The 72089-nt window shown below is 41.8% G+C and overlaps 3 protein-coding genes across 13 annotated transcripts in view; all 3 read right to left on the reverse strand.

Annotated features, from left to right (window-relative positions):
• LOC103697849 (alanine--tRNA ligase-like) overlaps positions 1 to 9073 on the reverse strand; it is an 18961-nt gene extending 9888 nt beyond the window's left edge. For all 5 annotated transcript variants that reach the window (XM_088707004.1, XM_088707001.1, XM_088707005.1 and 2 more), the window contains exons 1-9: positions 8331 to 9073; positions 7629 to 7769; positions 6291 to 6437; positions 6027 to 6179; positions 5761 to 5890; positions 3996 to 4092; positions 2506 to 2626; positions 1331 to 1390; positions 91 to 141 (exon numbers count right to left, since the gene is read on the reverse strand). In XM_088707004.1, the coding sequence (XP_088563130.1) occupies positions 91 to 141; positions 1331 to 1390; positions 2506 to 2626; positions 3996 to 4092; positions 5761 to 5890; positions 6027 to 6179; positions 6291 to 6437; positions 7629 to 7769; positions 8331 to 8834 (1404 nt within the window). In that variant the 5' untranslated portion in view covers positions 8835 to 9073. The remainder of the gene's footprint in view (positions 1 to 90; positions 142 to 1330; positions 1391 to 2505; positions 2627 to 3995; positions 4093 to 5760; positions 5891 to 6026; positions 6180 to 6290; positions 6438 to 7628; positions 7770 to 8330) is intronic.
• Positions 9074 to 23122: 14049 nt separating this feature from the next.
• Positions 23123 to 36999, reverse strand: LOC103720445 (uncharacterized). Of its 7 annotated transcripts, none has more exons than XM_008810140.4 (7): positions 36852 to 36993; positions 33352 to 33465; positions 32063 to 32248; positions 31863 to 31902; positions 30111 to 30154; positions 25284 to 25375; positions 23123 to 23391 (listed from the first exon to the last, which is right to left on the reverse strand). In XM_008810140.4, exons 2-6 carry the CDS (start codon positions 33352 to 33354, stop codon positions 25301 to 25303), a joined length of 348 nt encoding a protein of 115 aa, XP_008808362.1. In that variant the 5' UTR covers positions 33355 to 33465; positions 36852 to 36993; the 3' UTR covers positions 23123 to 23391; positions 25284 to 25300. The 7 variants fall into 7 exon arrangements, with proteins under 7 accessions (XP_008808362.1, XP_088563132.1, XP_088563133.1 ...); XM_088707006.1 differs by having other exon boundaries at positions 36828 to 36993; XM_088707007.1 differs by lacking the exon at positions 33352 to 33465.
• A 14344-nt stretch (positions 37000 to 51343) lies between these two features.
• Positions 51344 to 53946, reverse strand: LOC120111410 (tryptophan N-monooxygenase CYP79A68-like). Its single transcript, XM_039128461.3, has 2 exons — positions 52963 to 53946; positions 51344 to 52755 (listed from the first exon to the last, which is right to left on the reverse strand). The coding sequence occupies exons 1-2, from the start codon at positions 53944 to 53946 to the stop codon at positions 52129 to 52131; spliced, it is 1611 nt and encodes a 536-aa protein (XP_038984389.2). The 3' UTR covers positions 51344 to 52128.
• Positions 53947 to 72089: the final 18143 nt, after the last annotated feature.

Genomic DNA, 72089 nt, shown 5'->3' on the forward strand with positions numbered 1-72089 from the left:
GATAGTGGGAAAGGGAGAAAAAAAGATTAATCAATGTAAGTTAAAAAAAAAAGCACAGAGATTAAATCCATATAATGAATGCATACGAACCTGAGTTAAATCCATTGGAAAACCATACGTGTCCCACAAAATAAATGCATCCTGCAACCAAGGCAATCACACCATATAACAAGACATGACCTAAAGCTAAATATATTCCAGGAAAATGCTTTATCAAAACGCAGAAAAAGCTAAAATAGAGGCCAATAAAAGCAAATAGCCAAATACACTTGCACATTAAAGTAAACACTAGAAGTGTAAAAAGAGGAAAATGGCAACTTTTCTTGTTAGTACCAAGGTCTTCAATACTGGTGTACCAATATCCGTACTAGTACCTAACTAGTACAGTGTCAATACGATCCAGTTCTTGGTAACGACACTAAGCACAAGGGCTGTACCGAGCATTGGTTCCCCACCAGTATGAGTCAGTAGAGTCCACTGCTAAAAATCATGTTGATGACCCCAATCAAAAAGTAGAGAAGATCGGGTCATAGTCAACTGGTACACAAGAAATAACAAAACAAGAATCCAAGCTTGTTTATCATTCTCCTAGGACAGCAATTCGCATGCATATCAACACATAACATTCAACAACCAAAAGAAGGCAATAAAATTCCACATAAGAAAGAATTTAACATAGAAGGAGCAACCAACAAGCATAAAATGTGAAGCGAATGGCAGCACATTCACTGTATCAACTAAAACAACATATATAAAGAAAACAAATCAGTTAAGATCTATTACATTGCAATATCATGAAAGAAAAATTGAAGCGAGAAATAAACTCATAACCATTGGGGGTTCATGAGAAGTTGACAACAAAGATACAAAGGCAAAATAAGTGACTTTCACGCATAAAGCTATTCTCTCTCCAAGAAGGCAATAAACAAACTCATTGGCACTCCTAGGTACATGGGCAAGCTTTGACAGCAGCATTCTTTAAGTTTCTTTCTACAACAAAGGCTTCCCAAAAACCTCCATAGATATTCTAAGACATGAAGACAAGACTTTTGAAAATTGTGGGAAACTGTGGATAAACAAAAACTAAGTAGCATCCATACCCCACCAACAACCCCCCCCCCCCCCCCCAAAACCCTTCTCCCAACCCCAAAAAAAAGCTGCACACAAATTAAACAAATAAAAAAGGCAGAAATCGTCCAAGCTACATCAGATGATAACAGATCCACTGAATGTTTAAGATGAAGACTGCAGCAAGTGGTGCAGCAAAGTATACCATACATGACAAGGGAAAGAATACAATGTAATGACAATTAGATAAGAGAGGACTTGCCTGCCCACTCAGTTTGTTTCCCTGGACATCCTGAGCAGCCTTCCTAAACTTCTCAATTCCCTGAAATAGCATATTTTAAAAGTTTGATTATAAGAATAACTGAATCAGTGTGCCATAGATAATTAAAATAAACTGGCACCATGTATGCTGGTTTCCATGCATTTGCATGCAAATGTGCAATAACGTTATGGCTGTTTTCTTTCTCCTTCATTTTCATAAAAAAAAATTTGACTTTTTTGACATTTGCTTAACTAAAGATTTTCACCTTGCCAATGATGCTGCCAAAATTGTGCATGCTCTAACAAGGATAAAACTGATTCAAGTGAAAAATGATAAAGGCATTTAACAGGCACAGCACTCTCCTCACTTGCCACGGCCTCCGCCAGCCTCCTGACCTCTCCCTCTCCCTCCCTCCCCCGCTCGCTCTCTCTTTCTTTTTCCTTCTCCGACTCTGGCAACGGGTCTCGTTTCCATTGCTGGAACTGTACCGGTGAGCCATCGGTACGGCTCAGATCGGTTAGAACCGTTCGGTTCAGGATGGTTCCGCCGACTTTGCCTAAAAAACTATGATAAGAGTATGGAAGCGATTTAGAAGGATCAAAGACAATAAATTTGAATAAGTTGTATAATTCCAATAATTTAGGTAGCAATGTAATATCCATGTTGGTCACCTTCTAGCATGAGATGTCCATTCTATGCTGATGAAAAAAACTTCAAAGGCTTTTTAATTAAAAAATTAATAATTTAATAAGTTTTCTGCTAATCAGCGCCATGTACTAGTCCTGGCATGGATTGGTACAGCTGACACTTGAAACCATGTTTTTCTATCTATTGGGTGAGCAAACCATGTACTTTTCACAGGCTTTGATTCATCAAACTAAAATAAGAAGACTAAGTTAGTGTGTTAAAAAAAAATTCTTATGCTGAAAAAGAAACAATGGCTCATGACATCTATGTAGCTACAAATATGTCTGACATTTTATCAGGCTGATCATGCGACACATGGAATTTACAAATTGATGTGCACTTTGCTTTTTGTAGCTTTCTAAAGTTCAAATAGATGAAATCTTTTAAGGAACAAATTAGCAAAATCAAATATTTTGCGAACTGACACAAGCAATCAATGTGGAATATTAAAACTGTGTCGATTATTTAGCCTTGATAAGCAACATTACCTTTGCTAATGTTCTTCCAAAACTTGCTTCTTCTTCTGCAATAATTTCTTTAATCTTGGTCTCATATTGCTTAAGCTCTGGAAATACATCTCCCATGACTTTCACAACAACACCTACAAGACTAGATATCAACAATCATAAACATGAGAATAGTCATAAGGAAAAATCTCCACCAACAATATAACCGCGCACACACAAGGTTGAATTTCCCTAGCTCAAAAAAAAAGCCTTAATTCAGGTGTAGAGACAAGGGGAATGAAAAATCAAGAACCTATATCACATATTTCAGGACTCCATCATTAATAAGCATGTGCTTAGCGATTTTGGCAGCTAGCTCATCTCCTGACCTATACACATCCTTTATAGCATGGTTTATCATATTTAAACATTTATACACCATAAACAATGCCAAGAATATTTTGCAAGTCAGATACCTGGACATAACCACCTTCCACTGGATCTTGGAGGCAAATAACATGCTTAAGCATCACTTGAAAACTCATGGCACTCAACATAATCTTTTCATTGCAATGATCATGAATTACTCTAGCAATCACGAACCTCAATTTACTGGGCAAACTACCAATCAAATTCAAATAAGACATGATATTTTGATAACAAACATTTTTGCTATTCTTTTACCACACATACCACGAAAAGGCAAAAAACCATTTTCTAGCAAGATCTATATGACAAATTTCAAGCACCAGATCTCAAAAGTAGCATGCTCTGTCAATTACCAGCCTTGCCCCAGTTCTTCAGTCCGCCTCCAACATTTCGTGTTACAATAAACAAATCACTGGTACACCTGGCAGCACCCACTTCACTTAGAAACCTTCTGAACCGTCTCCAATGACCATGTTTAACAACATCATCAGTCTCTCCAGTTTCATACAGGCATTCCATAAATTTCATCTTATGCCAAATTAGAATCATATTGACCTAACATCGCCAGTAGCCAACCCTGATCTTATGAATCTATTCAATTAAATCAACAAAAGTTCCTTAAGTACTCCCAAAAGAAACACCCATTTAGCACCCTGCAATGGTTCATGAAATCTATCACAGACTAAAAAACAACATCCCAGGTAGGAAATGCTTGCCCGAACTTAAAGTTAAGTGTTTTGTTCTATATATGAAATTTCCAAAAGGTTATGAAAAAGATTCTAAACATCCTTAGGATGCACTTAGGGCACGTCTGGGAACTTGAGTCCAAAATTTGGGCCAAGCTCTAGGGGAACAAACAGTTGCCCATCAAACAAATGCATCCTTATGCGAAGTACATCCCAACACCCTACAACAGTTCCAATACTCAGTTTAGCGGTAGTTTAAACAAAAGCAATTGCATCCTAGATGCACTCTCCACTAAGTCCTTGAAATTAAACATCAGCTTTTTGTAAAATTAAATCAAACAAAAATGCCAGGAGAAAAGAAAAAAAGGACATACTGTATAATGCTTGAGAACCCAAGGATATGACTTTCATTCTTACCCACTAAAAAATCCTTCTTGCGCTTTTAGAACTTCTCTGCCATAACGAACAGCACGTCGAAGAATACGTCTAAGAACATACTCCCGTCCCTCATTGCCTGAACACAAAGCAGCTTTGCATATCAGCCATGCGACAGTATTCACAAAACAAACAAGAATAATTCGAATTCAGTTATAATGGGATAAAGCAGATTGATCACCAAAAAACTCAAGGTACACATTAATTATACAAGCAGTAATCAGTAGCAATGGTTTCCAAGTGTGACAGTTAACATTTAAGTTACCTAAAAGCTAATTATTTCCATGTATGTAAATGCCTAGGAATGAATTTTTTAAAGATTAATCAGCATGTAGCATCAGCATCTCTTTTAAGCAGCATGCAACATTAGCTTCCTAACCTAAAGGTAATTTCATGTGATGATTCAGAGCACTTGTTACAGTATAATAGCAATTAAGCATAATAATAGCTATGGGCACTGAGCCTTGTCCCACCATTTCTAGTTAGGTTCATGAATCCTCATTTATGAAGCAATTTTTTTAGTGGTTACCTCTGGCATTATTTCAAGCAAATGCAAAGATGATGATAATAGAAGCATTATATTATTAATTCCCCTTCTTTATTTTTTTTAATATTTATCACGTGCTCACACAAGAATGTCAATATTAGGAACATGACAGAAATTGAAAATTCTGTCATGAAATTTGTTATTTAATTCAACAGTTAGAACTGCACTAGTTTCGTTCCCTCCCACCTACATATTTCATCCAACCTTGCTCATTGCTCTTTTAACATTCTGTAAGCATTTAACAGCTTCCTCCCTGAGTACGGCCAAACTATTTCTAAATATTAAAAATATAATTTGGGGTGAACAAAATTATCAAAAACAATAACCAAGATAATGTAAGGTTCACCACTACCAAAGGCTAATAAACTTCAATGTATTATAAGTCCTAGAAATTTGGCTCACTTTGAGACATAAACCAAGTATTTGCAATCCATTCAGGTTGAGAAATTCGGGGAGAAGAAGAACAAGGGATGATAGGAAGTCAAGATACCTTGTTGAGATGGTAAAACAAGGAGAGAATGAAAGAGAAGAAGAAATGGAAATGAATAAAAGGGGCACCATATATGTAATTCTTACTTTCCTATTTTGCCGAGTCCAGTTTCTTCTTTTTTATCCCCTATACATCAAAACAATCAGAGTGAGCTTCACCTTCTTTTCTCTTCTTTTTCTCTCTTTCTTCCTCTTATCGGGTTTCCTGTCCTTTTTCATTGCATACCCACACAGGATGCTGGACAAGACAAGCACTATGCAAAATGTCAAAAAACATCATCGCCAGTGCCTAAGAGACTGGACCACTTTGGATGATTGAACAAGACTGGTAGAAACTACAGAATAGACCTATCCACAAATGCTTCCGACATAAGTGTGTTAGTCCATATCTTCTTGTGTTGACATAGTGAAAAAATTACATGAATATGGGGGGGAAATTGAGAACCCACTGCAAGCTTAGAAAGGATTCAGGGTAAACAGTTATATATAAAAAAAAAAAATTAACTGTAGAGACTTTTTGCAAACATGCAATACTTCTATATTCATTTTTTGAAGTTTTTGCCTTGTGTCTTGGTTAAGCTAAGCAAGGAATTTTCAATTTAACAACTAGGATGCCTTCTATAACAAAAATTGAAACTAGAATGAATGATTTATGATGAGGAAAAATATATATATATATATATAAACTATATTAAACGTGCTAAACATTACCAGGACAAGAACCATCTGCAATAGCAAAAGAAAGAGTCCTTATGTGATCGGCAACCACTCTGTAAGCCATATCAACTTTGTCAACATCATCTAGCCCAAGTCTCCCAGAGTATGGGCGAGCCCCTGACACCTGATTATAAGCAAAAACAATACATAAAAGAATACTTGGGAAAGAGGCCCCATGCTTATTTTGAATTGGGTTCTCATAAGAACACTAACTAGTACAAGTTTTGAATCAACGAAGTCTGATTGTGTTATAAAAATACCTGCTGGATAACCTCAAATATGGGCAAGAATACATCGGTATCATAATTGCTCATTTTGTTCTGAAGGATTGAAGTTAAGCGTTCAAAACCCATTCCAGTGTCAACATGTTTCGCAGGTAAAGACCTTAGGCTACCATCAGCTTCCCTATTGAACTGCAGAAAAATCACAGTAGTATATTATCATCAAATGGAAAAGTACAAAAAAAGAACAATATTATGCAATGCATAATCAATAACTGAAAAATGGAGTATCAGGTGATAAACCTGAATAAACACAAGGTTCCAGATTTCAATGCATGTAGGATCATCATTGTTGACCAGTGAAGCAGCATCTCTGTTACCAATGCGATCAAAATGAATTTCAGTACAAGGCCCACACGGGCCAGTATCACCCATCTCCCAGAAGTTGTCCTGTTTAAAGTTCAAAACAACACATGAAAATAAAGATCAATACATATAGAGTCATTAAGGTATGCATCTAACATTCTACCAAATCAGCATGCAAATTCAACAATAAAAAATAGAACACAGCCAAATAAAAGGGCATCAAGCTACATAATATACTTAATTGGCAGTCATTAATAGAACAAAGTAAAGATGAATATCATTCTTAAAGAAGAAAGTAGCGAGAGAAGACAATGACCACCACCAATCACAACGAGAAGAATCACGAGCAAATCAAAAAAGAAACACAACCAAATAATGTGTAGCTGTTGATATAGAAATTGCCTTGGCTCGAACACCACAACTAGAAAGTTTTCACTGTCAGCCATAACCTATACAAGACCAAAATCAGTTTCAAACTTTCAGCCAGACACAATTAGAGGTTGTTTTAAAGTGTATATAGTCAGAAGTCCATGAAGAGTATGAATATGTATGCCTTACAGAATATTTTAAGGAAATTAATTCATTTATGTGAGGTTTTTCCTCAAAATTGTTGCTTCTCGTCTTCTATCTCAACTTCTCTACCTTAATGCCTAGTTTTTCACAACTTCTCTTCCTTAATTCTCATTCTTCTCCTTCTTTCGAACCCACTCCTCTTGAATGAATCCTTTTAGCTGTAAGTTTCTACATTCCATAGAAAAAATGGTAACAAATTTCTCCATAAAAAGACTTCAGCAGCACATTTTTGTATCTGGGGCTGCATCACTCCTCTCTCCATACTTCATGTCTTCATCTAGTAGTCCTCCAAACAGCCATAATGCAATGAGCTTTCACAACCTTCTCAAGACTTCCTTTACATCTATTATCCACCAGTTTCAAGGGAATATTTTCAACATGCACCATTTCCTAAATAAGTATCTTGGAACCTACAGCACCTTTTGCACTCAAAACTAATCAAAGCCTAGATACATAGGTTAGCATAAATATTTGTTCATCTGTTAATGTGATATTGATGCTAATAATATAAGCATACAGTTTAAGTCCATACCAAAGTAATTAGGTGATTTCTCTCCAAGACAATTATACAATCAGCTGGCGACTGAGAATGGTAAATCAAAAGGTATAATGCAGATGTAAAATAACTATAAAATGTCAGATTTATGGCTTATGCCGAACATAGTATGGCAACGTGCATTGCTAGATAAATGTCTACCTTACCTTGCAGCCAAAAGGCAAAACTCGTCCAGGTGGCAAAAAATTTAGCCATATGTCTCTTGCTTCAGCATCAGCTGCAAGGCCAGCCTTCTCATCGCCACCAAAATAGGTGGCATAGATCCTGTCTGTGGGTAACTTATACACCTGTGGACAAATCAAACAATCGTAACTGTCAGCTGATTACATAGACGAGCCCAGACCACACAGAATACACTCACATATAATTCTCTCAAACTTGTGGAGGGGGAACTTAGATCTTTCTAAACTTCTATATAAAACAAATTTTCCAATATCATTGTCGCTGCATGAAATAAAAGGTATTCTTTGTTTATTTTCTCTGCAGAAAACTAACTGTAAACTGTAATTATGTAAACAATGAAGCGGGCAAATTCTTAGAACTAATTCCACTCAACCATACAGAGGCACCACTTAAGATTTTAAAAGGATAGATTTGCAGGAACATTGAAGGAATTTGTCAACGATATAAGAAATGTATGGAAACTACGAATTCATATTGACTGAGATCCAGATGTGAAAACTTCTTGAAGAATATATCACAATGGCCCAAAAGAGAACCTCAAGCTCACCTATACACGAAGTCTTTAAGCAATAGCTATAAAGAAATTAAAAAACAAAATAATGAGAAAAGAAAAAGGCAAGATCTTCTGTAAGAAAAATTATCACGAGATTGCGACGGAGTGGAACCTTGGTGAGGAGCTCCCAGGCCCAGGAGATGGCCTCCCGCTTGAAGTAGTCTCCGAAGGACCAGTTGCCAAGCATCTCGAAGAAGGTGTGGTGGTAGGTGTCCTTGCCGACGTCGTCGAGGTCGTTGTGCTTCCCGCCGGCGCGGATGCACTTCTGGGTGTTGCAGGCCCGGGTGAGCTTGCCGAGGGGGTTCGCCGGGTTCACGGTCCCGAGGAAGATGGGCTTGAACTGGTTCATCCCGGCGTTGGCGAAGAGGAGGGTGGGGTCGTCCAAAGGCACCACCGGGCTCGAGCGCCAGTTCACGTGCCCCTTCCCCTCGAAGAACCGGATGAAGGTCTCTCTCACCTTGCTCGCCGGCCACTCCATCGCCGCCGGTGCCTCCTTCGTCATCGCCGCCGACGGAGGGGGAGCGGAGGCGGTGGAGAAAAAGCTAGCCCGGATGCTAACCCTAACCCTAGGAAAGATTAGGAAGCGGAGCGGCGGAAGAAAGGCGGAGAAGACCATATCCGAGACGGGCCATTGGAAGGATATTTATACGTGGAGAGAAAGGCTTGTTAGTCCACACTGGATGTCGGGGGGGGGGGGTGGCAAATTTCCTCCGCCCCACTGGGTTCACACCCCGACCTAACCCTAATATAGCGGATTTTATGTGGCTCGCATCGAATCAAAGCGGATATAGAAAACAGTACAATCCATCCCCAATTTGATCAAGATATATATAATTATCTATAAATTTTGTTCCTGTTTTCACTGCACAGATATCCTGCATATTTTAAAGGCCTTTTAGGAGAGAGTGAGCTATCAAATGTGCTCTAAAAGTATGCTATATTTGATTTTTTTTTGGATGTATCTATATTAGAATTATATAAATCATTCGTTAATAAAATATATATATACATATATGCAACGCTCTTTTGACATCATTTACTTTTTTATTTTCTCCCATTAGCACCAACTCTCTTATCCAAGTTTTGCATGCGGAAAAAGTGGGGCATGCACTAGTTTAAGAATTGTCAAGCAGCAGCTCCTCATCTTTCTGTGGTATTCCGAAAGAATCAGAACACTAGCAACATAGAAACGAATCATGAAGTTTCCTCCAGAAAGATCTCTTGTGGCATTGAGCATGGAGAAATCCTTGCAACTGAGTTGAACGAGTGATTGCTCAGCAAGTCGAATAGCAGCTAGCATTGTTGGGCTCTTTTTCTCCTTGTGCTGATGCTTCTTCTGTATCGGCTCATATATATGCTTGTATAGGAGGTGCCTTAATGGAGCATACCATGGATATATTTGTTGATCAGGTTATATAGCTCATGATCCTTTAAAATTTGAAGCATTGGTTTGTCTCCAAGGAATTGATTTTGTTAACGCACATATCGCAAATCCATGCTCATCCCATCTGATTCTCAAGGAATCGATTTTGTTAATGCACATATGGCAAATCCATGCTCATCCCATCTGATTCTCAAGTTTGTGAAGTTGTCGAGCAATGTCGAAACCCCATAGCAATATCCTGACGATGTTCTCGGAAAATTAAAGGATATCTTGCCCAAGTAGAAGCATGTTTAGCATACATACAGAGAAGCAAAGTCTCCAGCTGATTGGCTACTTATATATTGCAAGTTGAGGAAAGGTCCATTTTGGTTCTTGGCCCATTCACATGTATACTTGTCCAGGATTCGCATCCTAGATGATCATTCAGCTACAATATCTCTGATCAATAGATGAAATTTACCTCCAAGCTTTCTTGTGCTGAAGCAGCAACTCCACCAAACTCAAGCTTTTGCATTTACTGGCAGCAAGAAATTTCAAGCTTTCAACAGAATTCTGTGAGAGTTCATCCAGTGGTTTCCAACTTAAATCATAAAAGAAAAATTTAGCAGGCAAGGAAAATTAAGGTACTATGATCAACAATTGACACAAGACTTACGCACTTTACTAGAATTGTAGCCTATAAGAAGTGGAGTATTTTAAGAATCTGATTCCTGGCCGAGGCTTCTAAACTTGAGATGAGGCTTGAGGATTTTTTTTTCAGCTCTCTCCGAGTTTTGGTGCTTTTGCCTATGATATTTCTGAAGTTATGGAGATTGCATAGCTAAAGCATCTTAATCTGAGAGTTTTCAATTTCCACAGCTATAGAATGCCAGAAACAACCACCACCAGTACCACTAACAGCAAAGGATGTGCGCTCCTTAAGTGCATCAATTTGACAAATGATCATCACTAGTTTATGATTGTTAGGGGAAAAATGGATTGCCCCGAAGCACGTGGATGCATCGCCGACACGTGATGACGGGCACTACGACAGCAACTCTCAAGGCGCTCGACCTCGAGGCGCCCGACCTCAAAGGCGCTCGACATCAAAGACGTCCGACCTCGGAGGCGCCGGACCTCAAAAGCGTCCGACCCAGCGCGCCCGACCTCAGAGCGCGCGGCCTAGCTGCTCTGATCTCAGCCGAACTGAGCCCGATTGATCTCCAGTCCAAAGAAGGCCCGACCGAAGGGTGAAGCAGACCTCTCCACTCCTCCAGGAATCAAGCTCCTCCCCTCCTCATCCGGGATCTAATCCCGCGATCTCCGCCTAAGCGACTGTCAGCAATTAAATGCGCACGATCTCCACGGACCTCCAGCTTGCTCAAAATCTCAGGCCATCCACGGCAACTAGTTGACTCACTCAACTCTGTCCAGTCATCCACGGCAATTCATTAATTCACACGATCGCGCCCAATCATGACGGTAACTCATTAATTCACCTAGTCATATCACAGGTAACCCCGTATCCCTCCTATAAAAGGAAAACTCCTTCCACTTAAACACAACATCTGACTTTCGCATACATATTATCTCCTTCTCCACCAAAGGCCCATTTGGCTTAAGCATCGGAGGGCTGACGCTGGGAACCCCGGCCACCGGCTTCTTGCAGGCACCCTGAAGGACGCAGCACGCCGACACGTCACCTACCGGAGCTCCTCCTTCCCAGCCAGTGATCACCCCTGGATCCAATTTCTAGCAACAGTTGGCGCTAGAGGAAGGGTCCGAGTCGTGACCATGAAGCTAAGGACCAAAGGAGCTTCTAACACCTCCTGCCACTACGCACCAAGTCCTGGATGCTCAATCCAGAACTCACCGCAAAGACCTTCAGCGGATCCAGCCCCTCAAGTCCAACCGGAGCAATTCAATATCCTGGTGCAGCAAGTTCAAGCCTTGGCTGCCGCAGTCCAAAGCCTGCAACGCGTGGAGGCCCCTCTTATGCCGCCTCCACAGGTTCAGATCCAATCGATGCTCCCTCCGGATGAACCGGTTCTCCAAGGCCAAAATCCTCATGACTCCTCGAAGGTCAACAACGAAGAACGACGTGGCTACTAGGAGTCAACCCGGGTGTCTCTCCGGAGAGAACCGCTAAGGAGGAACCTGGATAGACGGCCACAGTCCTCAAAGGCCGAGTCAGCCCCAGGTGAACCAGCACTGGAGTAGACCAACGTGGCAGTTCCCCAGGGTGGAGAACTTGATAGAAAGGTCGAGAAACTCGAGCGCCAGATTAAGGTGCTCCACCGACAGAAAGCAAGGCACGAGGGTGACTTTGAGTTCTCCACTAAGTCACCCTTCTCCTGCCAGATTGAGGATGAACCGATCTCACCAAGATTCAAAATGCCTTAGGTAGAGCTCTACAACGGAACTACCGACCCCCTTGACCACCTGAAAAGCTACCAGGCCCTTATGGCACTGCAAAGGTCCTCGGAGGCTGTGCTCTCCTTTCCTTATGGCTGCAGGTCTTATTGGCTTTTTAAAGCCAACATCCATTGGGATGTTGAGGAATTGAGGGACATACCTCCCGAGATGCACTGGGATACATATCAATTTCTCCACGTACGGCTCCGTGAGAAGGTGGACGGAAATGGCCTTGTTGTACCTCACTCCCGTCTTCAATGAGGTCTGCTCTCTTTTTTTTTGGGAGAGTATGCCAATATGATCTTAATGAGGTGCGGGGCTTTGCATCTGGCAAGGCCTTCCTCGCAACTCTCCGAGGAACGGCCCGACTTTAGTTCTCCAGACTGAAGCCGAGCACTGTTTTCTCCTTCGAGCAGCTCGGCAGGCAGTTCGCTACCAACTTTGCTGCCAGCCGACGCCAGTGGCGAACGTCGGACTCCCTCCTTGACATCAAACAAAAGAAGGGAGAGTTCCTTAAGGACTACATCGACCATTTTACCGCTGCCACCTAAAAAGTTTGTGAGCTTGATCAGTCGATCGCCATGTCCACACTGAAGACAGGAGCTCGATCCTACAGGTTTCTCTTCTCCCTTGAGAAGAACTTTCCCGCCGACTTCACCGAGATGCTGGCCCGAGCTCGAAAATATGCGAAGGCCGAGGAGGCCATCACCTTCAGGCAGGGCGCGACCGAGCAGGCTTCGAGAAAGCAGAAAAGCTGCCGCGAGGAGTGCGGCCGCCCGAGAAGTCGGTCCCCCCCCCGCCGAGAGAAGAATCTACCGCGCCTGAGGAGTCCACCTCGACAGTGGGCCCAGCCTTGATTGAGATCCCCACCTCGACAGTAGATGCCTCCGGGAAGGTATGAGAACTACACTCCACTCAACACACCCCGGGCAGAGATCCTCATGGAGATAGAAGGCCGAGACTACCTCCAACCTCCACCCCCGATGTAGGAGTCAGAATTCCAATGCCACTCCAGAAAGTACTGCCGCTTCTACCGAGACCACAGCCACGACACAAAGGAGTGCTTTCGACTCCGAGATGAGATCGAGGCGGTCATTCACCGTGGAGTACTCAACTGGTTCGTGCAGAACCGACGTGACGAAAGGAGGCTGGTAGAAAATGCTGCGCCGCCCGAAAATCCAAATGACAACAGGCCCATTGCTGGCACCATCAATACCATAGGAAGAGGCCCGGCCGAAGGGAGCTTGGCTGGAGAATTGACCAGGAGAAGGATCCCTCCGAAGCGTCAACGCACTTCTGAAGCCATCTCGTTCTCGGACGAGACTTAAAAGGAGTTGAGACTCCTCATGATGACGCCGTGGTCATCTCCATGGTCATGAATAAGTTTGATGTAAAGCATGTTTTAGTTGATAATGGAAGCTCAACAAACATTTTATATGATGATGCCTTCCAAAAAATAGGAATGACAGAAGGCCAGCTCTGGAGAATGAATGCTCCACTGGTCAGATTCACCAGAGACTCAGTTTTTGTTGAAGGTGAGATCAACCTACTTGTCACGATCAGGCTCGCCCCTCGAGAGATCACCATGAGGATGAATTTTCTTGTGGTTCGCCTGCCCTCGGTCTACAACGCCATCCTTGGACGACCAGGACTCAATGCTTTTCGAGCCGTGGTCTCGACGTACCATCTGCTCGTGCGGTTCCCTACCAAGTAAGGAGTGAGCGATGTTCGCGGGGACCAGATGACAGCCAAACAATGCTACATGGCGACTCTCAAAGCAAAGCAACCGGCCCAAGCACCGAGCCAAACGGAGCAATCAATTGAGACGCCAGCCCAAGCATCGGACCAGGTGCTGCTCATCGAAACCCTAAAAGTGCGGGACGAGCCTTATAGAGAACGGGTAGAACTTGGTGAGCTCCTTATCCAAATCCCCTTAAAAAGAGACTGCCCAGAGCTAATGTACATATTGACTCCGGTCTGAGCTCTCGCGAGCGAGATCACCTGATCGAGTTTCTCCAGTCCAACAGGGATGTCTTTGCCTGATTGCCTACGGATACGCCGGGAATAGATCCCAAGGTCATGGTTCACCGACTCGAGGTGAAACCGACCTGCAAGCCTGTAAGGCAGAAGAAACAAAGCTCTGTGCCGGAGCAATAGCGAGCGGCGACCGAGGAGGTGGACAAACTCCTCGAGGCCGGCTCCATCCGAGAAGTCTCCTACCCCGACTAGCTCGTCAACGTAGTTCTCGTGAAGAATGCTAATGGAAGATGGCGCATGTGCATGGACTACATCGATCTGAACAAAGTCTGTCCAAAAGATAGCTTTCCCCTCCTCAAGATCGACCAGCTTGTCGACTCCACCTCGGGACACCAGCTGCTGATCTTCATGGACACCTTTTCGGAGTACAATCAGATCCGAATGGCGCCTGAGGATGAGGAGAAGACAGCCTTCATCACCAACAAGGGCCTTTACTGCTACAAAGTGATGCCGTTCGGGTTGAAGAATGCCGTAGCAACATACCAAAGGCTGGTCAGCCAGGTCTTTAAATACTAAATAGGCTGAAACATGAAGGTCTATATAGATGACATGCTGGTGAATAGCCAGATGGCGAAGTACCACATTGCCGATCTCAATGAAGCATTCTCCACCCTCAGAAAGTACCAAATGAAGCCCAACCCCACCAAGTGCGCCTTCGGAGTTACCTCGGACAAGTTTCTCGATTTTGTGGTAACCCAGCGTGGAATCGAAGCAAACCTCAAGAAAATTCGAGCACTGCAGAAGATGGTGCCATCAAAAACAGTCAAAGAGGTACAACGACTCACCAGACGCGTTGCGGCCTTAGGAAGGTTCGTCTCCAAGTCAGCCGAACGGTGCCTCCTATTTTTCAAGATCCTTTATCCGCCGGAGGACTTTTTATAGTTGGAGGAATGTCACCAAGCCTTTGAAGAGCTCAGACGCTATCTCGCCTTCCCTCCATTGCTCACGAAGCCTCAACAGAGCCAGCTCTTTTATCTATACCTGGCCGTCTCTCCGGTGGCGACGAGCTCGATCCTGGTCCGAGAAGAGGACAAGTCCCAAAAGCCAGTGTATTACACCAGCCGGGTCTTGAGGGATGTCGAGACCCGATACTCCAAGCTAGAGAAGACGACCTATGCACTAGTCATCTCAGCCCAAAGGCTCCAACCCTACTTCCAGGCCCACACCATGGCCATATTGACCGACCAGCCTATAAAGCAAGTTTTGCAACGATCAGATCGTGCGGGGAGGATCGCAAAGTGGGCGGTTGAGCCTGGAGAGGTCGACCTGGAATACCGCCCGAGGTCGGCGGTCAAGGCCAAGTGCTTGCCGACTTTATTGTAGAATGCACTCTGCCAGATGATCTCGAGCCCAAGCTCACACCAACAGAAGAGGCCCCAGGGCAGCCATGGGTTTTACATGTAGACGGCTCTTTGACCTCGGAGGATAGCGGAGCGGGCCTCATCCTCACCAGCCTGGATGAGGTAATTGTAGAGTAGGCTCTATGCTTTGAATTTTCCACCTCGAACAATAAGGCAGAGTATGAGGCGCTTATCGCCGGGCTGAAGCTGGCAAAGGAGCTGAAGGTCGGGAACTTGAAGGCCTTCAGTGACTCCCAGCTGGTCGTGAGCTAGATTTTGGGGGACTTCGAAGCAAGAGAGCCATCAATGCAGAGGTATCTCCAAAAGGTGCGAGACATCACCTCCTCACTAGGCTCCTTCGACATTCAGCATATCCCTAGAGTGGAGAACGCGAGGGCGGACCAACTATCAAAGATGGCGACTTTCCACATGAGCGAGCTCCCGAAGACCACGGTGCTCGAGTACCTCCAAGTACCTAGCACCGAGGAGCCTGAACCAGCTCTCTACATCGAGACCGAGCCGAGCTGGATGGACGCATTCGTCACCTACCTGCAGAGTGAAGTCCTCCCCATTGATGAGCTCGAAGCCCGCCCGGTTAAGCGCCAGGCTTCCCGATACCTCCTATACGAAGGCAAGCTCTACCGCTGGTCATTCATCTCTCCTCTTCTTAGATGTCTCTGCCCCTTAGAGGCAGATTATGCCATGCGAGAAGTTCACAAAGGAATCTGCGGAAACCATCTAGGAGGTCGGGCCCTAGCCCACAAAATTCTGCGCCAAGGATATTACTGCCCCACACTCCAGAAAGATGCATTAGACTTTATCGAAAAGTACGATCGGTGTTAGCGGAACGCCAACATTCAGTGTCGACCCTCGATTCCACTGACCTCGATCAGCGCCCCCTGGCTATTTGCCCAATGAAGGATCAACATCTTGGGACTATTTTCTCAGACCACCGGATAGAGGAAGTTCCTCATTGTCTCCATCGACTACTTTACCAAGTGGGTTGAAGCTGAACCGGTGGCCCGGATTTCTGAGCCGAAGATTCGAGACTTTATCTGGAAGTCAATAATCTGCAGATTTGGACTTTTCCGCATCCTCATATCCGACAACGGCCGTCAGTTTGACAACATCCGCTTCAGGGAGTTTTGCTTCGAGCTCGGCATTGACCATCGTTTCACTTCGGTCGCTCATCCACGGACGAATGGAGAAACCGAAGTGACGAACCGCACCATCCTCCAAGGACTCAAAGCCAGACTCGACCGAGCCAAACGGCAATGGGTCGAAGATCTCTGCAATGTCCTCTGGGCCTACAGGACTACATCCCGACTCCCTACCAGCGAGACCCCCTTCAACCTGGCTTACGAAATGGAAGCTGTCATCCTCTTGGAAATCAGACTTCCATTGCTAAGGGTGGAGAACTATGATAAAGCCTCCAACTCATCTCGGCTCGGAAGCAATTTGGACCTCGTCGAAGAGACAAAGGAGGCCGCCCGAGTCCGCATGGCAAGATATCAACAGAAAGTGGCGCAGTACTACAACTTTAAGGTGAAGTCCAAGCTCTTCAAGGTGGGAGATCTCGTCCTGAGAAAAGCTAAAGCTTCTCAACCTACCGAGCAAGGGAAGCTTGCCCCAAACTGGGAGGGGCCATATCGAGTTGCTCGAGTGCAGCGGCCCAGAGCATACAAGTTGGAGTCCCTTGAGGGGACCCCCATTTTCCAAAGCTGGAACTCCGAAAATCTCCGAATGTATTATCAGTAGAGCCCCCAGGGGCCTTCGATGTTTGAGAACATAGCTAACACTTCTTCTCATGTTAATCTACCTACGGCTCTTCTTTAATATTTCTCCTGATATTAATCTACTTGTGAAACTTCAGGATGCCCGGCCGAGTCTGGATGCCCGGCTAAGTTCGGATGCCCGACCAAGTTCGGATGCCCCAACTAAACTCGGGATGCTCCGTCGCGACAACTCCAAGTTCGGTCTCCATCTCCAAGAAGACCCCGACCAAGCTCGGGATGCCCTGCTGAGTCGACCGCCAGCCAAGTCTCCCTCGATCTCGGAAAGCCCCGCTGAGTCGATCGCGGGTCCAAGCCCCCTCGACCTCGGTATGATCTCCCGACTAAGGTCGGGATGCTCCGCTGAGTCGACTGTGAGCCAAGTCTCCCTCGACCTCGGGAAGCCCCGCTAAGTCGACTGCGGGCCCAAGCCCCCTCGACCTCGGGATGATCTTCCGACTAAGGTCGGGATGCCCCACTGAGTCGACCACGAGCCAAGTCTCCCTCGACCTCGAAAAGCTCCGCTGAGTCGACCGCGGGCCCAAGCCCCCTCGACCTCGGGATGATCCCCCGACTAAGGTCGAGATGCCCCACTGAGTCAACCGCGAGCCAAGTCTCCCTCAACCTCGGGAAGCCCCGCTGAGTCGACCGTGGGCCCAAGCCCCCTCGACCTTGGGATGATCCCCCGACTAAGGTCGGGATGCCCCGTTGAGTCGACCGCGAGCCAAGCCTCCCTTGATCTCGGGATGCCCTGCTGAGTCAACCGCGAGCTAAGTCTCCCTCGACCTCGGGAAGCACTGCTGAGCACCGCTGAGTCAACCATGAGCCAAGCCTCTCTCGACCTCGGAAAGCATTGCTGAGCGCTGCCAAGTCGACCGCGGGCCAAGTCTCCCTCGATCTCGTGGCGACATCTCCACAACTTTTCGACGACATTCAACGCCCCCCGACACCTCCTACGACAACACACCCCGATCTGAATGGAGGCACCTTACCGAGTCGACCACAGGCCGCTGAAGTCGACCTCGAAGCAGAGTCGCTTAGCTCAGCCGGACAGCTCGACCTGAGATACTTAGTTTCAGTTGCACGAGAGGTATACCCTACTTGGCACATACATTTCTCTATATTTACCTGGTTATATTACAGAATGATCAACGGACGAGGCCCGCCTCCTATGTGTATCTCCGACAAAGCCCTGACCAAGCTCGGGATCCCCCGACTAAGGTCGGGATGCCCCGCTGAGTCGATCGCGAGCCTAAGCTCCCTCGACCTCACGCACGATTCTCCGACCAAGTTCGGGATCCTCCGATCTGGACGCTCCGCACCGCCAATCTCCAATTCGACCTCCATCTACTTCATGTTTCTCCAAGCGAAGGCCCGACCAAGTTCGAACGCCAACCTAGTTCGAGACGGCTTGCCGTAACGACTTCGAGTTTTTTCAAAGGACATCTCGACCGAGTTCAGGGACACCCAGCTGCATTGACCGCGAATTCAACTTAGATTCCGCCTAACAGTGCCCCGACTAAGTTCGAGGTCAAGAGGCATGCAAGCTCCAATGGCAGCCCAGCCTTGACCTACACCAACACTGAGCCCAAGCTCAAAGACTTGGCAGATTTCTCCGGAGTCTGAACCTAAAGCCTTAACAAGTTTTTCCGGAAGCTGAGCCTAAGAACTTGGTGGGTTCTACCGGAATCTGAGCCCAAGGGTCAAACAAGTTTTTCAGGAAGCTGAGCCTGGAGACTTAGTAAAAGTTCGCCGAACAAGAGTTCAACTCAAGCAACCAAGATAAAAGTTTATCAATTATGCAAATGGAAACAAACACAAATACACAGCAAAATTTGGAAAGAAGATACTTCATTGATTAAAAGCCCAAAGGTTGAGTACAAAATTTGACCTCGAGACCGACCTATCTGGTTGTACAGTGGCCGCAGAGGCCGACCTCATTTACAAAAAAAAGAAGGGAAAAAACTAGGCCCTAAGGAGCAGCAGAGGGAGCAGCGTCGACCTCGAGGTCGTCTACAACAATCATGTCGGGATTCCCAGCAGGAGCCACGTCAGGATCATCTGCAGTAACCTTGGTCAGGGCTCCGCCAATGGCCTCGGGAGCAGCTTTAGGCACCCTTTCAGCAGCGCCTTCGGCAGCCTCTCCAGGGAGAGCCTCCCGAGCCGTCTACTAGGCCGCCTCGATCTCGGCCCCCAGCTCGGCCTCAGGGCTCACGGGCGCACTGTCGGACCCGCCATCAGAGCTTCCGAGCTCGCCCTCGTCCTTGGCAAACCCCATTCTAGGCCAAATACCTTTGAGGTCGAGCTGAGGGCAATACCACTGCATCTGCCTCTGGAAATCCTCGAACCTGCGGATGAACCCATCCACGACCTCCTCCTCCAGCAGATCGTGGAGCTCTTCCGATTCCCGAAAGATCTGCACCGCATTCTGGGCTTAATCCAAAGCCCTCCTCTCTCGAGCCTCAAGTCGCTCGATCTTCAGGTGGAGGATCCCCACCTCATACCGCTTGCCGGCGATCTCGGAGCGGGCCTCGACCAGGCGCGCTTCAGAGGCGCGGAGCTCCAACCTGGCCAGTGTGTGTGAGGCCCTCTCTTCGTCAAGACGTTCGACCGCAGACCGCAGCTAGGCCTCGGCGGCCTCCATCCTCGCAATAGTCTCCCTCTGCAAGGCCTCAACTTCACCGAGCCTTTTCTCGGCCTCCTCCTGTGCTCTTTGGCTCCTTCGAGCCTTATTCTGCCACTTAGATGCTATGAACACTAGCGCGTCGACTTCATGAAGATGCTGTAGAAAAAGTAAGTGAAAGTGAGTAAAGGTCAAGAGGATACGGAAATTGAAGCAAGGAGACAAAAGCGAAGAGATGACTTACTCGGATGGCAGAGCAGTAAGTTTGATCAACAAGGCTGGTAAGGTCGGCAGCCCCAAACTCGGCCCGGACGCGACGTTGCTATCATGGAGGGCCGAGTCGTCCTCAAAGATCGACCACTCCAGGCTGAATGGCCTCCTTTCAGGGGGGCCCTCAGCCCCAGACGACCTTGGGACGTCGGCCCTCGACGAGCTCGGGGCAGAAGGATGGGAAGAGCTCGGGACCCGAGCGCCGCAGGTGGACGACCTGGCGACCCAGCCACTGAGAGATGGGGGTCGGGCAGGCTGGAGCCGCAGAATCTACTGCGCCCTTGGAAGAGCCCAAGCTCGCACGCTCGGCAGGAGGAACTTCCTTCCAGATGAACCCGAAAGTCCCAGCCCCAGGATTCGCCACCTCAATGGGGGCAGAAGTCGGGGTCGACCTGGCCTTCTTCCTGGGCTCGAGTTGAGCCCCACCGGCATCAGCCATCCTCTTCTTGTACCTGGTGAAGAGGGCTGCATTGCTGGTCACCATCTCGGCAATGTCTGAAAAGAAGAAAAAATTTCAAGTGTCAGATCGGTGCCAAAAAATGATGATAAAAAAGAAGAAGGAACAAATAAGATAAAGAATAACAAGACAGAGGAGGAGCAGTGCAACTGCTCTTACCCTCGGGGCGCGCCGAGCTCAGGCCAACATTCACCAGGGCCTCCTCACTCAGGAGGTCGTTCAGAAGAATGTCTCCCCCGAGGTCATGAAGAGCATCGAAGATCCTCTGCTCGTCCGCCAAAAGCTTGGGGAACTTATTGATGACCTTGAGCCAGGGCTGCCCCCACATCGGGTCAAATCCCCACGTGCGCTCGGAGGAAAGAAAGAAAAATTTCTCCTTCTACCGATGAATAGAGGAAGGGGCACATCGGAAAAACGGCTTACCGCCCCGAAGGGCGAGGTAGAGCCATTCCCCATCCGCCGGATTAGACTTCAACATGAAGCACCGGCGGAAGACATTTACCGAGGTCGGTATCCCGTGCGCAAGGCAAAGGGACAAGAACCCGATGATGGTCTTCCACAAGTTCGGAGCAAGCTGCGCTGGGACGAGCTGATATGCCACCAGGAGCTCCTTCACAAACTTGTGTAGGGGGAACCGCAGGCCGGCCCAGAGTATCTCTATGTACACCCCAATCCGATCTGGAGGAGGTCTCGTCATCCGGTCTTCCGACCCCGCGGGCTCGAGGTGGAACCCGCGTTGAGGGAAAAATCGGGCGCAGATCAATTCCAACTCCTCCTCGGTCAAGCTGGACCCAACTTCGTCCGGGCCATGACCCATCTTCGAGAGAAAGATAAAAAAAAAGAGAAGAAGAAAAAAAGAAGAAGAAGAAAGAGCAGAAAAACAAAAACCCTCCGAGCAAACGTGGGTTGAAGACCTACTGTGGGTTCCGACGGAAATGCCGCCAACCAAAAGTAAGAGATCAAGACGACTACCGGAAATCGCCTTGGAGCACCGCCGGGAAAGACTAAGCGATGACTAGAAGGAAAGAGAGGGAGAAAAATCTAAGAGAAGAAAGCAACAGCTGCGGCGGCCAAATGAGAGCTTTTAAGGCCAGGCTAGGGTTTACATAGAACCCCCCGATGGTCCAGATCGACAGAACCAAATCCGCTCTCCGTCCAAATCGCGCCATGTGTTGGCCTTGGACACCGAAGGGGCGTATCAACCTGGATCGACGTTTTAAATGCAGAATCGAAGCAGCGTCTCGTCGGATCCGGGATCCACATCATGAGCCCATGGCTCGGAGCAGCCTCGAAAAGCAAAAAGGCTTCGCCTCGTACCCTCATTAAAGATGCCCCGAAGCGCATGGAACGGCAGAGCAATTTAAAGCTATATGATCCCACCAGCATGATAAAGACAATTATTCCCTTTGCCCGAGCTCGTAAGCGGCTCGGACTCGGAAGTCGAAAGGTAGTGTTGGAAAAAAAATGGATTGCCCCGAAGCACGTGGATGCATCGCCGGCACGTGATGACGGGCGCTATGGCAGCAACTCTCAAGGTGCCCGACCTCAAGGCGGCCGACCTCGGAGGCACCCGACCTCAAAGGCATCCGACCCAGCGCGCCCAACCTCAAAACGCGCGGCCTAGCTGCTCTGATCTCGGCCGAACTAAGCCTGATCGATCTCCAGTCCGAAGAAGGCCTGACCGAAGGGTGAAGCAGACCTCTCCACTCCTGCAGGAATCAAGCTCCTCCCCTCTTCATCCGGGATCTAATCCCGCGATCTCCGCCTGAGCGACTGTCAACAATTAAATGCGCACGATCTCCACGGACCTCCAGCTTACTCAAAATCTCAGGCCATCTACGGTAACTAGTTGACTCACTCAACTCTGTTCAGTCACCCATGACAGTTCATTAATTCACACGATCGCGCCCAATCATGGCAGTAACTCATTAATTCGCCCAGTCCCATCACAGGTAACCCTGTATCCCTCCTATAAAAGGGGAACTCTTTCCGCTTAAACACAACATCTGACTTCCGCATACATATTATCTCCTTCTCCACCAAAGCCCCCTCTGACTTAAGCATCGGAGGGCCGACGCCGGGAACCCCAGCCACTGGTTTCTTGTAGGTACCCCGGAGGACGCAGCACGCCGACACGTCACTCGCCGGAGCTCCTCCTCCCCAGCCAATGGTCACCCCCTAGGTCCAATTTCCAGCAACAATGATAATTAAACATTTCAAGCAATTTGCAAAGATCATCAACAATATTCCTAACTTGTTCACATACTAAAACAAATCAAAGTTACAAAGTACAAATCTGGCACTTGTAGCAGAACCATTACGGCCCCTTCCATCATTTTCTCATCGTGCACCCGACCAAAATCTCCATGACTGATAGAATAATGGGAACATTGGTTATTCCTACATAATCCATATTGCTTAGTCAAATAGGTGGATTATCACAAAAAGGCAGTGGCGATTAGAGCTAATCATGGGCCAGGTTTGGGCATGAAAAATGTTAAATTTTAAATAGTTCTAGCCCGACTACAAATGAATAGAGTTTAGGCCGAGGCCCGGCTCATGATCAGCTCCAGTGGCAATATGATTACCCAGTAACAAATTGATATATTTTTGCGGAAAAACATGGATTCTGAGGTAAACTTTGTCAAGCTTCATTTTGTAGCAAACACTATCGTGATTGGAAGTACATCATAACAGCTCCACAGAAGAGCAAAATGAAACTACATATAGGTGAAATGGAATCACCATCTTGAGTGCATTGAATATATAAAACACATTAAGAGACCACAGAATATGAGAAGTTTTAAGCAGATAGCAGTCTGTCACTCTATGCATCAAGAGCATGACTTCACGATTTCTGGTTGTGCAATGTACACTTCCTCAAACTCATTGTCATCTGAGAAAAGAAAATAGATCATTAGATAACTAGCTGATAAAAAATCATTGCGATGGTATAGTACAAAATAAGAACTTGCAGATTTAAATGACATAATAAACGAGGTGAGACAGCCCCTTGACATATGTTGAGCTATCAAAGAATCATAAAACAACTCTTGTTTTAAAAGACTGCATCTCAAATGTGCTAAAGCTTCATTTATTAAACAGTTCAATAAATAGTTTTATCCAACTAGTACCGATCCAGTTTTGTTATACCGGACATTCTTCCTTTTTCTGACTGTAGTGAACATAGAGCATGATTTATATCAAAGTGTTCTCACTACAAAAAAAAATAATATTTCCCGACCCTAGGAGAAAGCGTCGGAAAATTTTGGTTCCGCGCCAAATTGTGCCGACGCTTTTAAAAAGTGTCGGTAGAGATTTGGAATCGACAACGCTTTTTAAGCGTTGTGGAAAACCGGACCTACGACCACGCTTATAGGCGTCGTCGGAGGCCAAAACCATCTCAAAACCGATCCCCATCTCAAACCCCACTCGATGCCCTAGCTCTCCTCTCCTCTCCGGCGCCGACATCAATCCACCGCCTCCCCCGTCTCTTGGATCTGAGCCAAGCCACTCTCCTCTCCTCCTCCCTCCGGCGTCGACATCATCCACCGCCTCCCCTGTCTCCTGGATTTGAGCCACGAATCCAAGCCACTCTCCTCTCCTCCTCCTTCTGGTGCCGACATCAATCCACCGCCTCCCCCATCTCTTGTCCTCTCCGGCGCTGAGCGACGTCTGACACCAAGCTCCTCTTCTGCTTCCTCCTCTCCAGCGCCGGGCGACCGTCCGCATCCTCCTCTCATCCTCCCTCCTCTGCGGCGCCGACCGGCCGATCCCATCTCCCTCCGCCTGAGAAAGAGGTAAATTCTTCTTTCATGCAAAAGATACAAACCCTATCCTAGGTCGAGATGTGATAGATTTTAAGCCATTTCTTTGATAAAACAGCATGATTAAACTTGAAGCTAATATACAGCATGATTAAACTGTCGGTGGAGTGCTGCAATCAATCAATGCAATTTAGGAAGCCATTTCTTTTTGGAAGGGCACTAGCATGTAGAAAAATATGAACTAATTAATGTTTCATATAGAACACGGCCCATACAGAAGAGAACCAGTAACAGAAGGTCATTTTCGTGCTAAATGGCGAAATGCAGGAGGAAGAGAGAGAGTGGGAGTTAAGGATATCGGTTTATCTTTTAATATGTGCAGACTGCTTTACAAAGCTCTATACTATATAGTATCTAAAAAACGATTGTAGTATTTGTGATGAAAATGAGTTATATCTTTAGTTACTTTATTATCTACTGAAATTGAGGGTTCATGCTGATGCTGCTTCATGAATCAAGTTGAACTAATGAGCCAATTTTGATCCCACCCGATTTGTTCCCAAGGGCATTGAATTGTGAATCAAATTTATGCTGCAATCTATGATGACAGGCCTAATAGAAGCACTATTGAATCTATTTTGAGGAATTAATATAATATATCTGGCATGTGTCTTGTGGTCGGATTATCTGCAGTGTCCTGAATATTTCTAGGAAGCTTGGAAAATAGCTTATTACATAAAAACATTCATATGGCATCTGCCTGATTGGGAAGGAACATTATGTTGCTAAATTTTTAGACCATTGTTTTGTTTCAACTGCAATATTTTTAACTTTTTAGATTAGATTGTCCCATTGAATTGCATACTCTTCAATTCTAACATGGAGACACTAGAGGTGTCATATAATTATTATTGATTTTGTCTTTTGAGGATATGTTTCAAGAAAATTGAGCCACCAAATATAGAGTATAATTTTCATTGTAAGAGCTGAAGAGTAGTGAGAAAATAAATGACATTCATGCCTGTCGGTGGTGTAACTTTAGAGGAGGTTGCTGTCTCTTGATGTACCTTCAGAGTTGTCTGGAGCGGCACAAGAAAAAACTGTATTCACTAACTGCAAGAAAAGTTGGCAATGGTATCCAAAAGTCAAGAGGCATTCACTGAGTGTGAAAAAGGTTTTGCTTTCAAGGAATGTAAATCTAGTGGCTTTTAGCAGTATCATACAAATTGAGAATGGATATGCTATGAAGATAGTGGATGAGCTTGATACATGGCTCTCATGATGATATTTTCAATAAAATTGCTGAAAATATATTTATTTGGACTTTAGCTAGATTCAGCTTGAGGAGCAGGAATTCAGATCGCTTGAGATAAATGAAGGATGACTTGTTGAGGTTGGTGGAGTATTTCTGAGATATAGATTGAGATAGCTATCAATTAAATAAATGGAGTCAAGGAGAGATCTTAGATACTATATCTTTCATGTTGAAGTGGTGGTGGAGATTGCCACTGGAAGAAAGTTTATCTTGGAAATGTTTTGTCGAACTTAGATACTATATAGAAAAAGAGTTGGATGGTCAAGCTCTTCCCCGAGCAACATTACTTCACCTGCATGAAAGAGTGTTCTGAAGGCAAAAGAGAATTTTTTTTTACAAGCATAAATGTAAAGGTTGGGTATGGGGCTGACACTAAATTTTGGACAGATTCTTGTGGCTAGGGAATCAACTCCTCCTACTATTAAGCTCCATCAGTTAATAGAGAATTATGCAAGGGATGAGAACAGTCAGCTTTCTATTTGGCCCAAGTTGAGGAGGAGCAAGATGAGGCTGCTGATTTGGTTAGCATCCAACAGCATGTGCTTCTGAATGAGGGCATAGACAGGGTGACTTGGATATGGGATCTTCCATGTGAAAGGTTTCTATGATTTTTTTTTTTTCCTACTGCGGAGAGATCCGTTCCTCCTATTTTTTATGCTACTTGGAGGAGTGCAATTCTGAAGAAGCTTAGGGATATTGGGAGGCTGTTGTTGATTAAAAAGCTATTAACAGTGGAGAATCAAACAAAGAGGAACTGGAACTTGCCTTTGAGATGTGTTCTGTGCTGAGCATTAGGAAATCGTGGGCTATTTGTTCATCAGTTGGAGAATGGTGGCAGGTTCTAAGCATTTCTGGCATTTCTATACATTTGCTTAATGTATAGAAATTACTTCTATACATTGAACTAATTAGCAATTCATTTAGATTTTATTTATTATTTAACTAATATTACTTTTTTTTATGCATACTAGGTAACAACATGCCGCGAGGAAAACGATTCAGAGATGTGGAGTTTCAGCACACATCCGTGGGATCTTCTTCCGATCAGTCCCTACGGTCCCAGCAGCCCGACGAGCCCCATCAGCACGAATCTCAGTCTGAGTACGTGCCACCTGCTGATTGTCCAGACATGAATGACGTGCACATCCAGGGTAATTTGATTTACATTTTTTATATTAATTTTTCTTACAATCCATGGATATTTTATTTTATTTTTATAGATGGACTGGAAAGAGTGAGGAGGACACGAGGACCCACTCGAGCATGGGACGTGTGGAGTCTACGTGAGGATGAGAAGATCGTCGTCCAATGCAATGAACTGGGGCAGCCTATTAAGAGGACTGCAAGCATTTTATCGACTTTTCTAGGATCGGTTGCACGGATGGGTCAGTTGTGTCCGCTCAACTATACGAAATGGAATGAAATGCTTCCTTCGTATAAGGTTGAGCTTCTTAAAGTTATTGAGGTAAAGAATTGAATTTGTTTACTATCACAATTTTATTTTTTGATTTATCATTGTTATAACATTCTTGACTTTGGTGTAGAAAAAGTTTGTCCTTCCTGCAAATAGCCATGATTGGGTGCTGAAGTCCGTCAACCGCAAATGGAAAGAATATAAGGCGAAACTAAAGGCAGACTGGAAGCACGTGGGCATGACTGAAGAGAGGGTGGCTCGTGTTTGTCCTCCTGATGTAATCCCTCATCAATGGAGGGAGCTTGTCCACTACTGGTTTTCAGAGAAATCTCAAGTTGTGTATATTTTTTCAATACCTTAGATTGTATTTACTAATAATATAGATTACAAATTTATACATTAAATATATTATATTGTTTATTCTTTTTTTGGAAAGACGTATTTCAACATTGGTAGAGCTGCACGAGCCTCTCAGACTGTTCCTCATACTTCAGGCTCGATGAGTTGTGCTAGGCGTAGAGCTGAATTCGTAAGTTTTTTTTAAACTCTTTACAACTATTTTAAACTGTTCTATCATATAGCATGTATCATGATAACTAGCTTGTCAATATACTTTTTGTTGTAGATGGATGATAATGGAAGGGAGCCTGGTAAGGTGGAGTTTTATAAGATGACTCACACCCACCGAGATGGCAGTTTTGTTCGGAAGGAGGCAAGAGATATAGTTGTATGTATTCATTTTTGAATCTTTCAACGATATTATTATTAGTTCTATTATTGCCATATATTAATATGACTTTTTCTTTTGTGCATTATAGGACAAGGCAACAACTCTTATTTCAGAGCGTGTCGGAGAATCATCATCATCCGACGCGACCAGTCATGTCGAAGCTCAGGTGCTCGCCGAATTATTGGGCCCAGAGCGTTATGGTCGAGTGAAGGGTTATGGCGTTGGAGTTACCCCCACTCAGTTGTCTGCAGTGGGAATGTATACAAGAAATGCTGGAGAAGGTAGTAGCAATGCAGAAGTTAGTAGACTTCGGGCAACAATTGAAGATATGAAGGATCGCCATCGGCAGAGTTGGCGAAGCTGAAGCAGAACCAACAAACTTTGCAGTCTCAGCTTGAGCATACTTCATCTATGTTGCAGCGATTTCTCCCTCCTCAGGTAAATAACTATATATATTTGATGACTTTACATAATTATCACTTATTTTCATTAGTTAATGATTTTCATATTCCTAACTTCTAAAGTTTCTCTTTTTTTTTATATAGATTTCTGATACTTCAACAGCTCGTAGAGATGATGATGGTGCTGAATCCGGTCCCTGATATTTTTGAGACAGTTATCTAAGAAGTTTTATATGTATCTTTCTTATATTTTTCAAAATACATTGTAATTCTAAACTTATTATGTAAATTTCATCATATATGACAATATGCATTTTTTGAATGATCTGAATGTTTGTTTTGATGTAATGTAATGCAGGTTCATATTGCTATAATATGTTTCTTAATATGCATATTTCTAATTTTTTTCTTTAAAAAAAACCACTCCCGACGCTTTAAAGCGTCGTTAAAAAACGACTCTGGCACGGGCTGAAACGCTTTCGCCGACGCTAGAAAGCGTCGGTAAAAATATACAACCGACGCTAATAAGCGTCGGTAAAAACCTGCGTTAAGCGTCGGACAAAACCCCGCCACTATCCACCATGCCCAAGTTCTAGTTTATGCCGACGCTTTTTGGCGTCGGAAAAACAGCATACACTGACGCTTTACTAAGTGTCGATAAATCTTGGCTTTTGCCGACGCTTTTTCTTAGCGTCGGCAAAATATTTTCCCACTCAGGTATCGCTGACGCTTTTGCGACGCTTCCTGTTGCGTCGGCCGGGTTTTCACCGACGCTTATAAGCGTCGGTGAATGCTGAAAAAAATGCCGGGAAAGGCCCATTTTCCTATAGTGTCTAGATACCATGGTATACCATTTTCCCTCCATTTCAAACCAACAATGAATAAAAATAATGTAACAAATGACACCGACTTTCAGATATCTAATAAAAGAATCAAAATAAAATAATGAAACCAGAATTAAGATTAAAAAAGTTTATGAACTCCTGAATGCAAGGGTAACTCGTATGATTTGTGCTTCAACTAATTTTTTCAGATGGAGCCTTCCAACCTCATATAATCTTCAGTTATTCTCCCAGAACATTAAAACAATATAGAAGGGAGTATATAGTAGCCATTTGTCATCTAATGTCAGCTTCCTTCAATTTTCGTAGCATGTGCAAACTAGCGTATCTTAAAACTGAACAGAATCAAATAAGAAAATTTTAGTTATTTCTTGTCCTTATTGCCAATATGTCTAGAGAAAAGAAAAAAAGACACGTGGAAGAGAATTGTTCTCTTCTCTTCTTAGGCATCAAAACTAAAATGAAGGCAACAGAGAGCAAAATGCATGCATAAAAAGCATCGAGATGTAACCTGTGCACGAATGCAGGCAGTTCATCTTCTGAATCCAGTAATGAGTCATCACTACTATGAGACACTAGACTGGTTGAGATGTCACTATGCCCAACAATGTTGCTTTGACTAAATTATTGATAGATGTAACTTGTCTCTCCTTAGGTTCTTTTATTCTATTAGCATCTTTCATGGGACTTACATGGGCTCCCAAAAAGGGAAATGGGGTCTATGCGGGAAGAAGTTGGAGCACTGGTCATCTCTAGGGTGGGGCCAATGGTTTCAGATTACCATCAGGGAATTATTTTGTCGGTAAATTATATTCCCTGATCACATGAGGAATGGTAGCTACACATATACAAAGGGAATTATAGACAGCAGTTTCTTCCATATAACTTAAGAATGCATACAAGTCATTTCTCTGGATGGTATTCCACACTGTATTCCAGCCAATGTAGCACTAGATCTATTTCTTGGGCATCTTTGTTATTCAGGAGCTCTTCAAGAGGAAACATTTGACAAACCCTTTTTTTGAAAAACAAATTCATTATCAATGAAAATAATCCAATAAAAGCAAATAAAATACCAATAACATATTCTTATGTCTTACAATTTGGAAATCTAAATTGTATCTGCTAAACAAAAAAAATGCTTACCATGTTCTCGTTTTTGCTTAAGTGTTGTCCTTCCATCCAATATGCTACATGTGCGGACACAATAAAGACTTCATGATAACAAGTAGCACTTTGCGATGACTTATTGAATCAAAGAATGGTTTGCAGGAGGGAATAAAAAAAGAAGATAAACATCTAGCAAGATATTAGGCTTTAACATAAATTATCTTAAGCAAACTCTTCAGTAATGCAATTATATTTACATGTTCGCATGAAGTTAATATGTTGATGGTCGACAAGAAAACACTTATACATGAGGCAAATGCTGAGATAACCATATAAGTTAGTAGCAAAGCCTAGCCCAAATAGTTTCTATTAGAGCCTCCTAAAAATTGTATTCTTTCTGCAGCAACATTGCCTCTCTATCTCCTAACAAGCTATATTCATCTTTCACCTGCATTCGAGTTCTTTGCTTACAAGTTTAAAAAAATGCACACTAGTCTAACCTGTCCAGCAATCTGAAACCATCCAGAAAATTGTTGCGCCTATCTCAAATTCTTGCTTCGCTGATGTGGTTATAAAGCTTTCATCCTACTTTGACTTTCTCAATATAATCCAAAATCCATTTCAGATAAACCATGCATCACTAACTTTTAAGAAAAAGCCTGTGTACAAGCAATAGCTACTGTAAACTCACAACCAAAGTTGCAAAGCCTTCCTAAAGTACTAATTTCTTCGCAATATTACCTTCTCTGTTTTCTTTTCTTTTCTTTCTCTTTCAATCTTTCTTTCCTTTTTTTTTTTTCTTTTTTGCTGAAGGCTACTACTAGAGACCCATCCTTCAGAACTCTGGTAAATCCAAACTAAGCTGACCTGTCCAACAATCTGAAGCAATCTGGAAAACAGCCTAGAGATTAAAAGAAAACCAGAAAGTCAAGAAATGCAACTATTTTTTTCATGATAAATAAATCACCTAATTTTGTTGCATCAGCAATCTCAGACCACTGATCAACTGATCAAAATTGCTAGTGTAAACTTATTTCTTTGTGACTAAACAACAGCCATGATAGGCCTTTGTTTGTACCCTTAGCGAAGCAAATTTACTGCAAAGGAAAAGCCTAAATAGTCCAGATGAACAGAAGACCTATATATCCTTGAGATTCTGCTTTTGACCATTTTGTTGCACCAAAAAGGAGGGGAATTGCACTTTTGTACGATTGCCTCGACACAAAGCTCAAATGGTAAACAATGGAAGCAGGGATTTTGTCGTGGTCACCAAGTTTGGCAATAGAGATGGTGCTTGAGCACAAGACAGGTGCAAGCGCTGGTTAAATGCAATGCAGCAAATGAAGATGCCAAATATTTTTCTTTTGGAGATGCTCGACTGACAGATCTTACCCCAGCAGGGGAAAGTCAAGTGATAGAGAACACAGTAATTAATAGAGATGATCTCAAAATAATAGGCTTGAAACTAAGAAAAAGGAGTCGTAGAAAATTTTGGTGAGGATCACAGACCTAGAAGAAACTAAATATGGGAACAGAAACTTGGAAATGCTGGCTATACTAAGGTGAAATAGCTAGAAAATAGCCGCAAGATAGCTAATAAGCTATACATAAATAGCATCTTGTACATATAAAGTGACAAGCAATTACATATAGGAAATACAGAATTCACACAATAAGATGATCAACGAGGTCATAGAGGTCAGTCATGCAATATTGTACATGTAAATGTTGGTCATCAATAGAGTCAAGCAATTAATAGATATAAATAGATAAGAAGAACAACGAAACCTTTTCTGAGAGCCAATGCCACAACAGCATCATTCTCCACCTACACATAGGTCAATAAAAAGAAATTAACAAACTTTACTGGTCCAAATTTTTGTCTACAAAACAATGATCAATTTAGGAAAAGCACCAATTAAAAAAAAAAGCTTGTAAAGCAAACAAATTTAGAGTATGGTCAGAGCATCTTGTTTGAATATGATTACCTTCTGTTCAGCTAATGTCTTTGAATCATCTAATATATCATTAGTTGCTACCAAGCTTAAACGCTGATTATTGCTTGGTTGATCAATCAAATTTTGCAATTTCTGCTTAATGTTTAGAGTTGTCTCGGTTGGATCACACTGCACAAAGTAGGTTGTCTTGTTGCGCTTTACACGAATATACATAGCCTGCATCATAAAAAGGGTAGCATTACAACAAATTGCTAAAGGGAAGATATCGGATCGAGAATACCAATGTTGATAGTAAACTACATTGACAGAGTCATTGAATAAGTAGCCCAAACTCTCTTTTTTTTTTGCTATCAAAGTAGTGCAGACCTGTTGAAAGTCAGAAAACTAGTTCTGCTCATGGTAGGGAGCTGAACAGCAAAATATTTATCAAAAATTTATCTGCTACACCTAATGTTTTTCTTTTTCAACAAAAACAGATTAAAAATTTATTTTAACCCCTCCTGCAGCACTATAACTCAATGCCTCAATTACCAAATCTTCCTCCTATATCCCTTGTGTTATCTTCTCATAGAAGTCTTTTATACTTGGACAATTAACTCCACATGTCGGTTCTAGCACTTAATATGTGGTTTTGCTAATAGCTAGCATGTTCTTCTTTAAGCTTAAGCATGGTTTGCCGCACAGCCCTGTACCGCCCGGTACGGGGCGTACCATACCGTACTGGAAGAAAATCAATATAAAACTTACCTTCAAGTCGGTACAAGCTCCGTACCGCCTGTACTGGGTGTACCAAGATATACCGAGATGTATATCAATTTGTACTGAGGCGTGCCGCGATAAGGTACGAAGGCGTACCATACTGTACCAAAATCGATAAGATACCGATACGGTACCCAGTACCGAGGTTGCGGACCTTGTTCATAATTACTACATAATTGAAGAATTAGTGCTTATTTGCCTACTAGTTTTCCATACTATTATGCATGAGATTAAGTGGATTCCTCCTTTCTCCCAAATTATGCCTTGGGAGAGAAAGATGAGGAAGAGAAATAAAAAGAAGAGAGATAAACCATATTGGTTTTAGAAAGAAACAGGCACTAAATATTTGAGTTTTGAAACACCCAGCAGAAAAGTGACATGTCGCTTAACATAAAAAGAAGTATGGAGAATGAAAATCTGTTGTTCGCAAAAATGCAGACATGGAATACATAGATGTGGAACATTATTGAGGATATCCTGCATCAATCATTCATCATGGTTTATGAGGATTCATGCCAACATACAAAAGTTAAATACAAGAATGTATAGTTTAGTAATACCATTTTCAAAAGACGGTTGCAAAGAAGATGAACTTTTAACTTCTGACACACAACTCAAACAGATACGCTGCTTGACCTGGTCAGGCTACTGTTGGACAGATGTAATGATAAAATCTGCATCATAGATTTTAGAGAACACATGAGAGACCTTCATAATATAGTATACCTTTTTCAATGATGCAAGATGACATAAAAATCAACTATAGGAATATGAGCAATTAATTATTTTTAAATTCTTTTAGGGCATGTTTAGATTTTTCTACAAAATTGGGCTAAAAATCCTATAAGATTTATAAATTAGGCCAGTACAATCAGCAGGATCACAGACTATAGGCTGGATAGGTTTATATTCATAAAATATTCAGAAATAGTTTGGGAGTAGGCCGGCCCGAATACCATAGGAAGAAAAAAGATCAGCAGGTCATTTTTTTTATCCCAGCAGAAATGGGCTGAGATGGGTCTAGTTAATATGAGGTGGGCTAGGCCTTATATTCTGCAATCCTAAAAATCCCATTTCCAATCATGAGGATCCAATAGGATTATCCAAACAGGCCCTTAATTGTTTCACAGATATGGGAAGTCAAAAGAACATCAATTCTTTGCCCAATATATCATTTCCTTAAAAAATGAGAGGAAAAATTGATCTCTATTTGTACACAATGTCAAATTCTTTGACAAACTAAGCAAATAATTGCCTATACAGAAAAGACTCCAAGTTCTCATATGTACGCACCCAAAAAATATAAATTTTTGATTTTTTAACAAATCCATGGAAATTTTGGGTCATCTTGCTGTAAAATATAAATTCTTGCTAGAATGTACCTCCAGCAAACACTTAACAAGGAACATAGGCCATTCAAGATATACTTGGCAGAAACACTACCATCACCTTCCACTGCTAGGTAAATTGAAAATCCTTACCCTGAAGTTGACCTTTTTTAAACACATCACATCCATCTATCTCACCACAGTTTGGCCTGAAACCAACCTTAAGCATCAGCAATGCAGCCGAACGCCCAGCTTAGCTTACATAAACAACTACATAACAGGTTGATGTGACCTCGTATTGATTAGAATCATGTTACAGGTGATAGTAAGGCTCATAGATTGCATTGCTAGATTTCTTGAAAGTTTTATATGGTTTCTATCCAGAAATCTGCAAAGATATATAGACAGACATACAGCTTTTGTTTAAGAAGGATCATGGAAGGTTCTTGGGTTTTCATTAGGAGATACGATCGGTAAGGGATGGAACTAGCATTTACGGTTAGCTTTTATAAGTGTTGACAAGGGCTTATTTCAGGACTATTACCTGGTTTGATGACAGGTTCATTACCTGGTTTGGTGACAGGATCATGAAGAACAGCTGGCAATCTATGGAGGAAAGGCTTGAAGAAGAAGTTGGGCTTGAAGAAGAAGTTGACTTTTCTAAGCGTCGACGAGGAGGAGGAGGAGGAGGAGGAGGAGGCGGAGGAGGACAAAAGGCTTGAAGAAGAAGTAGGCTTTTATGAGTGTTGGTAAGGGGGAGGAGGAGGTAGAGGAGGAGGAGAAAAGTAGAGTAAAGGAGACAAAAGACAAAAGTAACCCTCAAATCACACATAAAAATACTTCATTACAACTGCCAATCTGTTTAGATGGTGGCGGCCCTATCCTCTTTGTAACTTAGAGTGGCAAACCACTTGTTAGAACAAGAAGAAGAAAAAGGAGTTAGCATTATAAGTGTTAACAAGAATTTATTTCAGGACTAGTATGAGTACTGACAAGAAGAAGAAGATTAGAAGAAAAGTAGAGAGAAAAGAAGACAAGAGAGAAAAGTAACACCTAAACCACAAAGATTAGAAAACTTTATTACAACTGCCAATCTATTTACAGGGTACCCACCCTATTAAGGCCTTCTGTATTGATTATGGACTTCCTCTGATATTTACTGAAACACATGAAGGCAAAAGATCTCCCTGCATATGACTGTTTCAACCACTTCTGCTGCATGTAGCTCAGCCGAGATTATCATATTTGAAAGTGGCTCTTTAACTCTCTGGGATAAGGTCCAAGAATCCTTTTGCTAGTGATACACTGGAATTTCTAAGTCAAACTAAAAGTTTCTAGTTCATGTTCATGATTGGTTAGCTTGCTCATAAAAAATGTAAATTCTCTGCCTTGATATCATATGGAATATACATTAGCTTAACCATTATATTCCAGACTACAATCAAATAACCATGACCTTCCTGACAAAAGGTGTGTTGCCATCATTAGAATGACATCACAGAGTACCCGATCCTTAATGACCCAAAAAGAAGGACATTAGGAACTGATAAATCACGAATGGATGCCTTCAGACCATATTTAAGTTCATGACTATGTATGTGGAAACACACAACAAATATGACTTTCCTCCATTTCACTTGTAATCTAACTCTTATGTTCCAACTTGATATTGGGTGCAACCAAGATGAAGGGGTTGGATCCTAATGACCAAATGATTTCAAATCGCTCTTGATGTTTGCAATAACAGCTTCAAGTTTTGCACTTCTCCTCATGGCAAGATCTCTCAATTCAACATCAATGATCTTGTACAAAGAGCTATCATACTAGTTATGATGTAGCGTCCTACAATGAGGATCGTGCACAAATAACTCAAAGATGATAGATCAACTTATTATTTTTTCCTTAGTGTTAATATATCAGCCGATATCCCTAAAAATCTTGATCCAACTCAAATTCCCCCACTATCCATCTCAGCTGAGATAAACCAAGATCTTGGCATCTTGGTTCCCGTCTCACCAAGATGACTGATACCTCAGCTTTTAGAGACCTTGTCTATGATAAGCTTTTTAAGAGATGTGTGCACTATGAAAGACAGACATTCAAAGCAATCAAAGTTTTCCCTGATAGAAAGATGACGTTTGCTGTTCAACAGAAACTGTCTTCCATATTCTCAAATAGTAATAAACACCACCACCACTACTACTATTAGCATTATTAAACATTCGGTACAATGCTTTCTACCAACCTCCACTGATTTGTTAGTATACATTCTTCGAAGGAAGTCAATTTACTAGGAGAAGTATTGACATCAATCCTCTTTCACACAGTAAGAAAGAAAGTTTGGACAAATAAAACCAATTCACTCAGCAAACTGGTGGAAAGGATAACCATTCTGTCAACCACTTAGAAAGAATAACCACCACTGCATCTCCTCGTGTTAAAAAATCACAGCCAAATTTTGGAACAAGGATTGATGGTAACCACAAATTGTTAGCGACCACTACAGGTGCAATGATAGCAGCAGAACACATCAGTGAACTAAAACAATCAGCACAATGGAATAGATCTAATTACCGCGAAATTCTAATGTTTGAATTAACAAAAAAAAATTGTAATCCACGACAAGTACAAGTAGATGGAAGCCTTTCAGTCACCAAAACAACATAATTTCCCAACATTCATTAGACAAAATTAAAGGGAAAGAATACAGGAAACCGGAACGAGAGAGAGACCACAGAGCTATCGGAGAACCCGTGGGCTTGGAGGAGATGTAACCCTAGGTCTTTGATTCGTGATTTTATGGGGTGGATGGTATAGAGACCAGAGAGAGAGAACGGCAGCGGTCTCGGGTTCTCGGTACCAAGATAAGCCACAGCATTTTTTTATATATATATATATATATATATATATAAAGCTAAAGCATTTGGCGTCAAACTAATCATTAGACTCTCGTGGGGATGGGGCCAATTTATTGACCGGAAAATCAGGCGATACTTAACCCGTGATTCGATACATAAGTTTAGCAAAACAGGTAAGTTGAGATAAATTTTTAACTCATTTAATAAATAGATTTTTGATCTATCCTCTATCTTAATTATTGATGTTAAAATCTTGCCTAACCATGCTCTGATGATCTGGAGGCATGGATGGTGCAGATCGACCTGCTTGGTCCACGATTAGGGATGTGAATGGGCCAAGTTGCACTACAGGAATTATAAGTTTTACCGACGTTTTTGAGGGCCTTTGCCGACGCTAATAAGCGTCGGCAAAAACCCAGCCGACGCAAAGGAAAGCGTCGTAAACGCGTCGACCATATCGGAGTGGGAAAGGTTTTCGCCGACGCTAAACAAAAGCGTCGGTAAAACCTGGGATTTCCCGACGCTAAGGAAAGCGTCGGTGTAGGCGCCATTTCCAACGTAAAAATGCGTCGGCATAAACTAAAGGGGGCCTGGCGGCGTGTTTTGGCCGACGCTTATAAGCGTAGGCGAAAGCTTGCCAGGCACCGCGTTTTGACGACGCTTTAAAGCGTCGGAAGAGGAATTTTTTTTTAAAAAAAAATTAGAAAACAAATGCATATCATAAATCAACATTTACATCAATATAAACCTGCATTACATTTATATCAACACAAATATTCAGGTCATTCAAAACATTTATATTGTCATACATGATTAATAAGTTTTAGAATTACATTGTACTTTGAAAAATATAAGAAAGATACATATAAAACTCCTTAAATAACAGTCTAAAAAGTATCAGGGACCGGATTCAGCACCATCACCATCTCTACGAACTGTTGAAGTATCAGGAATCTACCAAAAAAAAAAAAAGAGAAACTTTAGAAGTTAGAAATATGAAAATCATTAACTCATGCAAAATAAGTGATAATTATGTAAAGTCATCAAATACATATAGTTATTTACCTGAGGAGAGAGATATCGCTGTAACATAGATGAAATATGCTCAAGCTGAGACTGCAAAGTTTGTTGGTTCTGCTTCAGCTCTGCCAACTCTGCCTGATGGCGATCCTTCATATCTTCAATTGTTGCCCGAAGTCTACTAACTTCTGCATTGCTACTGTCTTCTCCAGCATTTCTTGTATACATGCCCACTGCAGACAACTGAGTGGGGGTAACCCCAACGCCATAACCCCTCACTCTACCATAACGCTCTGGGCCCAATAATTCAGCTAGCACCTGAGCTTCGATATGACTGGTCGCGTAGGATGATAATGACTCCCCGACGCGCTCTGAAATAAGAGTTGTTGCCCTGTCCTATATCTCTCAAAAGAAAAGTCATATTAATGTATGCCAATAATAGAACTAATAAAAATATCGTTGAAAGATTTAAAGATGAATACATACAACTATATCTCTTGACTCCTCCCGAACAAAACTGCCATCTCGGTGGGTGTGAGTCATCTTATAAAACTCCACCTTACCTGGCTCCCTCCCATTATCATCCATCTACAACAGAAAGTATATTGACAAGCTAGTTATCATGCTACATGCTATATGATAGAACAATTTAAAATTGTTTCAAAGAGTTTCAAAAAAACTTACGAATTCAGCTCTACGTCGAGCATAACTCATCGAGCCTGAAGTATGAGGAACAGTTTGAGAGGCTCGTGCAGCTCTACCAATGTTGGAATATGTCTTCCCAAAAAAAGAATAAACAATATAAATTTGTAATTTAAATTGTTAGTAAATACAATCTAAGGTATTGAAAAAATATATACAACCTGAGTTTTCTCGGAAAATCAATAGTGGACAAGCTCCCCCCACTGATGAGGGATTACATCAGGAGGACAAACACGGGCAACCTCCTCTTCTGTCATACCATCGTGCTTCCAGTCTGCCTTTAACTTGGCCCTATATTCTTTCCACTTGCGGTTGACGGACTTTAGCACCCAATCATGGCTCTCTTTAGGGAGCAAAAACCTTTTCTACACCAAAGTAATTAAAGAATGTTATAACAATGTTAAATCAAAAAATAAAATTGTGATAGTAAGCAAATTCAATTCTTTACCTCAATAACTTTAAGAAGCTCAACCTTATACGAAGGAAGCATTTCATTCCATTTCGTATAGTTGAGCGGATACAACTGACCCTTCCGTGCAACCGATCCTAGAAAAGTCGATAAAATGCTTGCAGCCCTCTTGATAGGCTGCCCCAGTTCATTGCAATGTACCACAATCTTCTCATCCTCGTGTAGGCTCCACACGTCCCGTGCTCGAGTGGGTCCTCGTGTCCTCCTCACTCTCCCTAGTCCATCTATAAAAATAAAATAAAATATCCATCCACTAATTAAAACATTAAAGGCAAATGATTTAATATAATTAGATTATAAAAAAATAAATATATAAAATGTAAATCAAATTACCCTGGATGTTCACGTCATCCATGTCTGGACAATCAGCAGGTGGCACGTGCTCAGACTGAGACTCGTGCTAAGAGTGAGACTCATGCTGAAATGGGACTCGTGCTGCTAGGGCTCGTCAGACTGCTGGGACTGCAGGGACTGATCGGAAGAAGATCCCACGGACGTGTATTGAAACTCAACATCTTTGAATCGTTTTCTTCGCGGCATGTTGTTACCTAGTATGCACAAAAAGAAGCAATACTAGTTAAATAATAAATAAAATCTAAATGAATTGCTAATTAATTCAATGTGATCAGCTGAGCAATTGAAATTGACCTTGTCAACAATTATCTTGCAAAGAGATCATAGCAATCCTATAATCACAAAGAACCTTTCTATTGCCAATATGGCATACGGCAAATGGCACAAAGAGAGAAGCATATGATTTGGGTGTGGATAGCACCATTGCTCCCTTGTTGGCCAAAGGAGATAGCATGTTATATTTCAGACAGGCCACGTCTCAATCAGTTCCTTGGGCTATTCTATGATTACTTGAGGCTTGAAGGTCCGGCAATCTCTGAACATTCTCAGTGGTCCTGAGACTGGAGTTCTGTAATGGACTTTTTCCCACCTTCTTGTTCTCAATCATCAAAATAAACTCTCTTGATAGTGACAGCAACAGAGTAATGCATATGTTTATTTAGAGGGGAAAAAAGCTAGAGTAATCTATAGGTCATTGGTGTTCCGCAAATATCTATTAATGTTGTAATTGTTTCAACCAGTGCATTATCATACTTGGAGAATTTCGAATAACATTGTTAAATTTGACTGCACAGCTTATCATCAGTTATCGCTCATTCCCTTTTTCCTACAGAGTAAAATTTCTATCAACATTCCTTCTTACTGATTTCTTCTTCCGAGAACAACCAAATGTAATACCCTATTGGAGGTCTGAATAAATTAGCATGCTCTCAGATTATGACAGCAGTTACTTCTGACAACCATGAACCATCTAACTCTGCAAGCATGATGAGATTTGCTTAGCAGGATCCCACCAAATACTAATCACTAAAATTACTGTACTCATGTATTACAGTGAAATAGCTGTTGGTCCTTAGTTGCAGAATTAATGCTGTTCACTGTATCAAATGTTTGGATTGAAAAAATCAGCCTGCCAACTTTTCAGCAGATGGTTGAACAAGGTTTCATGCTTTTCTCCATGCAGGTTGCTGTGCTATTTTTTTTCTTCTTCAAAGTGATGATAGAGACAGTACAACCTTCATATTCATTGGAAACAGATTCAATTCCATTTCCTCAAAATGAGGCAACTGGCAAGAAACAAACAAGCACATGCACATGAACACACTTCAAACTAGTTTCTGAGTGATTTCCTGTCTGGCTTCCTATTCTTTTCCCACAAAAACTAAATGAAAGGTAAAAATAAATACAAAAAAATAAAAAAAATATTAAAAGAGTAAATAATATTACAAAAATGAATAATGAGGAAGAGGTATAAAAAATCATGAGCTTTTACCAAATTGATGAAAAGAATGAACACAGTTGGACTCTTCTGGAAAATTTGTCAGACTCCTATTCTTCTTTGTTGCTGTCATCATGTAACCACCACCATCATGCTCGTGATCATGGAAAGAATCTGCTGGTCTGAACAATGATAGTGTTGAGCTTGACATTCAAATAACCCAGCCTGTGGGAGGCATAAGTGGATTGGAAATCATTGCTCCTGTTATATTAGGATTTTATTCCCAGTTATCATTTTAGGGCTGTCCTACTTGTTTATCCCAATATTATCTCTAGTAGAACAGGGATTTTGTCTCTAGGGAAATAAGCACCACGAATCACCGCAAATAAGATAAGAAGTAACAGACAATACATCATGCATATAAATAAGAACTTCTATGGACCAATCCACGAGCTACTAATATTTGGTTAATTCTAAAATTTGAAATGCCGGAGAGGGTTGGGGAAAAAACTCATCTGCTATTAAATGCCGGAGAGGAGAAAGGAGGAGAGGAGCTTGCCGTCGAATGTCGCTCGGCGCTGGAGAGGACAAGGGTCGGCCGCTCGTCGTCGGAGAGGAGGGAGGAGGAGAGGAGCTCGCCGTTGGACGTCGCTCGGCGCCGGAGTGGACAAGGATCGGCCGCTCATCGTCGGAGAGAAGGGAGGAGGAGAGGAGCTTGCCGTCGGACGTCGCTCGGCGCCGGAGAAGACAAGGGTCGGCTGCTCGTCGTCGGAGAGGAGAGAGGAGGGGAGGAGCTAGGGCAAGCCTTGATCGGGATGCAGAATGAGGAGGAGGGGAATGGCCACTAGGTTTTGCGTATAAGCCTTGTCAATTTTACTTCTGACGACGCGTATAAGCGTCGTCTTAGGCCATAGTCTACGACGACGCTAATTAGCGTCGTCTATGGCCGACGCCTTTTGAAAGCGTCGGGAGATTTGGGCGCGAGTCGGAAAATCGCCGACGCTTGGAGAAAGCATCGGCAAAAAAGAGTCGTTAAAGCACGATTTTGTTGTAGTGTCGGACCAGGTCATAAGTGACATCTATCCAACCTGGTTTTCTGTTCAGATCCTATTGTTGGACCAGACCCAACCCAATAGAAGATCGGGTCAGGTCTACGATTAAAATTTCTGACCAAACATGTCATTTTAGGTTGGATTGTGTCCATATATTACCCAGCCCTAACCCAGAAAATTTGGGTCTGGATCAAGTTTGGATTGAGTCGAGTCGGCTCTGAATCAAAATTGGGTTGGATCCATGTAGTTGTCATTCCATGCAATTGGTTTCATTTGCAATGAGTAAAAACGAGGGTTGTCCCGTGTATCAAGGGAGACGACTCACTAAGTATAAGAGTCGGTTCTTTCCTTCAATCCATACAAAGTTCCTGCATTTGCCTCTAGGGTCGACTCATCAATGTCGGGAGTCGACTCATGTAGATATTGGGTCGGTTCTTCAAACACAAGAGTCGCCTTATTCCTTTAATGCTCATAGGTTACTTGTGCTCCCCCAAGGGTTGATTCAATAATGTCGGGGGTCGGCTCATGTATAAATTGAGTCGCCTCCTCAAACACGAGAGTCGGCTCATGTAGTTGGTCTCAGGCGGTGATTCTTCTATGTTTTTCTTGAACTACACAAGGGTCGACTCAGTTCTATATGGGTCGACTCATAAGTTTTTCACAAATTTTTTGGAGAGCTTTGATTTTATTCTTCTTGATTCTTGGAAGTTGTAAGTGCAACTTTTATCTTGAGGTCTAACCCTTTATATTTAAGCCAACATTATTAGAGTACACATTTAACTCAATTGTTTTTGTGATCATCAAAATTCATCCTTTAGGATTAACAATTTTTTTCCTTTTGATGATGACAAAAACTATTGAGTCTAAAAGAATTTTGCAATAAATTTCAGAGTATTTTTGCAATATAGTTTAGAGCAACAAGGATATTCAGAAAGTTCAGAATATTCAATGAGAGCATTTTTTGCAATATTATTCAGAGCAGAAAAATATTCAGAATACGTGCATTATTGAGTTCTAAGACATTCATTATGTGAAATCTGTATGTTTATGAGAAAATCTTCTCCTTTATATTATGATTAAACAATTTATGCTTCTCCCCCTATCTTTGTCATTTATCGATTTTCTTCAATAAGATTTTTGATATAAAACAGTATCTGCTTTCTTCTCTCCTTTTTGAAGTTCTGGTACTTCTCCCCCTTTCTTGAAATTCTTTTACTTCTCCACAATATATGAAATTCTTTTACTTCTCCCCCCTGTAAGGGGTTAGAAAATTTTCTATTTATAGATTATGATTTGAGCATCAAGAGTTAAAGAGAATAATTGAATAGGAGGTACATATTGATAATAATTTATTACATAAATAGAGTTTTAGTGGGAGTTTCAGTGCCAAGATTTTAGGGCATTTCGACTTAAAAAGATCAGAGCTTTTTGAGTTATATGTATAACAGTATTTTTAAATGTATCATACATGCTCGATCCAACATAGCTTATCATCACACCAAAAGCAGTTTGTGAATGTATCAAAGCTAATGCATCAGAGATTTTTACCTTATTAATGTATGAGAGCTTATTATAATGTTAGAGTTTCAGATAATTTTAACTTAAAAATCAGAGTATGTTAATTTCAGAATATATCAGAGCCTTTTGACTTAAGAATATATTTGAGCAGATAGAGACATCAAGATATAACAATTGCACTAAAGTCACAGCTCATTGAAAAGGAAACATGTATTTCATTGATAACACTACAATTTACAACCAAGGTTTACATATAACAAGTAGATGATTATCCAAAATGAGATACAAAAGATGTGAAACATTTGGTCATAAAGTGTCAGGCTCAAATAGATCTAGGCTAAGGGATCTAGGCCTTCTTGTCTCCTAGAAGTTGACTGACTTTAGAATCAAGAGTTGAGAGGGAAGCAGTCAGCTGAGAGCCTTTTTTCTTAGTTTGCTGCAGTGATGCTTAGAGTTCATTTTCTTGTTGCCTTGTATATTCTTTAATAACTCCAAGTTTTCTTTGTTGGGCAGCAGCAAGTGTTTTCAAACTTTTCAACTCAGTCTTCACTTCTTTCACCATCACAGTCATATCATTGACTTTATCCCAACAGACTCCAGAATGAAAAAGACCTTGTAGTATATGATCTCCAATAAATCTTAGCTGGTCTCTTTCTAGGCTAAGGGACTGAGCAGGTGGCCTTTCTCTATGTACACTAGTGCTGGGTGCTCTCTGTGAAGGTCCTACACTAGTTTGTCTTAAATCAGCTGGCCTTTGTGCCTCTGTTCTTGTTCTTTTTTCCTTATCTTCTCCTTTATGTGCCCACTTGTTATTGGTTTTGACAAACCCCATTCTCATCAGTGACTTTTCACTATAGATGTCAGTGTGCTTGAGCTCCATTTTAGCTTCCCCCAGAGTACTGACATCATATCTAATGAAAATGAGCGACAGAACCATACCGTAAGGGAGTGATGCTTCCTTTCTTTGTCCAAGATCTGCCATATGCTTCATCATCATGGTAGGAAGGTTCAGTGGTTGGCCTTTAAGTAGATGATGCATTACCAATATATCTCTCTCACACACATGATCAAATTGGCCTGTTTTGGGAAGCAAAATCCTACTGATAATGTGATGGAGTAGCCTCATCTCAGCATGCAGTTTATTGGCCTAGACTTCTTCTTCTTCACTAGCTTCATCCTTAGATTGAATCAACCTTATCCCTTTAGTTCTATCTTGTAGTTCTTCTAGATTTTCTCCATTAGTTGGTGCCCTAATCACATTCCCTAAAATTTCTTCTGTGATTAAGATAGGAACGTCCCTCACCTTTGACGAAATCTGACCAAGGCCATACCTAGCATTGCCGTAGAACTTTTTTACAAGGTCGGGGTAGGTTGGAAGGTCTAGTGAGTATATATACTCCCATCCTATCTCCTTCAAATTTGTTCCTATATGAAACCCTTCCCTTTCTAAGAATAGGAATCAACCTTTCTTCTAGTAGACACCATTCGGATGGACAACGTAGTGAACAGTATAAGCCTAGGAATGGAAGAAGATGGTGTCAGGATGGGTGAGGATGGAACAGATTCTTGTTGAGAATGGGTGACGAATTTGTGGGTTCCACCGTTCTGTCCGATCGTATTTTAGATCTTCTTTCTTGTTGCACGATTGGTTGTTTTCTTTTGGGACCAAATGTGATTTGCTTCCTAGGAGCCAAAAGGGACCGGTCGGGACCATACTAAGGTTTAAGGGTTTTTGGTTTTGGAAAGGAAGACGACGGAAAGAAAAATTTTGGAATGACTGAAGCATTCTGTGGAACGGGGGTTGACTCTCGACTAAATAAATAACGTTTCGGAAGAAAATTATTTCGGAACAGCGAGGGTTGACTCATTTGTTTCATGAGTCGACTCAAGTAAAGCGGGGGTCGACTCCTGACTTAGGTGAGTCGTCCTTTCTACTTGAAACGGAGTTGTTTCAGACCTCTATATGATGCAAACTCTCCCCCTCACTTCATGAGTCAACTCCTCATTACTATGAGTCGTCTCCTCATAAGTCAAGACTCAAATTTTCAAATTAAGATTCTTCGAATATGATTTAATCAATGAGAATAATAGGAATTAATCATGTAAGCATTCAATCAAATGAAATTTGTACTACGATTTTAATCAAAATGGGTCACAAATACATAGTTCTCCTCTTATTTCATTAAATCTCTCTTCATTTAGAGGTTTGGTGAAAATGTCAGCAATTTATTTTTCAGTGTTAACAAATTCAATTATGATATTTTTGTTTTGAACATGATCTCTTATGAAATGATGTTTTATTTTTATGTGTTTAGATCTTGAGTGCTGAATTAAATTCTTGGTTAAGTTTATGGCATTTGTGTTGGTATCCCTCGCACGCCGCAGAAATTTCCAGAAAAATTCTGCGCGTAGCGGAAGACATGCGCGAGATCCCGTTCATTATGCATGAACGAATTTTAAAACCATCGTTCGTAGATATATTAGGATTAAATACTTTTACATAATATTAGGAAGATCAGATCTTCACCTTGTGCGGGTAGATATTCACTGCAATCTGATGATCGTGGTATTTGTTGGATGGTTCGCTTGAAGCCGCACACGCGTCCGGCCTCTACGGGTATCCACACGAGATAGAGGACCAATCCAAACTCTCTAATCTTCCCGGAGTGTTAGCTCCCTTACAGAGATACGTTTTGATGGCTGAAATCCTCTCTTTTGAATCAACTCTTGATTGCCTTAGAGAGGAGGAAGAAGGATGGATCAAAAGGAAGAAGGCAAAAACCCCTTTGCAGCCTTTTTCTTTTCCTTTACTTTTGGAACCAAAGAAGAGAGGGAGGAAGGGCTGCATGCCTCCTTCTTTTTCTTTGCTTGCTGGTGGCTGAAACCCAAGAGGGAGAGAGGGGTTCACGGCACAAAAGGGAGGAGAAAAAATCCCACGTACTTCCAAGGAGGGAGGTTCAAGGGGGGCCCGCATGCCCTCCTTTATGAATCAACTTCAACGTGAGACCCTTATTTTTTTTGTTGGCGGCTGAAAAACCAGAGGAGAAGGGGGCTGCTTCACGGCTCAAAGGAGAGGAAAATCCTCATGTACGGCAGCCCCTTTTCTCCTTTTAAGATAAGGGTATTTTAGGAGCTCCATCCTTATCTATTAGCCAAGAGGAGGGGCGTCCGCCCCTCCTCCTTTTCTTCACGTAAAGTGCCAAGAGAGGGGCGTACGCCCCTCCCTCCTCATCCTCCATCACGCACGCCCCCCCACTTGATCTAATCAAGTGGGGTTTGGGGCTTAATCCTAGGTGGTTTAGTCCTTTTCCAAAAAGGACTAGGTGCACACCTATTTGCATCCCTTCAAATCCTAATCCAATTAGGATTCAATTGAACCATAACTCAATTGACCTCTTCAATCCTAATCCAATTAGGAGTCTTTTAACTTATTAGATTAAAATTAATTAGGACTTAAGAAATCCTAATCTAATTAGGACATATTAAATTTCAGTCCTAATCCAATTAGGACTCTAGAAATCCTACTCCAAGTAGGACTCGTATTTAATATGATCAAGTTCAATTAATTAAATTCAATTAATTTAATTAAATTGCAATCCAATTGCAATTATTCCTTCTTCAACTCACTAACTCTTAGTGGGTTTACCAATTATCAATCAAATTGATAATTATAAATTATTTGTGATTTTAAATCACAATTCAACCATCGGATCAGTCAATACCTCTAATGTGTGTGACCCCATAGGTTCTATTCTGTCTGGTAGTGAGATATATTATGATCTCTATCATAATATCATTGAAAACTCCTTTCAATGGGTTGGAACAATTCTAACTCAACTCACCAGGGATCATCGATCATCAAGATAGTCCTTTTAAGTCTTACCATCCATCAGTGACACCTAGCAGCATGTAGTGGCTACCCAGCAGAATGGAATGATGAACCTCTAGGTGCAGTTATCGTATGATACAGTCCTTCTATCGTGGATCCCTGCAGGATGGAGGTCATGGATAACTTGTCAAACTCCATCGTCTGTCATATGTCAAATTTATTCGATTTGAGTTCGCGAGTGAAAAACTTCTTTTCCACTGTACATACTACCCCGGCCGAGGATTTACGAACTCAATCTCATAAATCACATAGGATCTCTCCTAATCTATCAAGGTCAATAGATTCCATCTAGATGCACCCCACTCCTACAGTGAACCTAGTGTAGCCAATCTGCACCACAAGAATCCAAATGGCTAGGGCCCATATTTATGTGCTTGTTAAACTATAGCAACCTCATCGTGAATAGCTGAGGCATCGCAGGTCAAAGGACCAGTCATACAACTGCAGCATCAAGTAAGTCACTGACGAGTGGATAGACATCCAAGTGACTACTTGCTTTGGTCACGCTCAGTACCCTTATTCTCTAACACGTACTTGCACAATTGCTCCAGTGTTCCTGCACTGTGGACTCAAGACTCGTCCATCAAAGAAAGCAATATGTGAGCGGATCAATCACCATCCTCGTGATGATCCATCGATCAGGAGCAATTCAGAAATTAATCACCAATGACACATGCCTCAAATTCTCAACTCTTGAGAATATGCGTCATCATCTTATTAATTCCTTGGACGATTCATGGACACATAAAAACATGAATGAAAAGAATGCCCAACTTAATAAATTCATAATTAGGTCAAGTACAAATTTATATCCCAGAATAAAATAATGCGTCAGCCAAATTGGCTTTTAGGGCATACTTCTAACAATCTTCCACTTGCACAAAAGCCAATCAGCCATAAACCTAAGCTCCATCTTCTCAAGATGCGCTTCAGTTTTCACATATTCTGAACTACCATTGCACATATTCTGATGTAGACTTTCTATCATCAATATGTGTGCATCCTTCTACCTTCAACTCTGATCTTCTTCCAAAGACCAAGAACATGTTCTTAGTTCTTCTCAAGTACTTAAGACTATGCTTCACAGCTATCTAGTGCTTCTTGCCTGAATTTGACTGATATATACTCGTGACACTCACAGCATGTACTATATCAAGTCACGTACATAGCATGGTATATATAAGGCTCCCTATAGCCGAAGCATAAGGGATCTTGCTCATCCGCTGAATCTCTTCAGATGTGTTGGGGCACATCTTCTTGGAGAGATTTATCCCATGCCTAAGGGATAATAATCCCCTTTTATAGGTTTCCATGCCGAACCTCTTTAGCACTCCCTCTATGTACATATTCTGTGACAGGACAAGCATCCTCTTAGATCTATCTCTATATATCTTAATTCAAAATATAGGATGCTTTCCCAAGGTCTATCATGGAGAATTCCTTACACAACCAAACCTTGACCTAAGTTAGCATGGAAATATCATTTTCAATTTGAAGGATATCATCCACGTACAATACGAAGAATGCAATAACCCTCCCACTAACTTTCTTATAAGCACATGGTTTCTCTTTGTTCTTGATGAAATCAAACGATTTGATTATATCATTGAAACGAGTGTTCCAACTCCGAGATACTTGCTTTTATCCATAGATGGACCTTTGCAGCTTACAGACCTTGTGATCACCATCACAGTATCATGATATGCTGCAACAACAAGTAATATTCGAATGGACTTCAGCAATGCTACAGGTGGAAAAGTTTCCTTATAATTAGTACCTTCGTACTGACTATAACCTTTCGCCACTAGCCTTGCCTTATAGGTCTCGACCTAGTCATCCGAACTTAAATTTCTCTTGTAGATCCATTTACACTCAATAGGTACTATACCTTCTGGTGGATCTACTAAGATCCAGACTTGGTTGGAATGCATGGAGTCCATCTCTGACTTCATGGCTTCCAGCCATCTCTCGAAATCGATGTCTAACATCGCCTCATTGTAGGTATTGAGATCCTTACCTTGATCCCTATCTTCCATGAGGAACACTTCCTTAACATCCTCTAGTAGCATACCTAAGTACCTTTCAGATGGACGGGAGATCCTACTAGATTTACGAGGTGGAGGAGGTACTACGTGTACTGGCTTAATATGAATAGGTTCTATAGGCAAAATGGCTCGTTGCTCTTCAGAGACTTTTTTTAGAGCTCATTTTTCCTCCCACTGCCTCTATCAAGGATAAACTACTTCCATGAAGATAGCATGTCTGCTCACAAACACTTTGTGATCCTTTGGAACGTAAAAATCGTATTCTAATAACTCCTTTAGGATATCCAATAAAACGAGCATTAATTATCCTATCTTCTAACTTGTCCACCTGTTGTCGCTTGACGTGGACCGGATATCTCCAAATCTTGAGATGACCAAGACTCGGCTTCTTACCATGCCATATCTCATACGGTGTGGTAGGAATAGACTTAGAGGAAACACCATTCAATAAGTAAATTGCTGAAAGTAGGGCATCTCTCTAAAGAAACAAGGGTAAATCAGTGAAGCTCATCATGGACCTAACCATATCCAATAGGGTTTGATTCCTCCTCTCTGACACCCCGTTGAGCTGAGGTGTACCAGGAGGGGTCCATTGTAAAACTATACTATTCTCCTTGAGATAAACATGGAACTCTCTATTAAGGTGTTCACCTCCTTGATCCGATCGAAGAATTTTAATGAGCTTTTCTGTTTGTTTTTCTACTTCATATCTGAACTATTTGAACTTTTCAAAAGATTCAGATTTATGTCTCACACATATATCCATACCGTGAGTAATCATCGGTAAATGAAGTAAAAATTACAATCCCTAACCTGCACATCGAATGGGCCACACACATAAATGTGTACTAGGATAAGTATCGCAGTGGACCTCTCCCATGTCCTACAAAGGGTAATTTGGCCATCTTACCTTGAAGGCAGGATTTACAAATCGGATATGACTCGGAAGTCAATGAGCTCAGAAGCCCATGTTTCTTCAATTTTTTATTTTGTCTTCTCCTATATGACCAAGCCTGAGGTGCCACAAATACTTTAGATTTATCTCATCTCTAGATCCTTTTGGATCCTATGGTACTCACTATTTGCTCAGATACATTCACAGGTACATCCAATATAAGTGATAGAGATGGTCAATCATAAAACCATATGCATCCAATTTATTTCTCAAACAAATTGAACAATAGTCTTATAAAAATCTTTCTGTGCTAAACAAGATACAAAAATCAACTTTCTGCTAGCAACAGGTAACAGTTCCTAAGTATCCTTTTAATAATGAGCATATCTGACATACCTTCTAAAGGTCTGTCACCCTTCTTGCTCTTTATGCTTTCTATATATGTAGGACAGTTCCTCTTTCAATGGCCGTCTTACGATGCAATGGAAATACTTTCCCTTGCAATCGGTCTTTTTCTTGAAACTTCCTTACTTGGCCTTTTCTCGATCTTCTACTTCTTCGCAGGCTTCTTCTTCGTCCAGGTAGACACTCTCTTGGAAGTAGAAGCCAACTCGACAGCAAAAACTATGCCCCTTGAATTCTTCAAGGTCCCTAAGGTTGTTACCAATTTATTTAACAATTCTGTTTTGGTGCATACAATCTTGTTCATATGGTAATTTACTATAAACTGTTCATATGAAGCTAGAAGGAATTACGGGATCAAATCCGTTTGCAATTTCTTGTGCATGGTCATGCTGAGCTTCTAAAGCTTCTCTAAGTCCTTTATCATGGTCAAACCATGATCATGGACAGACTGCCCATCGCGTATCTTGGCTTTGAAGAGTCTCTTGGATACTTCAAACCGAGCTGCGTGACTCTGATCACCATACAACTCTTGTAGGTGATTTAATATGTCCTTAGCAGTCTTCATGTTCTCATGCTGGCATTAATTTATTGGACATGGATGCCATTGTGCAGCACCTAACTTTATTGTCATTGTTCGTCCACTTAGCATGCGTCTTACGCTGATCAGTGATCGGACGGATTGGTAACACGGGGATTCCATGGTCTAGCACATACCCTAATTTTTCACAATTCAAAACTATTTTGAAATTTGCTGAGCCAATCTTTATAATTGGGTTTGGTCAAACGGTTGTTCTATAGGATATAAGTTAAGAGTCTAGAAGCTGACTTTATAATCATCAGAGAGTAAAGATTCTAGTTAGAATTTTGTACTTCAACTCTATTGTACACATGATTGACTCTCCACTTATCATAGGGGGTCCCTCCCATATCTTTTCTCTCTCTTCCTCCTATCTCTTTCCCAAGTACGGTCAAACCCCTCCTCTCTTCGCACACTTTTTCTCTTTCTATCTCCCTCTATCCTCTATCTCTTTTACTCTCTCCTCCTCAAGTGCTTGTGAATCTCGGGGTGGCTCCTCCACCTACTTTGCAATCGAACCATAGGCTACAAGGGAGGGGCGTCGACCCCACCTTTTTTTCTACTTCTATATTTTCTCTCTAATATGAGTTACCAACATCACAAACCAAGAGAAGACTGTAACTCCTGATCGTAAAGGTGCTTCCGACTCAGGGTACGTATCTTAGAGGTGCTTTGAAAAAAATGTGCTCGTTATATGACTAAGTAAACCAATTTTGAAATACATTTATTGATTATTCTCAAGTTTGACAATGATCTGGGTTGAGCCAATGGGACTGATCTTTCGGACTTATAAGTTTGCTAAAAATGCCAGTCGTGGCTTAGCACAAGCATGAAAAGGTCTGGCCATAAAAAGGCTTCTATTATCCTCTGAGAGGTCCACACCAAGCTCCCCCGGTGCCAAGCTCCAATCAAATGCCTGAAGAAGCCTACCTAGTAGCATATAAGTCATGACGCTTCCTAAAGAACCCCCCATGCACCCACGACGGCCCGTACCGAATGAGATGAATAGTAGGTCTGGTTCAGCAAGCCCAACATCAGTTGACCCATTCTTCAAGTGCCGGTCTGGGTTGAATCGGGGTGCGTCATCCCAGACCTTTTCGTTTCGGCCCAGCCCAACTCGATTCAGCAGAACTTGGCTCCCCTTTGGGATAAAGTAATTGGCAACAGTGGCATCAGCCAAGGCGACATGCGGCAGATTGAAGGGGGCCACGGGGTGGAGACGAAGGCCTTCACGAGCACATGCCCTGAGGTAAGGAAGTTGGGGGAGGTCAGACTCTTGGAGCAGCCTGTCCTTTCCAACCACTCGGTCCAACTCTTCCATGGCTTTCTGAAGGATCTCAGGTCGATTCAGTAGCTCGGCCAATGACCATTCGGCTATATTGGATGGGTTGTCTACAGTTGCAAAGACTAGTTCCTGCAAGGTGAGATTGTTTTTCCATTCATCAGCCACAACAAATTAAAATTCTTCATCTACACGGTTATATAAAAAACCGACAAGGTTATGGAAGATCGGTGACTCTAAAATCGAAATGTGTAACAAGTAGGCAGTAAAACTATTGGTGGTCTATCTTCAATTTTACTCAAAAATAATCCAAATAAATATTGTGAAAAAGAATCTTACCTGACATTGAGCCTTGACCTCCTCCATTGTCAGCAAAGGTCTCCCTTTGTTATCTTTCAATGAAATGAAAACATCAAGGAGGTCCTCCACTTCCCTCTTAGCCCCTTTAACCTCTTTCTCCTTCTCACCTCTCCACTTTTGCATCCTTTCCTCAATAATAGGATCGTGATATTTGTTTATCACCCTTATGGCCTCCTTCATGTTCCTTTCATGCCCATCAATGTCCAACCACCTCAACCATGGCATAAAATCTGATGCACAAAAGGCATAGATAAAAGATAGCACCTTGAATGCCGCATCCACATGCTCCAGCTCCTCCTTGCCCGGTCCTCCATACTCTCCACCCTCGCCAAAATGCCTTACTCCAAATATCATCCTCCTTATAGTGTTGCCAGTGTAGTATCGTGTTGCAAGCCTAACATTGATAACGGGTTCCTCCAATTTCTCGCATTGGTTATGTATATACTTGACAATATGGTCGATCTCCTCAGTGCGTAGCTTTGATTGCCAATGGAGCCTTGAAGTGTTGAGGATCTCTGATGCCACCACCCTTCTCATTTTTTTCCATTGCTCGCCCCAAGGAGCGATGACAACCGAGAGAAAATTCCGACCAGAGTACTCAGTGGCCATGGTTAGCGGCCTTGATGCAAAATTTGCATCTTGTTTTTTAAGAAACTCACGGCTAAGCTCTGGAGAGTTCACAACAATGACATGAGTACTGCCAAGGCGGATGCATGTGATGTCCTTTCCCTCAGCAATTTTTAAGATCCAACGGAAGTGAGGCTTATGGCGGAGCATTGTGAGGAGGCTACCAAATATTGTCCAAGATGTCGAACCTGGAGGAAGACGACAATCCTTGAAACTCGTAAGTATGGTTTGGACGGAGGGGTGGAGAAGAAAAAAGAAGAATAGAAAGGTGAGGAAGAGGAGGGTGGGGCTGAGGAGGGTCTCGACAGTGAATTGGCTCATTGAAGGCATGCCCATGGTAAAGAAAGTGGATGGCAAGAGTTTGGTGGTGATCATATTGTTCATTGTAGTTGTACCTATGGTACTAGAAATGGAGGTTGTCTTCAACCAAAATCGAGGAAAAGAAGAAATGGAGGTTGTTTGGGTGCTTCTGGATGGAGGGGAAGAGAGGGATGGTGGTCTATTTATCTCCAATAAAATGGGGTTTGAGATAAGTACAAATATAAAGAAAAGATTTACTCAGATTCTGTATGGTTATATTTTACAAATCTAAAGAACATTTCACTGAGATTCTATTATGGTATTCTCAAATATGTCATGGTATTTCATATTTTGATAATTAATTACTCTCAAAAAATTAAATCCTCTTCTTTTTTAAAAAAAGAAAAAAAAGAATAACTTTCTTTATAATATTTAAAGTTTTTAGAAAATATTTAAAAATATCGATAATTTAATATATTCCTACAAATCTACTTTTTCTAAAAACTTCTTTAAAAAAGATAATTCATGATTCTTTTCATTCATACTATAGTTAGAAAGTAATAATGGTACTTACCGAAAAACATTGAACACTTTGTACTATATATGTTATGTTTTAATTTTTAATATATTTTTGATAGAAATCAGATTAGATAAATATTCAAATTCTTGGTTTAATCCATTTTTATGTAAGTCTTATAATTATATCGTAGATAATTTTTACCTAAGGTGCATCAGATGCAATGTGGATTTTGTATGTATCTTTTATGGCCATGTCATCTATTTAGCTTTGATTATTGTATTTCACTTGAGATCTGAAATATATCCAAAAAGTATCAGACTTATATCCATATTTAGATAGAGAAAATATAGATATAATTAATATTCAATCTCTATCGATTTTTTCTTAAAATAAATATGTATAAGCTCCGTGTATGATTCATCATCTTATCTATTTAATATATTTATGTCGATCATAATACAAACAGAGCAGTGGAGGCAGCAAATCAAAAAATAGGTAAGATCCTGCGGAAGATGACAGACACATATCGAGATTGTCTTCTTTGAAGCAAGAGATGGAAAGTGTTGTTTTTCATTCTTCCTTCTTCCATGAGATCTAGAAGCACTTTAGATCGGAAGTAGTTTAACATTTTGCCAAGAAGTCAAAAATTTGATTAGCTGTGTCAAATCGACCAAACTGTTGGTGAATGGATGGTGTAGAAGTCTTTCGTGAACCAGGTGAGCCGTCTAATGCTACCAGACCGATTGAATTGAGGACACTCGACCGAAACGACCCTTTGGACGATCGATGGCAGGAGAGAAGGATTCGACAGATTGAGATCGATCTCCCTTCCCCTCTTTCAAGATCAGATCGAGAGGTTTTTATTCCAACAGAACGAGCATTCGCTCTACTTCTTCTTCCCTCTTCAAGCTCGTCTTTCTATTCTCGATTGGTTCCTCTTTCTCGTTCGAGGGCAGGAGGACTTGTTTTTCACTATTCTAAGAAAAAAAAGCGAAGCGACGTCACCTTACTGAGCTATTCATCAAATTTCCACATTTCATCACTTCATCAATAGTCAGTGGATGGTCAAGCTTCGCTCTTTCTCTTCCCTCTTTCACGACACTAATCAATCCTACTGTGAATGTGGTTCAGCTTTTAGGATTGATCTCTCCTCTCTCGGATCAAGATTTGGGTTCTTTAGGCCCGTTAATGGCTTTCTCAAGTGATTATTCCGCAAATGAGGTGGTTAAGAAAAAAAGGTTCCGCGTCCTTGCACGGCTCGTTTTCTTCGAGCCCTGCTTCTCCCTTCCCCCTCTCCCCTAGATCTTATCAATGGTTAGAAAAGATTGAAAGAAAACTCGAGAGGGATGTTAACCCTGAAATGAATCTGAGTATTTGAGCCCCTCTCTTCCAATAGTGTCTGCAAAGCTTATGTCCGACGTTCCGAAGGAGAAGAGGACCGGATGACAAAGGTAAGTAAGAAAATGACCTTAAGGAGTATATTTACACATTTGTTCATGATCGTGGTTTAAATGGTTCGTTTTTTTACGAATCCACGGAAATTTTTGGTTATGACAATAAATCGAGTTCAGTACTTGTGAAACATTCAATTATTCGAATGTATCAAAAGAATTATTTTCTTTATTCGGTTAATGATTCTAACCAAAATAGATTCGTTGTGGTATCCCCTATCTCTAAGACAGCGGATAGTATTCTGGGCTCTCCTAGCATGAATGGAGGCATCGAAAAACCGTTTGTTGCTGTCACCAAGATGGAGCCATTGGACTCGAGACGGGCAGGGAAAATGGGATTCGAACCCACGATTGATCTTATCTGTTCACAATGGCATTCAGGAGCTTACTGCTTACTAAGGCATTTAAGGAACTAGCGGTTATTCCGTAGACAACTTATCATACTCTGATTTGACAGCTTTGGAATCTAGGATAGGTGAGGGAACTCACCCTTAAGTTTTAGGTCTTTGACAGCTACCCAATGACTGGGCGCCTAAACAAAATAAGAAAAAAAAAAGGGCTATAAGTAGGCCGTTTGCTATTGCTATAAGGGCTGCTCGCCTTTTGACGGCTTGGCTTCGCTATCGCTCCTATGTAGTGGTCAGCCTTAAAAGGAGTCTTCCTACCTGTCCCTGAGGTTGAGTCCGTCAAAGCCTATTGTGAAGTTGGAGCGCACTGTCCTTCAGAGCAAAAACGAGCGCACGATGGATCATTCATTCATCTTCGCTTTCTCTCCCTCCCAATAATGAACCTTTTTCTTCCCTTTCACTTTTCATCTTGAGGTGAAGAAACCTTTTGCTCTCCAATCACAATCCATAAATCTTCATTGGATTCGCCCAGATCACCTGGATCATTTTCCACCCACCAGCACCGACTCACTCAGGGGCTATTTCACTCTGCCACAGGTCGAAAAAGGGCTTTTGACTCCATGAAGGAAGACACGGGATATGACACTCCGAAACTCTGCCTTCTTAAAATGGCAACCAAATTCAGGTAGAACACCAGCTCTGACCCGTGACTACTTGAAGAACTTGCAAAAGAGTCCCTGAACTAGACCTGCAACACTGACTTTCTCTCTCTATCACCTGATGGAACATGGTAAGCCCATCTTTCTCCATATGGAAGTGCTGCGGGCACATAGAGATGTGGGTGGAGGAAGTCTCAAAAAGCGAAGACCGAGCTGTAGGTCACGTGACTCATTTCTATATTGATGGATTGACAGATTCCGCCAAAGACGATTCACTTCCTGACAAAAAGTTCGACCGTGAAATTTATTTGTTTCGGTATTTCCGGAATATGAGTGTGTGACTTGTTATAATTGATCCTATTGATAATACAGAAAATGGGCCTGTCATCTCTATCAAGATGATTCTAACTTGTCGGAATCTACCTTTCTTTTTAGGGGCATATTATGTGGACCATGTATTATATATTTTTACTTGGGTTTTATGCATGTGTTTTGTTTATATAGTCTTTGACACAATGGGTCCTTCATACCTGCATGTGGCAATACGCATTTATTCCACGTACATGTTCCTCAAGCTTCATGTTGCATTGTATGTTGGCCACACTGCCATAGAATGACCATTTAGTAGTGTTTCTAGCTACACCACGAACTTGGACTATTTACAAGTGTTGGGAATTGTATTCTAAAATGTCAATCATCAGCATATTGATGATTGAATTTTGTAAATAAATTGACAAATTAATAAAGTATTTTTTGACATTATTCATCATTTTACATCTTCAAATGAACTCTTATATGATGAAGTCCTTAGGACTTATTAATGATAAAGAAGGATTTATCTTCGAGTCCTTAAACTAGTTCGCGACCAAATGATATGTTGTTATAAGGACAACAACATTATCGAGATTAGGTCGTTGTGTAACATATACGTTGGTTGTCCTCTCAACCAAGAAGTGTGGAGACACTGGTATGCCAGACAGGTGAAGTGTAGGAGTACATTCACTGAACGTGACCAATTCCGGAACGCTCTACTATCAAGAGATGTTTCGAGTGGATATGGGTATAAGTTTGGCCCTCTAACTTGAGACTGCAACCTGTGACTAGCAAGCAACTCATTGTACCTTGGTACCGAACTACCTGGATTTCTAATTCAGTGATGGAAGGTCACTGGGTGCAGTCAAGTACTTGCGTAGTCAGTTGTAAGTCGAGATGGAATTGACCCCTCCTAGAAATAGGAGATAATGTGTTATAATTAATTTAGCAAAATCTTGACCAAGGTAATCCCAGTGAGGAGTCACGGGATATCTAAAGTTAATCACATAATGGATGTATTAATTATAGGATTGACAGTGAGCTCTAAGTCATCCTGGCATTAGGAGTCAAAGGGATTGAATTATATAGTAACCATAGTCGAGGATTCCAGAATATTTGCTTCGCATATATTTGGTCTATCCAGACATCGAGTACCATTGCTAGATGGTCACATCGATTAGTATAGGAAGACATTCCTATACTACCGGCTTAGGTTCGAACCTATAAGGTCATAATCATAGAAGTTTTTAGGTTGATCAAATGGCTGATAGATGATTAAGAATCATTCAGGGATAATTTAGTCAATTCGATTGACAAATTATCCAAAACAAAAGTTGCATTAAAATGATTATTAAATTATTCGAGGATTAATTAGCAATTAGATTGCTAATGAACTCAATTTGATTGAGTAATTGGGCTTAGGTTGAGCCAAATTGAATAGAATTCAATTTGGGCTACATCAGGGTTTGACCTAATTGGATTGGGTTCAACCCAAGTAGATTGAGCTTAACCCAATTGATGGGACTTGATCCAATTGGATTGGGCTTGATCGAAATCAATTAGAAGACCTTATTTGATGAGGATTATGAGTCCAAATAATCAGAATTGGATAAGGAGAAGAATTCTTAAATTTTAGGAATCCATCCTTATCTTCTTGGAGAAGAATGATACCTTGATTTATCCCCAATATTTTCCATGCCTATCCTCTTTATTTTTGGCCAAAAATTGGCATGAGAAGAGAGAAGGCATGGGGCTATATTTTCTATAAAAATGGCACCTCAAATCTTCCTAGAAAAATTGAGATGAATTTCCTAATTTGTAGGGTTTGCATGAAGCATGAAATAGGGTGGTCTGCGGCTGAACTTTGGATGCATGAATTCCTATCTTTTAGGGATCTAAAATGCACAAAATTTGGATATGTTTATCTACTCTTAGCTTCCAAACCACAAAATTTTTTTAGGGATTTTATCAGCCAAATTAGTTGGCTAAATTAGATGTGAGGCGTGGGGGGTCTTTTGGCTATAAAAGACCCCCATGCCTTGGGTTCAAAATATACAATATTTAGAGTTTTCAAAAAATTCTAAAAAAATTTCCTGAGGGCCTTCATCTCTTACTCTCCTTCATCCTCACATCCATCCTCCATCTTCTTGAAGAACAATCAAAGATTGAGTGCTTAGAAGGAGAAACCTTTAGCTATTGCAACGTTCCTGCGCGAGCTAGCACTCCTGCGGAAGACGATCTACCTAGGGCTTCGCGTGTACTTCTCATAGAGGCCATTTGTGTGCGTGGCTGTGAAGTCAAGGATCAGATCCACAAGTTTCATCCATCATAAAAGGTATTAATCTAGCATTAATCATTTATTATGGTGTCAAGATTTAGGTCCGATTTCGTGAGGTTTTACCTTTTTTTGGAGCTCCTCACGGAGATATCTCCAGAATTCATTCGATGGATATTCAGAGATTAATTAGAATAGAGTTATTAAGTTTCAGATCTGATAGTTAATCATACATGAAAATTTTAGCATAATTGTTTAAACGATTCCAGCATAATCCTATGTGTTCTTAAGATGCTAATTTCTAGATTTGATCTTGTAAACATGCATGAATTAAATTATTTGATTCAGTTTTTTCGCTGCATTTTTGAAACTTAAAAAGAACTACATATGGCTTGATCCCTCTTGTGAAGGGGTACGTAGGCAACCCGATCAGGTTCAGCCATGGTTTAAAAAAAAAAATCAGCATGCTTAACATCGAAGAACCTAGGATTCACTTTCAGTGGTATCAGAGCCAGGTTCATATTTAAACTTTTATGATTAATTCTTGAAATTAAATCTGAAATTATTAACATGTTTAGATTAGATCTAAAGTACTTTTTATGATTGATTTAATTACTGATTATGCATGATTAAGTATATCTGAAATTTTGGATGCATATGATGCATGTTTGTGTTAGGATTAATAACATAAATAAATCCAAAATTATAATATTATTTAGATTAGATCTAAATAAAGTTTATGATTCATATGATCTATGATTTTAATGAACAAATCAGATCTGAAAATAAAAGTGAAAAAACAAATACATAAGATGTATGTTGTTTGTATTAATTCATGTTGTTATGTATATGTGATGCATGAACATAAAACATAATGACTTAAACATGAATTAAATCTGACTACATATGATTAATTACAAAAACTCAGATATGAAAATATGTTTTAAGAACTAAAAGATTGTAATTAATATGAAATTATAAAAAAAATGCAATGATCAAAACTTTCATAAGTCTAAACTTAATTGAGAATTAAGTGTTATAAAATAAAATTGTAACTCAATTAATTGACATTGCATAATTCTTTGGGCATATGGGTTAGCTTGAATCAAGTTTCTAGGATTGGGTTAGACCTAAGGTTAGAATCATACATGGACAAATAGAATTAATGATCAAATCTAATTAAGTAGTAACTAGATTAGGTCAAGAAAATTCTAGGTCAATTTACAATAGTTGTAGATGGATCAAGTCCATGTCTTTGATTAGACCAAGATGGAACTTGATTTAGGCTCAGAGGTGTAGCCCGAGTCATTTGAGTAATCAAATCGAAATTGATTAACCAGTCGGTGTCTAAGGTAAGTTTGACAGTTTTGACCGGTGATTTTTAATTGGAAGCTACTCGCACTGATTCGTCTTTGTCGAGTTAATGGCATATTCCTTCCACCGATCTCACTTGCCTGGCCGACATGGTCAATCACATTTTGATTGGATTACTTAATGATTTGAGTTAGCCCATGCCTATAAGAAAATCAATTTGACTGATTTAGGTGCCTCCTTAATCGGTTTGAGTCTAATCTGATTTGGTGAAGTCAGTAGGAGAAATTAGACTAACAGGATCTTCTCATCTATCCTAATTATGAAATTTTCTAAAATTATTAGGTCCTTAAAATGAAATGGTTATGGAGATAACTAGGTCATAGCCTCCCATTAAGTTGGGTGATAATGGGTCCAATATTTTGATAATTATTGGAGGCGCGACACGCCTGGTACTTATCAAGCATTAGAATTGTCATTCAATAAATGATGAGTTAAGTGTACCTTTAATAGGCAGTCAGGTGAGCCGAGCCACACTCGGACTTGGTCGTCTATTAGTTGATTAGACTTAATCCTATCAATTAATGGTTGGACCTGACTAGGGTATTCGGTAGAGGCGCCACACGCCTACCGAAGAACCTGAGATAAAATTATCACTAGAAGTTGCTTAGTGAAGCAATTGGTTTAGAACCTACCAATAGGTGCATATGGGTTAGCCGAGCTACACTCGGGCCTATATGCGATCTATTGGGTTCTACTGCCTACTAAAGAATTAAGAGTAATTTTTTGAATTAGAGATAGAGGCTACCAATTTGTATAAAACAGTGGAAGTACCTTTAGACTAAAGTCCAAGTCTATTGAGTTTAGTCAATTCATATACTAATAGCCAAATTTTCTTTTTATGCAGAAATGGCCACTAATTTGTCACTTCGCTCATTGTTGGACAGTAACAAGTTGACTGGTCCAAATTTCAATAATTGGCATAGAAAACTGAAAATAGTGCTAGAGCATGAGAGGATCCTTTATGTGATAACGGATCAAGCACCTGAGCAGCCCGCTGCTAATGCATCAAGATCGGCCAGAGATACTTATCAGAAGTGGCACAGTGACCGAATCACTGTTCGATGCATCATGTTGGCAGCAATGAGTGATGAGTTTAGTAGGCATTTTGCGAATACGCAGCCGAAAGATATCATTCAAGTATTGAATGAATCATTCGGCGTTCCTGACGACATTAAGAGGCATAAAACTAGTTGTGCCATCTTCAGCGCCCGAATGAAAGATGGGACCTCGGTAACTGATCATGTACTGTACATAATTGAGTTGATCGAGCGTCTAAGCTCTCTTGGCTTTTTCCTTCGTGATCAATTGGGGAAGGATGCCGTACTAAACTCATTGCCTGGATCATACCGTCCTTTTTTACTCATTTTCGTATGACAAAATCTGTAGTGAATTATCGCCAATTGTTGGGGTTACTATAGACGTTTGAGAATGATCACTAACTTCTTAAGAAGACGGTGAACTTAGTGGGAGGTTCATCCAAGGGTCGACCTTTTAAGAAAAGAAAAAATAAAAATAAAATCCAAAAAACAATAGGTGCACCATGCTCAGCCTAGTCAGAAAAAGAATAAAAAGACTGATCAGAGCAAGGCAGAGTGCTTCTTCTGCAAGAAGCAAGGACATTGGAAGAAAAACTGTCCTCTTTATATTGCATCCCTCGATCCGAACCAGCCTAAGAAAAGTGGGCAATCAGTTGTCAATCAAGGTACTTATATGATAACACCTTGCAATTTTTCTATTTGTGATAATTCGACTTGGGTATTGGATACCGGTAGTCCTTTTAATATTTGCAATTCGTTGCAGGGGCTACAAGTCAGTAAGAGGTTTGAAGAAGGAGAAAGGTTCCTGAATGTTGGAGATAGAAGACCAGTTCTAGTTCTAGCTTTAGGAATTCTTAAACTTGAATTCAGCTCTCATATAAATGTCCTTAGTGATTGTTACTATTGTCCAAGTTTTCTATTGAATATCATTTCTGTAGGCCTTTTGGCCAAAAATAGTTATGAAATATCAATAAAAAAGAATTATTGCAATGCCATTTGGAATGGTGTTGTTGTAATGAATGAAATTCTGAGTAATGACATTTACATTTTGTCACAGCCTATTCATATAATGTATAAATTCAATAAGCGCTCTAGAATAGATAATGTCACGGATGTCTACCTTTAGCATCATAGACTAGGTTATATTAACAAGAACAGGATGAACAGGTTAAGTAAAGAGGGAATCCTTGATGTTAATGATTGTGAATCATTGACAACCTGTGAATCATGTCTTCTTAGTAAAATGACCAAATCACCTTTTACTGAAAAAGGTAAACGAGCCAGTGAGTTATTGATCCTTGTACATTCTGATGTATGTGGGCCAATGAGCACAGATGCTAGAGGTGGGTATTCATATTTCATTATGTTCACAGACGACCTTTCTAAGTATGGTTATGTCTATTTAATGAGACATAAATCTGAATCATTTGAAATGTTCAAATTATATCATAATGAAGTAGAAAAATAAACTATAAAGAGTATTAAAACTCTTCGATCAGATCGAGAAGGTGAATACATCTCTAATGAGTTTTTGACATATCTAGAAGAGAATGGAATTCTCTTCCAATGGACTCCTCCTGATACACCATAGTATAACGGTGTATCAAAAAGGAGAAATCGAACTCTGTTAGACATGGTTCGATCCATGATGGGGTTTGCGAGTCTACCCATATCCTTTTGGGGATATGCACTTGAGTCATCCTGTTACATTTTAAATAAGGTTCCAAGTAAGTCGATAAATAAAATACCACATGAGATGTGGACTGGACGTAAGTCGATGCTCTCTCACCTTAGGATTTGGGGGTGTCCGGCGTGTAGGGATATGTAGAGACCATTGGTGATGAAGAGAATTGAAGGAGAATCAATTCTGCATAGTTCTGTCTGGCGGACTGTCAGAGTCGACTCGAGCTACAGTCGAGTCGACTCGGAAACAGCCGAGTCGACTCGAGGCCCGTCGAGTCGACCCGGAAGGAGAAAAGCCAGAAGATTGAGAAAATCATGTTTCTGTCTGGACTGTAAGAGTTGACTCGAAGGCTGGTCGAGTCGACTCGAAGCATCGTCGAGTCGACTCGAAGCATCGTCGAGTCGACTCGAAGCATCGTCGAGTCGACTCGAAGCATCGTCGAGTCGACTCGAAGCATCGTCGAGTCCACTCGACTGATGAAGAGAATTGAAGGAGAATCAATTCTGCATAGTTCTGTCTGGCGGACTGTCAGAGTCGACTCGAGCTACAGTCGAGTCGACTCGGGAACAGTCGAGTCGACTCGGGAACAGTCGAGTCGACTCGAGGCCCGTCGAGTCGACCCGAAAGGAGAAAAGCCAGAAGATTGAGAAAATCATATTTCTATCTGGACTGTAAAAGTTGACTCGAAGGCTGGTCGAGTCGACTCGAAGCATCGTCGAGTCGACTCGAGCTACAGTCGAGTCGACCTGAGATCGTGCCAGTTATACTAGGATTTGTCCAGACGTGCTCGAGTCGACTCGAACTACAATCGAGTCGACTCGAGCTCATGGAAAATCATACGGACGAGTTTCCTTTGGTGTTTTTTGGTGGCGTTTCGACGGCTATGATCATCTGAAGGTCTTGAGACTATATATAGGACTCATGAGAGCCCTAGGAAGATGATTCCAATATATTTTGAGAGAGACTCTTGTTTGTTTTGTGAGGCTAGGGTTCTAGAGAAGAAGAGGATTGGGATCCTACTTCTTGTGCAAAGGGAATTCTGTGTGAATCTCTTGTAGAGCGATCGCTTGTGATCGTTCGGGTGTGTGCTATCTCTGTAATCAGTTCATCCTAATTGAGATTTGGAGCGGTGGAGGACGTAGGCTACTTGTAGCCGAACCTCGTTACATCTTTGTATTTGCTTTGCTATTTTCTTCCTTCTTCTTCCTTTGGTTTTGATAATCCGCTGCGGTGCTCAAGTGTTTTATCCTATTGATACCAGGGGTAATCTTTTGCCCTTCGTAGCGGAGCGAAGAGGTGATCCTTGAGTCCGGTGTCGAGGAAGCGAGAGAGTGCTTATCCGTTTACTCTCTCTTTGCTTGTCCGACGTTGGTGGTGGTGCCGGTGTGAGTGGGTTCCGGCATTGTCATTGCCAACAAGTGGTATCAGAGCTATTGGTATTCTGCGATGGCGGATGAAGAGAAGTTGCGAATTGAGAAGTTCAATGGCACGAACTTCGGATTTTGGAAGATGCAAATAGAGGATTACCTTTACCAGAAGGATCTCTATTTACCTCTTGGAGGTAGAGCGAAGAAACCAGAGAAGATGCCTGATGAAGACTGGGAGGTCCTCGATCGGAAGACGCTCGGCACCATTAGATTGTCACTTGCATCCCAAGTGGCATTCAACATCAAAAACGAGAAGACGACGATGGAGTTGATGGCAACATTGTCGCGGATGTACGAGAAACCCTCAGCATCAAACAAGGTATTTCTCATGAAGAGGTTGTTTAATCTTCGTATGAAAAATGGCGGCAGCGTAGCAGAATACCTCAATGAGTTCAATGGACTCACGGCCTAGTTGGAGTCAGTGGAGATTAGTTTTAACGATGAGATTCGAGTATTGCTAATCCTCTTCGGATTGCCTGATAGCTGGGAGGGCCTGGTAATGGCGGTGAGCAACTCTTCGGCGACGGAAAAGTTGATCTTTGATGACGTTGTGGGAGTGCTTCTGTGTGAAGAAGCAAGAAGGAAATCTTCTGGAGCTACGGAGTCGTCTGGAAGTGCACTAAACACCTCTGACCGGGGAAGACAAAACAAGGATGGTCGATTTTGAAGCGACTCGAAGTCGAGATCCAGCAGGTCTCGAGCACCTCAGAACAAGGGAGCGAAGTGCTGGAACTGCGGAAAGACGGGGCACTTTAGGAGGGACTGCAAATCTCCTAAAGGGAAGCAAGGCGACCACACCGAAGGAGTCAACAAGGATCTGGCAAATCTTGCTGAAGACGGTGACATGGATGCCCTCGTTCTATCTTTATCTACCTGTGACGAGTCTTGGGTGATAGACTCGGGCGCGTCTTTCCATGCTACATCCCAACGGAAGCTTCTTGGAGGATATGAGAAGGGAGACTTCGGCAAAGTCTACCTAGGGGATGGAGAGCCTTGCACCATACAAGGAAGGGGAAGTGCGGAAGTGAAGTTGATTTCTGGATCTTCACTTGAGCTTGAGGACGTACGACACGTGCCTCAACTGCAGCGGAATCTGATTTCTGTTGGACAGTTGGCGAGCCAGGGGTACAAGACTACTTTCACAGCTGATCAGTGGAAGATATCCAGGGGTTCGTTGACGGTGGCTAGTGGCAAGAAGGTTGGGACACTTTATGTCGCCAACGGCACGGAGAACTCTATTGGAGTTGTTGTAGCAGATGTGGACGCCAAGTTATGGCATTGCAGACTTGGCACATGAGTTATCAGGGACTGGAGGTGATGCAGCAGTTGAGAAAGCTGCAGGGTCTCAGGAGTGTTGAGATGGACTTCTGTGAGGATTGTGTTCTCGGAAAGCAGAAGCGTGTTTCATTCAACAAAGAAGGTAAACCTCGGAAGCAAGAAAAGCTAGATCTCGTGCACACGGACGTGTGGGGGCCTGCACCGGTTTCTTCCATTGGTGGATCTCAGTACTTTGTTACTTTTATTGATGATGCTACCAGGAAGCTTTGGGTGTTCTTCTTGAAGCACAAGTCAGAGGTATTTGGGGTCTTCAGGAGATGGCAGGCGATGGTAGAACTCGAGACAGGAAGGAGGTTGAAATGCCTGAGATCGGACAACGGTGGTGAGTATTGTAGCAGGGAGTTTGAGGACTACTGTGCAGAGGCTGGGATTGTCAGGCAGAGGACAGTTTCAAGAACACCACAACAAAATGGAGTTGCTGAAAGGATGAACAGAACAATTAATGAGCGTGCCAGGAGTATGAGGATACTTGCTGGATTGCCACAGCAGTTTTAGGCGGAAGAAGTTAACACTGCTGCCTACTTGATCAACAGAGGGCCATCAAAGAAACTTGAATTTGGGATTCTTGAGGAAGCATGGACAGCGAAGAAGATTGATTTGGCGCACTTACGAGTATTTGGTTGTACCAGTTATGTCCATGTTGATTCCAGTCAAAGAAGCAAACTAGACGCCAAATCAAAGAAGTGCATTTTCGTTGGATACGGAGGTCAACAGTTTGGGTATCGGCTTTGGGATCCCGAACACAGGAAGATCATTCGTAGTAATGATGTGGTATTTAATGAGAAAATACAGCAGAGCACTGAATCAGAAACAAAACCTGCTGAGCCGTGTTTTGTGGATCCTAAAGAGGAGTCTACAAATTCTGGTCAGAAGACTCAGTCAGAGCAAGAACCTGAAGTATTGGCACCCTCTCCACAACTAAGAAGGTCCACTCATAGTACTCATGGAAAGCCTCCTCAAAGGTATGATGGGACTCTTAGTTATTTGCTGCTCACAGATAATGGCGAACCTGAATGCTTCATGAGGCATTGGAGGTTGATACCAGGGAGGAGTGGGAGTTGGCCATGGATGATGAGATGGAGTCATTGGAGCAGAATCAAACGTGGAATTTGGTGGATCTGCCCAAGGGGAAGAAAGCACTGTCAAACAAATGGGTATACAAGCTGAAGGAAGAGCAAAATGGGAAGAAGCGGTACAAGGCCAGGCTGGTTGTAAAAGGATTTCAGCAGAGAGCAGGTATCGACTTCACGGAGATCTTTTCTCCTGTAGTCAAGATGAGTTCTATTTGGGTGGTGCTGAGCATGGTGGCAGTAGAGGATCTTCACTTAGAGCAGCTTGATGTGAAGACGACCTTTCTCCATGGAGATCTCGACAAGGAGATATATATGCAGCAGTCGGAGGGATACCTTGCAGCTGGCACGGGTGACTTGGTTTGCAAATTGAAGAAAAACCTCTATGGTTTGAAACAGGCGCCCAGGCAATGGTATCTCAAGTTCGATAGTTACATGCTTGAGATAGGATACAGGAGATGTCAGGAGGATCACTGTTGCTACTTTCGGGACTTCGGCACATCTTACATTATCTTGCTATTATATGTTGATGACATGTTAGTTGTAGGAGCTAGCATGCATGAGATTGCAAAATTGAAGCTAAAGCTGTCAAGAAAATTTGCAATGAAGGATCTAGGAGCAGCGAAACAGATCCTTGGGATGCGGATCAGCAGAGATAGGTCTAAACATATCCTCAGACTATCTCAGGCGGAGTACATCAGCCGAGTACTCGGAAGATTCTGCATGGAGGGTGCCAAACCTGTTGGCATACCGCTGGGTGCCCACTTAAAGCTTTCAAAAGGGCAAAGTCCGAAGACGCGGGTGGAGGAGCTCAATATGTCAAAAATCTCGTATGCATCGGCAGTGGGAAGCTTGATGTACGCTATGGTGTGTACGAGACCAGACATTGCTCAAGTAGTGGGAGTTGTGAGTCGCTTCATGAGCTGCCCAGGCATTGGAGCGCGGTCAAATGGATACTGAGGTATCTGAGAGGCACGGAGCATATGTCATTGTGCTATGGAGGTTCCGAGATCCGGTTACAGGGCTTTGTGGACTCAGACATGGCAGGAGAATTGGACGGCAGGAGGAGCACGACAGGGTACTTGTTCACCTTGGGCAGTGGAGCCGTCAGTTGGAGTTTCAGGTTGCAACCAGTTGTTGCATTGTCGACTACGGAGGCGGAGTATGTGGCAGCCACAGAGGCATGCAAGGAACTAATATAGCTTCAGGGCTTGATGAAGGAACTTGGGAAGGAGCAGAAGGATTGCATGTTATATTCAGATAGTCAAAGTGCAATTCATCTAGCGAAGAATTCAGCTTTCCATTCAAGGACGAAGCATATTGACATACGGTACCACTTTGTGAGGTCATTGCTCGAGCAGGGACTCGTCAAGTTGGAGAAGATTCATACAAGTCAGAATCCTGCAGATATGTTGACGAAGGTCGTCATGGTGGAGAAGCTGAGTTGTTCAGCTTCTGTTGGTCTTCATGCTTGAAGACGTTGAGGAGGCATCGTACCTATCTCACTAGGATGATTCAGTTTCAGTGGGAGCACAGAGGAGAGCCAAACAACAAGAGGATATACCCAAGGTCTCCAAGTGGGACATTGTTGGGGTATGTGGAGACCATTGGTGATGAAGAGAATTGAAGGAGAATCAATTCTGCATAGTTCTGTCTGGTGGACTGTCAGAGTCGACTCGAGCTACAGTCGAGTCGACTCGGGAATAGTCGAGTCGACTAGAGGCCCGTCGAGTCGACCCGAAAGGAGAAAAGCCAGAAGATTGAGAAAACCATATTTCTGTCTGGATTGTAAGAGTCGACTCGAAGGCTGGTTGAGTCGACTCAAAGCATCGTCGAGTCGACTCGAGCTACAGTCGAGTCGACCCGAGATCGTGCCAGTTATACTAGGATTTGTCCAGACGTGCCCGAGTCGACTTGAACTACAATTAAGTCAACTCGAGCTCACGGGAAATCATACGGACGAGTTTCCTTTGGTGTTTTTTGGTGGTGTTTCGATGGCTTTGATCATCTGAAGGTCTTGAGACTATATATAGGACTCATGAGAGCCCTAGAAAGATGATTCCAATATATTTTGAGAGAAACTCTTGTTTATTTTGTGAGGCTAGGGTTCTAGAGAAGAAGAGGATTGGGATCCTACTTCTTGTGCAAAGAAAATTCTGTGTGAATCTCTTGTAGAGCGATCGCTTGTGATCGTTCGGGTGTATGCTATCTCTGTAATCAGTTCATCCTAATTGAGATTTGGAGCAGTGGAGGACGTAGGCTACTTGTAGCCGAACCTCGTTACATTTTTGTGTTTTGCTTTGCTATTTTCTTCCTTCTTCTTCCTTTGGTTTTGATAATCCGCTGTGGTGCTTAAGTGTTTTACCCTATTGATACCAGGGATAATCTTTTGCCCTTCGTAGTGGAGCGAAGAGGTGATCCTTGAGTCCGATGTCGAGGAAGCGAGAGAGTGCTTATCCATTTATTCTCTCTTTGCTTGTCCAATGTTGGTGGTGGTGCCGGTGTGAGTGGGTTCCGGCATTGTCGTTGCCAACACGGCGTACGTCAAACGTTTGAAAACAGACAAACTTGAACCCAAGTTTGACAAATGTTTCTTTGTTGGTTATCCTAAAGAAACTAAAGGATATTACTTCTACTTTGCTAAAGAACAAAAGTTGTTCGTAAGCAATAGAGGTATTTTCTTAGAGAAAGAATTTCTTAGTGAAGGAACTAAAAGCTCTAATGTTGAGCTTAGGAAAGTTCAACATGTAGAAAATCCGACACTATCCACTGAACCAATTGAGTCGAATTTGATTAGATCATATCCAGAACCCATCTTAGATGCACCATTAAGGCAATCAGGTAGAGTACCACGTCAGCCGAACAGATGCTACAGTTTCTTGGTCCGAAACGGGGATCCTGTCGAACTTGATGAAAACGATGAGGATCCGATCACCTACATGGATGCGATGCAGAGGTATGACTATGATGCAAGGCTTGGAGCCATGCAATCCGAAATGGAATCCATGAAGGTCAATGATGTATGGACGTTAGTTGACCCACCCGAAGGGATTAAATCCATAGGGTGTAAGTGAATTTTCAAAAGAAAACGAGACGCAGACGGAAAGGTAGAAACCTATAAAGCCCGTCTAGTTGCAAAAGGATATCGTCAGCATTATGGTATTGACTATGATGAGACGTTTTCTCCTATGGCAATGCTCAAATCCATTCGGATTATGCTTGCGATAGCAGCACACTTAGATTATGAGATCTGGCAGATGGATGTTAAAACCGCTTTTCTAAATGGGGATTTAGAAGAGGAGGTGTATATGATGCAACCTGAAGGTTTTATATTTGCAGATGAGTCTAAGGTGTGCAAGCTTCAAAAATCTATTTATGGATTAAAGCAAGCTTCATGGAGTTGGAACATATGATTTGATAAGGTGATCAAATCGTATAGCTTCATTAAGAATGAAGAGGAACCTTGTATTTATAAATGGACAAATGGTTCCGTTATCATATTTCTTGTTTTGTATGTGGATGACATTCTTTCAATCAGAAATGACATTTCTGCATTACAAGGAATAAAAGTTTGGCTATCATCTCAAATTGCCATGAAGGATTTGCAAGAAGCATCTTACATCCTAGGGATGAAGATCTATGGAGATAGATCTAGAAGATTGCTTGGATTATCCCAATCCACATACATTGATACTATACTGAAGAGGTTCAGTATGATTAATTCTACGAAAGGCTATCTTTCGATGGGCCATGAAATTAACCTCTCTAAAAGGGATTGTGCAACAACACCTCAAGAAAGAGAGATTATGGATAGAATTTCATATGCTTCGGCAGTGGGATCTATAATGTATACCATGACATGTACTAGACCAGACGTGGCATACTCACTAGGAGTAGTGAGCAGATACCAGTCTAATCCAGGTAGCAACCACTGGAAGGTTGTAAAAATCATCCTTAAGTATTTGAGAAATACTAAAGATCAGTGGCTTGTCTATGGTGATTCTGACTTAAAACTTATGGGATATACCGATTCAAGTTTTTAGTCAGATCAAGATGATAGCAAGAGCGTGTCGGGTTATATCTTTACTCTTAAGGATGGTGCTATCTGCTGGAAGAGTTTCAAGCAGCACACAGTGGCAGATTCTACAGAAAATTGATACAAAAGAAAATCTGGCTAACCCATTTACCAAAGTACTCGACATCAAAGAGTTCAACGAACACAAGTCGAAGATGGGTATTAGATACTGTGCCGATTGGCTTTAGGCTAAGTAGAAGTTGTTGGAAATTATATCCTAAATGTCAATCGTCAGCATGTTGATGATTGAATTTTGTAAATGAATTGGCAAATCAATAAAGTATTTTTTTGCATTATTCATCATTTTACATCTTCAAATGAACTCTTATATGATGAAGTCTTGACTTATTAATGATAAAGGAGAATTTATCTTCGAGTCCTTAAACTAGTTTGCGACCAAATGATATGTTGTTACAAGGACGACAGCATTATCAAGATTAGGTCGTTGTGTGACATATACGTTGGTTGTCCTCTCAACCAAAAAGTGTGGAGACATTGGTACGCTATTAGATGTATGCCCTAGAAGCCAAGCTGGCTAACACATTGTTAATTCTAGGACATAACTTTGTACTTGACTATTTATTATTGAATAAATAAAAGGCATCTTTTT

The sequence above is a fragment of the Phoenix dactylifera genome, chromosome 11 (genome assembly GCF_051530095.1).
Source record: "Phoenix dactylifera cultivar Ajwa chromosome 11, Ajwa_hap1_PhDact_Kaust_v1.1, whole genome shotgun sequence".
In the NCBI taxonomy this organism is placed as follows: Eukaryota; Viridiplantae; Streptophyta; class Magnoliopsida; order Arecales; family Arecaceae; genus Phoenix; species Phoenix dactylifera.

Coding starts and splice junctions, on each gene's coding strand:
- LOC103720445 (XM_008810140.4), bottom strand. Junction 30,155..31,862: donor GGCATTGGCTCTCAGAAAAG/GTTTCGTTGTTC, acceptor CCGCACATGTAG/CATATTGGATGGAAGGACAA. Junction 25,376..30,110: donor TAAGCAAAAACGAGAACATG/GTAAGCATTTTT, acceptor CTTTTCTTGCAG/TTAGTGAATACAGTTTTTTC.
- LOC120111410 (XM_039128461.3), bottom strand. CDS start 53,946: ATGGGCATGCCTTCAATGAGCCAATTCACTGTCGAGACCCTCCTCAGC. Junction 52,756..52,962: donor AGGTCAAGGCTCAATGTCAG/GTAAGATTCTTT, acceptor CTCACCTTGCAG/GAACTAGTCTTTGCAACTGT.